At 38.0% G+C, this 72,089-nt stretch overlaps 2 protein-coding genes and 1 pseudogene across 2 annotated transcripts; all 3 read left to right on the forward strand.

The window, feature by feature from the left end:
- The first annotated feature begins 7,412 nt into the window (after positions 1 to 7,412).
- On the forward strand, positions 7,413 to 7,732 carry LOC112130786 (ATP synthase membrane subunit K, mitochondrial-like). The gene has a single exon (XM_054544733.2). The coding sequence runs from the start codon at positions 7,435 to 7,437 to the stop codon at positions 7,609 to 7,611; it is 177 nt and encodes a 58-aa protein (XP_054400708.1). The 5' UTR covers positions 7,413 to 7,434; the 3' UTR covers positions 7,612 to 7,732.
- Positions 7,733 to 21,177: 13,445 nt separating this feature from the next.
- Positions 21,178 to 22,439, forward strand: LOC100449390 (putative BMP-2-inducible kinase-like protein). The gene is given in 2 exon segments (XM_009234994.4): positions 21,178 to 21,790; positions 21,793 to 22,439. Coding segments are annotated over 2 exon segments (1,233 nt in total). The 3' UTR covers positions 22,413 to 22,439.
- Positions 22,440 to 38,348: 15,909 nt separating this feature from the next.
- Positions 38,349 to 39,691, forward strand: LOC100449737 (rab11 family-interacting protein 1-like; annotated as a pseudogene).
- Positions 39,692 to 72,089: the final 32,398 nt, after the last annotated feature.

Here is a 72,089-nt window from a genome sequence, read left to right on the forward strand (position 1 = left end):
AGCATTTCTATACAACAATAACATTCAAGCTGAAAACCAAATCAAAAATGCAAAAAGCCTCAGAAAATACTTAAAAACTGAATTGAGCAGCACATCAAAGAGATAACCTGCCATAATCAAGTAGGATTTATTCCTGAGATGAAAAGATGGTTCAACATATGCAGATCAGTAAATACGATTCACCACAAAGAGAATTCAAAACAAAAACTAAATTATCATCTCAATAGATACAGAAAAAGCATTCAATGAAATTCAATATTCTTTCATTTAAAAAAACAAGAAACAAAAAACTCTCAACAAGCTAGGCATCAAAGGAACATACCTCAAAACAATAAGAGCCATATATGAAAAAGCCAAAGCCTACATCATACTGGATGGACAAAAGCTGGAATCATTCCCCTCAAGAGGTGAAACAATACAAGAATGTCTCACCACTGCTTTTCAACATAGTGCTGGAAGTCCTAGCCAGAGAAATCAGACAAGAGAAAGATATAAAAGGCATCCAAAGAGGGAGTCAAATTTTCTCTCTTCACTGATGACATAATTTTATACCTAGAAAATCTTAAAGGTTTCTCCAAAGGACTCATATACCTGACAAATGACTTTAGCCAAGTTTAAGGATATAAAATCAATGTACAAAAATTAGTAGCATTTCCATACACAATGACATTCAAGCTGAAACCAAATAAAAATGCAATCCCATTTAAAATGGCCACAAAAATATCTAAAAATATATCTAACCGATAAGATGAAAAATCTCTAAAAGAGAACTACCAAATACTGCTGAATGAAATCAGAGATGATACAAATGGAAAAATATTCCATGCTCATGAAAGGGAAGAATCAATATCATTAAAATGTCCATACTGACCAAAGCAATCTAGAGAGTCAGTGCAAATCCTATCAAGCTACCAAGTCTTTTTTCACAGAATCAGAAAAAAAGACTATTCTAAAACTCATACGAATTTAAAAAGAACCCAAATAACCAAAGCAGTCCTAAGCAAAAAGAACAAAGCTGGAGGCATCACATTACCTGACTTCAAACTATACTACAAGGCTACAGTAAGCAAAATATCATGGGACTGGTACAAAAATAGATGCATGGACCAATGGAATGAATAGAGAATGCAGAAATAAGGCCACACACCTACAACCAAATGATGTTTGACAAAGCTGACAAAAACAAGCAATGGGGAAAGGACATCCTGTTTAATAAATAGTGCTGGGAAACATAACTAATCATATGCAGAAGAATGAAAGTTGATTCCTACTTCTCACCATATACAAAAATTAACTCAACATGGATTAAAGACTTAAATGTAAGACCTCAAACTAAGACAGTCCTAGAATAAAACTTAGGAAATACTCTTCTAGATATTGACCTAGGCAAAGAATTTATTACTAAGTCCTCAAAAGCCAATGTAACACAAACGAAAACTGACAATTGAGACCAAATTAAACTAGAGAGCTTCTGCAAAGCAAGAGAAACTCTCAACAGAGTAAACAAACACCCTACTGAATGAGAAGAAAATGTGTGAAAACTTTGTAACTGACAAAGGACTGAAACTCAGAACCTATAAGAAACAGAAACAAGTCAACAAGCAAAAACAACCCCATTAAAAAGTAGGCAAAAGTCATGAACAGACATTTCTTAAAGGAAAGCATACATGCAGCCAACAAATGTATTTTTAAAAATGCTCAACATCACTAATACCAGAGAAATGTAAATCAAAACCACAATGAGATACTATTTCATACAGGTCAGATTGGCTATTAATAAAAAGTCAAAAAGTAAAAGATGTTGGCAAAGTCGCAGAGAAAAGGGAATGCTTATACACTGTTAGTGGGATGGTAAATTGGTTTAGCTCCTGTGGAAAGCAGTTTTGAGATTTCTCAAAGAAATAAAAATAGAATTACCATTCTACCCAGCAATCTCATTACTAGGTATATACATGATATCATTTGGATATTTGTCCCTTCCAAATTTTGTACTGAAATACGACCACCATCCCCCACCCAATGTTGGAGGTAAGGGCTGGTGGGAGGTGTGTTGGTCATGATGGCAGAGCTCTCATATGAATGTCTACGTGTCCCCCTCATGGTTGTGGGTAAATTCTTGCTCTATTGGTTCATATGAGAGCTGGTGGTTGAAAAGAGCCTAGCATTTCTTTGGCTCTCTCTCTTGCTTCCTCTCTCACCATGTGATGCACCTTTTTCCCCTTCACCTTTTGCCATGATTTTAAGCTTCCTGAGGCCCTCACCAGAGCAGATCATGGCTCCATTCTTCCTGTAGTCTGTAGAAGTACGAGCCAAAATAAACCTATTTTCTTTATAAGTTACCCAGGCTCAGGTATTCCTTTACAGCAATGCAAAATGAAATAATACATATCCAAATGAAATAAATTGTTCTACCAAAAAGACATATGCACTTGTATGTTTATCACAGCACTGTTCACAATAGCAGAGATATGGAATCAACCTAGGTGCCCATCAGTGGTGGAATGGATAAAGAAAGTATGGAATAGCATGGAATCCTATGCAGCCATAAAAAAGAATGAAATTATGTCCTTTGCAGCAACATGGATGCAGTTAGAGGTCATTATCCTAAGTGAATTAATACAAAAATAGGAAACCAAATATTGTATGTTCTTTCTCTCTCTCTTTTTTTTTTTTTTTTTTTTTTTTTGAGACAGAGTCTCGCTCTGTCACCAGGCTGGAGTGCAGTGGCATGATCTCGGCTCACTGCAACCTCCGCCTCATGGTTTTAAGTGATTCTTCTGCCTCAGCCTCCTGAGTAGCTGGGATTAGAGGCAAGCGCCACAACACCCAGCTAATTTTTGTATTTTTAGTAGAGATGGCTTTTCACCATGTTGGCCAGGATGGCCTCAATCTCTTGACCTTGTGATCTGCCCACCTCGGCCTCCCAAAGTGCTGGGATTACAGGCTTGAGCCACCACGCCCAGCCTTATGTTCTCTCTTATAAGTGGGAATTAACCACTGGGTACACATAGATATAAAGATGGGACCAATAGGCACTGGAGACTCCAAAAGAGGGGAAGGAGGGTTGAAAAACTATTTATTGGGTTCTATATTTACTATTTGGGTGATGGGATCAATTGAAGCCTAAACCTCAGCATCATGCAATATATCCATGTTAACAAACTGCATACATATCCCCTGAATCTAAAATTTTATTTTTAAAATGAAGCTCCTTCCAAGTGTGGTGTCATGTGCCTGTAGTACCAGCTAAGGCTTAAATGAGAAGATCACTTGAGCATAGGAGTTTGAGGCCAGCCTAGGCAACACATCAAGACTCCATGTCAAAAAATAAAATGCAACTCCCTGTTTCTCCCTGGAAGACATTTGTGCCACTCATCAAGTGTCACAACTTTCACAGCGCCCTCCCAAAGAACCCAATCCTAAACTTCTTAGCTCTGGGAGGAGAAAACACTAGGCATACATGAGTCTCCTTAGATGACAGAACAAAGACGTGGTCTTAACAGGCATGCAAACATGTTTACAAATGACGCCCTCTTTGAGCAGTGTGAAAAGGGGGCAGGAATATGCAGCTCCCATTTTCTCTCCAGAAGGGGTGTATGGCACACACTCCCAGTGGCTACTTGACAGCCTGAGTTCTAATCAACTTGCACTAGGGAGCCAATGGGGCAAACAAACAATAGCCCATTGGCAGCTGCAGCCAGAGCTTGGCAGTTCCTGAGCCTTTTCTCTGGCTCACCCAAGGCCTACCATTCTTCATTCTTCCTGGAAGAAGTTTGGCCATGCACTGTGTGCCACAACTTCTATACTCCCACACAAGAGACTATCTTCTTAACAAACTCTCTCTGAGAGTTAATGAAGCTTTGCATTCCTTAGTGACCCTAGACAACAAAAAACAAACAGGTGGACATACGATGGGTTCACATCCAGCAGCTATCTCCTTAGGATCAGAGGGTGCAGCCTGAACATGAATATGAATTTTGCCACACATCCACTGCCTGGCTTAGTGCAGACAGAGTGGGAGTTTAACATCCATGCTCAGCTTCACCATAAAGATACAAGTAACTGAAACATAGAGCCAATACTCCCACCATTTTATCGACATCTAGAGAGTCTGGCTTCTACCTTTCTGGACTTAAAGTACTGACAGGGTATGGCATATCCTAAGCTCCAGGTGGGCACCAAAAACAAAGACAGCAGCCTGGATAAACACAAAGATTTAAGAAGCACCTTAAAATCTTTGGCTGGATGGATTGGCAATGCCCTTCTCCTATATGGAGCCAGTCTGACAAGACTGGGAGACATAGTGGTATTAGTTAATGCACAGCAACCAACATGGAAAGTCAAGAAATATTTTAAAACAGGGGAATGTGGTCCAAACAAAGGAACTAAATAAATCTCCAGAAACCAACCTGAGTAAAGTAATGTTATTTACTTGACAGAGAACTCAAAATAATGGCCATAAAGATGCTCACCAAAGTCAACAGAGCAATACAAGAACAAATTAAGAACTTCCACAAATAGAAAGTACAGAAGAGTACCAAACAGAAATCATAAATCTGGGGGAATATTATGAATAAATTGAAAACCAAACAGAAATCATAAATCTGGGGGAATATTATGAATAAATTGAAAACTGCAGTAGAAGGGGCTCAACAGCAGACTACATCAATAAGAAGAAAGGATCAGTGAACTCAAAGACAGGTCACTGAAAATCATCCAATCTGAGGGGAAAAAAGGAAAAAGAGTAAAAAACAGTGAAGAAAGCTTAAGGGACTTATGGGAAACCATCAAGCTGAACAACTTATGCATCACTGATATGCCAGAAGGAGAAGCGAGAAAGGGATGGAAAACATATTCAAAGAAGTAATGGCAGAAAACATCACAAGCCTGGAAAAGGAAATAGAAAGCCAGAATCTGAAATCTCAAAGGACACCAAATAAGATGAATCTAAGGACACTCACACCAAAACACAACATAATCAAATTATCAAAAGTTAAAGACAAAGAGAGAGTGCTGAAAACAGCAAAGGAAAAGTGAATCATTACATGTAAGCAAACAACTATAAGACTATCAGTGAATTTCTTAGCAGAAACATTGCAGGCCAGAAAGAAGTGGGATGATATATTTAAAAAGCTTAAGGAAAAAAAAAAAAAACTGTCAATGAAGAATATTATAACCAGCAATCTTGCCTTTTAAAAACCAAGAGGTGATAAAGACTTTCTCAATCAAAATCTGAGAGAGTTTATCACTACTAGACTTGCCTTACAAGAAATGTTAAAGGGGGTTCTTAAGGCTGAAGGAAGAAGACCCTAATTATTAATGTGAAAACATATGAAGGCATAAGACCCACTGGTAAAAGTAAATACATTGTCAAATTCAAAACACTCTAATAGAGTAATTGGAGTGCATAAATCAATGATATCTAGTGTAAATATTGAATGGTGAAGCTATTAAAACAATTAAAGCTACAAGAATTTGTTAAGGGATACAAATTATAAAAAGATGTAAAGTTTGCCATCAGAAACATAAAACATGAGAGGAGGGGGAGTAAAATTATAGAATCTGTGTATGTAATCAAAATTGTTGTTATTATTTTTCACTACTCTCAGCTCATACCTATAACTTTTTTTATCAAATTAAAATAGCCTGTTATAACATGATTTTTTTTTTTGTTTGTTTGTTTGTTTGTTTTTGAGATGGAGTCTTGCTCTGTCACCCAGGCTGGAGTGCAGTGGTGCAATCTTGGCTCACTGCAACCTCAGTCTCACGTGTTCAAGTGATTATTCTGCCTCAGCCTCCCAAGTAGCTGGGACTACAGGTGTGCACCACCACACCTGGTTAATTTTTGTATTTTTGGTAGAGATAAAGTTTTGGTAGAGATGGGGCCAACCTGTTGGCCTGGTTGGTCTCAAACTTCTGACCTCAGGTGATCCACCCACCTCAGCCTCCCAAAGTTCTGGGATTACAAGTGTGAGTCACCATGCCTGGTCAGTATAAGATGTTCTATGTAAGCCTCATGGTAACCACAAAAGTCTGTAATAGATAAACAAAACATAAAAAGAAAATATCCAAAGCATATTACTACAGACAGCCATCAAATCACAAAAAGAGAGAAAAAAAAGGAACAAAGGATTTACAAAACAATCAAAAATAATTAACAAAATGGCACTAGTGAGTCCTTATTAATAATTACCTTAAATGTAAATTGATTAAATTTCCCAATAAAAAAAGAATAGCAGAATGGATTAAAAACAAGACCCAAGTATATGCTGCCTCCAAGAGACTCACTTCACCTTAAAGGAAACTCAGACTTAATGTGAAGAAATGGAAAATGATAGTCTAACAAAAAGAGAATAGGGGTAGCTACAATTATTTGAGACAAAATAGACTTTAAGGGCCAGGTGCGGTGGCTCATGCCTGTAATCCTAACATATTGGGAGGCTGAGGTGGGTGGATCACCTGAAGTCAGGAGTTAGAGACCAGACTGGCCAACATGGTGAAATCTCATCTCCACTAAACAAAAAAATTATCCAGTTGTGGTGGTGGGCACCTATAATCCCAGCTACTCGGGAGGCTGAAGCAGGAGAAAATCGCTTGAACCCAGGAGGCAGAGGTAGCAGTTAGTTGAGATCATGCCACTGCACTCCAGCCTGGGTGACAGAGTGAGATTCTGCCTTCAAAAAAAAAAGACTTTAGGGAAAAAAAACTATAAAAAGAGATGAAAAATGTCGTTATATAGTAATAAAGGAGTAAATACATCAAGAGGATGTAGCAATTGTAAATTTATATGCACCCAACATTATAGCACTTAAAATAAATGTACAGCAATAATTAAGACATTCAAAGGGAGACAAAGACTGCAGTGGAATAATAGGAGGAAACTTCAATATTCCACTTTCAACATTGAACAGATCATCCAGAGCGAAAATCAATAAGGCTACATTGAACTTGACCTACTTTAGACCAAATGAACCTAGCAGACATATGGAACATTTAACCCAACAGCAACAGAATACACATTGTTCTCAATGCACATGACACATTCTTCTGGATAGATTATATAATAGGCCACAGGCCAGGCACAATAGCTCATGCCTGTAATAATAGCACTTTGGAAGGCTGAGGTGGGAGGATCATTTGAGCCCAGCCCAGAAGTTCAAGGCCAGCCTGGGCAACATACTGAGACCCTATCTCTAAAAACATGTATGTGTGTGTGTGTGTGCGTATATATGTGTGTGTGTGTGTGTGTGTGTGTGTGTGTGTGTGTGTGTGTGTGTGTGTGTGTAATAGGCCACAGAACAAGTCTTAACAAATTTAAGAAGACTGAAATTATATCAAATATGTTTTCCAAACACAATGTTATAAAACTAGAAATCCATAACATAAAGAACCGTGGAAAATTGGCAGAATTTGTGGCTCTGGCAGATTGAAATAATGGCAGGTCCAGAAAGTGATGCACAATACCAGTTCACTGGTATTAAAAAATATTTCAACTCTTATACTCTCACAGGTAGAATGAATTATGTACTGGTCACATACAGAAGCATTGCTTTGATTGTCTTATATTTCAAGTTAAGGTCCAAAAAAACTCCAGCTATGAAAGCAACATAAATGGATTTTAAACTGTCTACAGTTCTTAATCTCATCTGTTAAGTTCCCATGCCTGGAGAAGCTAATGCCAACTCATCATGTGATAATTCAATTTGTACAATATATTATGAACCTGGAAAAAAAAGAACCATGGAAAATTAACAAATATGTGAAAATTAAACAATATGCTCCTGAGAAAATATTAATATTAGAGCAAAGAAGAAATTAAAGAAGAAATTTTAAAATATCTTGAGACTAACAAAAATGGAGACACAACATACCAAAACTTAAGAGATGCAGCAAAAGCAGTTCTAAGAGGAAATTTTATAGCAATAAATACTAAATAAAAAAAGGGGGGGATCTCAACTAAATAACCTAATGCTACACCTCAAGGAACTAGAAAAAGAAGAACAAACTAAGCCCAATGTTAGAAGAAATGACAAAACAAAAATCAGAGCAGAAATAAATGGATTAGAGTCTAGAAAAACAATAGAAAAGATCAATGAAACAGTATTTTTGCACACATTAACCAAACCCTCTTTATCCCCTCCTTCCCCACTCCCATTCTTCCCAGCTTCTGGTAACCATTAATTTACTCACTATCTCCATGAGATCATATTTTTTAGCTCCCACATATGAATGTGATCATGTGATATTTGTCTTTCTGTGCCTGGATTATTTCCCTTAACATAATGTGACTATAGTTTCAAGAATGTATTGTATATTTCAAAACAGCTAGACTAGAAGATTTGGAATGTTTCCAACCCAAAAAATGTTAAATGTTTCAGGCAATAATTATCTGAATTACCCGATTTGATCATTATATATTGTATACATGTATCAAAATATCATATATACACTATACATTTGTACAATATTATGTATCAATTTTTAAAATGTAAGAAAAGATCAATGAAACTAAAAGTTAGTATTTGGTAGAGCTAAATGAAATTGACAAACTTTAGCTAGACTAACAAAAAGAAAGAAGACTCAAATAAATAAACTCATAAATGAAAGAAGGGACATTAAAACTCATAACACAAAAATACGAAGGATAATCAGAAAAAACTATAAATAATTACACATCAACAAAGAGGAAAACCTAGAAAAAATGGATAAATTTCTACAAACATAAAACCTACCAAGACTGAACTAAGAAGAAATTGATTATCTGAACAGACCAATAATGAGTAGGGAGATTGAATCAGTAATAAAGTCTCCTGTCAAGAAAAAGGCCAGGACCAGATGGCTTCATGACTGAATTCCACCAAACATTTAAATAAGAACTAATACTAATCCTTCTCAAACTCTTCCAAAAAGTGGAATAGGAGAAAATACTTCCACACTCATTCTATGAGGCCAGCATCACCTTGACACCAAAGCCAGACGGACACTACAAAAAAGAAAAACTCTACAATGCAATATCACTGATAAACATAAATGCCAAATTCCTCAACAAATACTAGCAAACCATATTCAACAGTACATTAAAAGGATAATTCACAGTGATCAAGTGAGATTTATCTCAGGGATGCAAGATTGGTTCAACATATTCAAATCAGTAAATGTGATTCACCATATTAACAGAATAAAGGACAAAAACCATATGATCATCTCCATAAATGCAGAAAAAGAATTTGACAAAGTTCAACATTCTTTCATGATAAAAGCTCTCAACAAATTAGGTATAGAAAGACTGTTCCTCAACACATAAAGGAAAGCCATATATGACCAGCCCACACCTAACATCATACTCAATGGTGAAAAGTTAAAGGCTTTTCCTCTAAGAGAAGGAAAAGACACAGATGCCCACTCTCACCGCTTCTTTTCAACATAGTAATAGAAGCCCTAGCCAGAGCAATTGGACAGAATAAATAAAAGGCACCCAAATAGAAAACGATAACGTGAAATTGTCTCTGTTTGCTGATGACATGAATTTATATATAGAAAATCCTGAAGATTTTGCCAAAACTGCTAGAATTGATAAATGAATTCAGTATAATTGCAGGATACAAAATCAAGTTACAAAAATTAGTAGCATTTCTATACACTAACAATGAACTTAAAAAGAAATTAAGAAAACAATCCCATTTATAATAGTATCAAAAAATACTTAGGAGTAAATTTAACCAAGGAAGTGAAATATCTATATACTGAAAACTATAAAATTTTGATAGGAAAAAATTAAAGAGGATGCAAACAAATGGAAAGATATCTTGTGTTCATGAATTATAAAAATTAATATTGTTAAAACATCCATACTACTCAAGGTGATGTACAGATTCAACGAAATCTCTATTAAAATTCTAATATCTTAACCGGGTATGGTGGCTCACATCTGTAATCCCAGCACTTTGGGAGGCCGAGGTGGGCGGATTACTTAAGGTCAGGAGTCTGAGAACAGCCTGGCCAACATGGAGAAACCCCGTCTCTAATAAAAATGTAAAAATTAGCCAGGCATGGTGGCAGGAGCCTGTAATCCAAGCTACTTGGGAGGCTGAGGCAGGAGAATTGCTTGAACCCATGAGGTGAAGGTTGCAATGAACTGAGATCATGCCACTGCACTCCAGCCTGGGTGACAGAGTGAGACTCTGCCTCAAAAAATATATAGATATATATAATATCAGTCTTAACATAAATAGAAAAAACAATCCTGTAATTTGTATAGAATCATAAAAAAAACTAAATAGCCAAAGTGCTATTGACCAAAAATAACAAAGCTAGGTAGAGGCATCACACTACCAGATTTCAAAATATATTATAAATCTATAGCAATTAAAGCAACATGCTACTGGCATAAAAACAGACACATCAGGCCGGACACGGTGGCTCATGCCTGCAATCCCAGCACTTTGAGAGGCCGAGGCGGGTGGATCACGAGGTCAGGAGATGGAGACCATCCTGGCTAACATGGTGAAATCCCGTCTTCAGTAAACATACAAAAAAAAAAAAAAAAAAAAGCCAGACATGGTGGCACATGCCTGTAGTCCCAGCTACTTGGGAGGCTGAGGCAGGAGAATCACTTGAACCCAGGAGGCGGAGGTTGCAGTGAGCCGAGATCGCACCATTGCACTCCAGCCTGGGTGACAGAGCGAGACTCTGTCAAAAAAAAAAAAAAAAAAAAAACTAGACACATCAACCAGTGGAATAAGATAGACATCCCAGAAATAAACCTATGCATCTATGGTCAATTGGTTTTGAACAAAAATACCAAGAACATGCAATGGGTAAAGGACAGTTGCTTCAATAAATGCCACTGAAAAAACTAGATATCCACATAAAAAAGAATGAAAATGAGCCATTATCTCACTCCCACTCCTTATACAAGAATCAACTCAAAATGGATTAAAGACTTAAACATAAAACCTGAAACTATATAACTACTAGAAGAAAACATAGGAGAAAATTTCCATGACATTGACGTGAGCAGAGATTTCTTGGATATGACTCCAAAAGCACAAGTAACAAAAGCAAAATTAGACAAACAAGATTGCATCAAGCTAAAAAGCTTCTGTACTGCAAAGGAAACAATTGAGTGAGGGAAAAATCCAGGGACTGGGAGAAAATATCTGCAAATTATACATTCAATAAGAAAGTAATATCCAAAACCTACAAGGAACTCAAACTACTCAATAACAAGAAAACAAATAACCCTTTTAGAAAATGGGTAAAGGACTCAAATAAACATTTCTCAAAAGGAGACATAAAAATGGACATCAGATATATTTTAAAATGCTCAACATTTCTAATCATCAGAAAAGTACAAATCAAAACCACAAGATATCACCTCACACCTGTTAGACTATTATCAAAAAGATGAAAGATAAATGTCAGTGAGGATGTGGAGAAAAGGGAACACTAGCACACCAATGGTGATACTGTAAATTAGTACAGTCATTTTAGGAAACAGTATGAAGGTACATCAAAAAACTAAAAATAGTATTACCCACCCACAGCTCCAATAGAAAATAAAAAACAGAAGAGGAAGGATAAAATTGGCCTATACCACCTCCTCTAATTGCAGAAACATCTGTACCACCTCCTTCAGTGGCAGAAATAGAGACCCTAATACAAAGAATTTTACGCTCTGCTGCTGTAGCTGGAGAGCCCTTAGGACCTTGTGCTTTTCCTATTTCCGTAAGGCCTGATCCAAATAATCCACAGCAGCTTATTCATGAACACACTCCACTAGAGTTTAAAGTTGTTGAAGGAATTAAAAGCAAGTGTGGCAAATAATGGTGTAAAGAGCCCATTCACCTTAGGATTGTTAGAATTTGTGTTTGGTGCTATGCGTCTTTTACCCTTTGATGTGAAACACTTGGCGCAAACTTGCTTGTCCACTAGTGCATATCTGACATGGAATTTAAATTGGCAAGAAATGTGTGCAGACCAGGCTAAACAGAACCGTGTTGCTGGACGCGCAGACATTACAGAGGATACGCTATAGCTATCAGTCCCTGTCTTAAGCAGGCAGCATTAGAAGGAGAGCTCTTAACATGCTCAGTAATGCAAAATCGGCAAGGCAATCAGGTGTATGTTTATAAAAAGATAAGAAAAAGACATTAGAAGTCGAAACCACTTGGCCAAGCAGGCAGTGGGCAGAAAAAAAGGCTCAGTGGCAGAAAAGTTTGCAGCGACCAAGCTGACAAGGTCCACCCAGGCCGGCAGCATCCCCCACCCCACCAGCAAAGGAGGGAGTGAGCGAAGCAGACACAGGCAAAGCCTAAGCAAGTACAACGCGGCCGCCGCCCAAGACCTGCAACCGCTGCCCTCTGACTCTGAGGGCAGCCCATAGCAAAACTTCATGTGTTACATCCCAGGCTATGATTCTCTGTTAAGATTTTAGTAAAATGTAAGAAATTGAAAAACCTCTTTTCTAATAATGGCCACTGTTGTTATCTCTCTCCTACCCCTGACGTAGCTTTCCAAATTCAATTTAATTAAAACAGTAACCTCTGAAGGGAGAGAGATTACAGAGGGCCCATGAATTAGTTAAAGAGTAATTAAAAGCTAGGCATGTAAAACCACACATTACCCTTTAAAAGAGAACTTTAAACCTAATTAAATGATATTTGTTAAATTAGAAGGTAAAAATGTTGTGTCCTTCTCAGAAAGTGAAGAAAAGTTGTATGTAAGTGTACTGAAAACTCATGCATGAATGAGTGTCTTAACTCACTGATTACAGATAGTCTTTGATTTGTACTTGCTAAAAGAGTCCTAAATTGAGTTCCCCAGCTAGTGAGTCACTGTTTTCAAGACTGTTTGCCAGATTAAAGTCCATAAACTTGGTCAGCCTGAAAACTCAATTACAAGATTTAAGCTATTCTGCCTGTGGCTTTAAGCACATGGTTAAAGTATATTATTTCAGTCTCTGCTTCTAGAGAAGCTTTCAGATTTTCTTTTTAAACTTCTTGTTACTTATTTCAGCTTGCCATCTTAATAATTAATGCAGTCAATTGCTAAGTTATGACCCTGATATCATCAGGATTCCTTTAAGTAAAAGGCAATTCGAAGCGGTATTGCACTCCCCCATACCTAATGTTTTAACACTGTTTACTGATGGGTCTGGTAAATATGGAAAAGCGGCAGTCTAGTAGAGACCACATAATTCAATCACTCAATCTGAGTTTACTAGCACTCAGAGAGCCAAGGTTACTCTGTTTATTTATCAAAGAACTTTTACAACCTTAAGCTCGTTCTGGACTTTCCAGCTTTATGTTGCAAATATAACCATCAATTAATGGGGTCGAGACTTACAGCATGGGATATGAGACTTACAAATGAAAACTTTGATAATCCAGGATTTAAAATGTTGAAGAACATGTGATATCACAGTGGAAAAGGTTTGGGGAGGTTTCTACAGTGAAATCCTAACCCGATATCAGTAACTGGAAAAACAGATAGAAAAGCACTAGGAGGTCAGGATTTCTGATGGGGGTCATTGATATTTCTCCTCCGCCCACTGCCTTACCATTAGAATGGCTTAGTGACAAACCTGTATGGGTGGATCAATGGCCCCTAACACAGGAAAAGCTAGATCAACTTCATCTGTTGGTAAAAGAGCAACTGAATGCAGGAAATATAGAAAAGTCAGTTAGCTCCTGGAATTCACTGGTATTTATTGTCCCAAAAAGGTCCAAAAACAATAATGATCTCTGGGGTTTCAGCTCAACGCTCAGAGCTAATTGCAGTCATTCAGGTTTTACAGCTCACAGCTTCAGATCCTATCAACATTGTCTATGATTCAGCTTATGTTGTGAATGTAGCCAGTCACATAGAAATTGCTACAGTTAAAAGTACACTAGACCCAGAACTGCTTAATTTGTTTCACTTATTCTCATATGCTGCATGCTACATTTCAAACAGGTGAGACAGTTGGTCATGTACAGCAACACTGTCATCATTTGCTCATATGGGGATACCGAAATAATTAAAAACTGACAATGGACCTGCTTATACTAGTCATGCTTTTCAAAATTTCTTGCACTTTGGGCTATAACCCATAAAACAGGAATTCTTTATAATCCTAGAGGACAAGGCATTATAGAACAGGCACATCAAACATTAAAACGCATGTTGAAAAGACAAAAAGGGGGTAAAGGAGGCCAACTACCACCTCAATCAAAACTACATTTAGCCTTATTTACTTTAAATTTTTTGACTCCTGGTACGGATGGTCAGACTCCAGCAGAAAGACATTGGCAAGTGCTAGAGGAAAAGAGGAAAGTTTATTAGAAAGTGTTATGGAAATCCCCGGAAGAAGGACAATGGAAAGATCCAGTGGATTTACTGACGTGGGGAAGAGGGTATGCTTGTGTTTTTGCAGGAGATGAACAAGCCATGTGGGTGCCCTCACGGTGTCATGGTGCATGCAACCATGGAATGGGAAACTGGAGGAACCCAGGGTGGCCAACTATAGGCCCGGTCCCTCCGGTATGAGCCATGAGTCAGCTAAGCCTGAGTGCAAAGATGGAGAGAAGGCCAACTGGAGTCATGACACAGTTATAATATTACACTTCTAAAGAATATCACCACTTAATTTACAGTTGGTGTTTTTAATTCTTATGTCTTTTTAGCAGCTAAGAAGGACCAGCTCCAGTTAAACAATACCCAATTGACCTGTAAATCTTGTCAGTTATATCACTGCATTAATCATAGCCCATTGCAAACACATAATATCTCTACTTTGATGATTTTAGGTAGCATCCCTGGGCTATGGATTCCTGTTAATCTGTCTGAGCCTTGAGCTGCCACACCTGCTTTGCATTTTATGAAACTTCTTCTAACTCTGCTTACTTATTGTGTCTGTAGAGCCTTAGGCATGATAATTTTTGCTATTGTTTCCTTGGTCATGCTAATAACTTGTATTGTGATATCTTCTGTAGCTTTGCATAGTTCTGTTCAAACAGCTCAGTACATGGAGAACTGGACATGTACAGCTAACCAAGCACGGCTACTTCAGAATAAAATTAACACTGAGTTACAAACTGAAGTGCCAATGTTGAAATCCATGGTTCTATGCTTAGGGGAACAAGTACAAACCTTGCAATTGCAGCAGTAATTGCGTTGTCATTTTAATTCACTCATATTTGTGTAACCAACTTAGAATACAACCAAAGTGAGTATCTGTGGGACCTTGTGAAAGCCCATTTGCAGGGAGCTTTCACATCCAACATCACCTTTGATATTGGTGAATTACAAAACAAAATTCTTGATTTAAATAGGCAAACTCAAGAGTTTCAGCCTTCTTTAGAAGACTGGACTGAATTCCAGCAAGGCCTGGAGAGCCCCAACCCTTGGACCTATCTAAAGCACCACATTAACATCTTATATGTAGTTCTTGGAATAATGTTGTTTTGTCTCTTCTTTTTATAGTCTGTAAAATCAGATGGACCACCAATCAGAGAATGAGAGCTGCCCAGCCTGGCCTTACATTCTTCCAATTAATTCATAAACAGAAAGGGGGATATGTAGGGAGCCGAAGGCCTGTGGGACATGACGAACTCAGCATTCCACTGGAGGCTATATGATCAAACAGCAAACTGTTTATCATGAATGCAGGATGTGAGCAAACTCACGACTGCTCCTGCTGACAGAAGGTTTGCTGGAGGCAATCACTCCCTGGCGCCAAAGTTATCTACTGTGACATCTAGAGCCTGTTGATCAAGGAATGCAGTCTTGCAAGCCTACTCCAGACTGAGCAGCTGACCCTTTCTTCCACCCCCTTTCTCACTATCTCTTTTGCCTAATAAATACAGAGGGCTGTGTAAAGCTCAGGGCCCTTGTCCACTAGAGGCAAGGCGCCCCCCCCCCCCGACCCCTCCTTCCAAATATACTCTTTTGTCTCATGTCTTTTATTCCCACATTTGCCCCACTTTGCTCAGTCCCCCTAAGTCCATGTGGGTTACACAGTGGCACCCCGAGCAGCGACAGAATCGGGTGCTCAACATTACTTGACTAGACTTGTTAAGGATATCTGTTTTCTGTTCAGAAAACTAGAGTTTTGATTTGTTTCTCAACTGTGATTTTGTTTTAAAATATGCTAATTTCTCATTTTAGACTTATTATTTTGTTCTCTCTAGATTTTTTCCCCTAACTCTTTGAGACTGATGCTTATTTTTTGTTTGTATACAAAGGAATGCATTGAAGGATTTTGAACTATCTCTTAAGTTCAAATATGTTCAAATCCCATCCATTTTGATGCGTGGCAGGCTTGTTTTCTAAGTAGTTTACAAATGTGTTTTAAATTCCTGGTTCAATAATTAAGAGTCTTTAAAAAAAAAAAAAACCACAATAAGATACCATCTCACATCAGTCAGAATGGCGATTATTAAAAAGTCAAGAAAAAAGAGATGCTGGTGAGGCTGCAGAGAAACAGGAACACTTTTACACTGTTGGTGGAAATGTAAATTAGTTCAGCCATTGTGGTAGACAGTGTGGTGATTCCTCAAAGACCAGAACCAGAAATACATTTGACTCAGCAATCCCATTACTGGGTATATACCCAAAGGAATACAAATAATTATATTATAAAGATACATACATGTATATGATTATTGCAGCACTATTTACAATAGCAAATACATGGAATCAACCCAAACGCCCATCAACGATAGACTGGATAAAGAAAATGTAGTACATATACACCATGGAATACTATGCAGCCGTAAAAAGGTACAAGATCATGTCATTTGCAGGGACATAGATGGAGCTGGAAGCCATTATTCTCAGCAAACTAATGCAAGAACAGAAAACCAAACACTGCATATTCTCACTTATAAGTGGGAGCTGAACAATGAGAATACATAGACACAGGGTAGGGAAAAACACACACTGGGACCTGTTTGTGGGGATCAGGGGAGGGAAAAATAGCTAATGCATGCTGGGCTTAATACCTAGGTGATGGGTTGATAGGTGCAATAAATCACCATGGGACACATTTACCTATGTAACAAACCTGCATATCCTGAATGTGTATCCCAGAACTTAAAATAAAAATTTAAAAACTTAAAAACAACAAAAGTAATGAAATCAGTATGCTGAAGAGACATCTGCACTACCATGTTCAATGCAGCATTCTTCACAATACCCAAGATATGGAAACAACCTAAGTGTCTGCCAACAGATGAATTAATTTTTAAAAGTGATATATATGCACAATGGAATACCATTCAGCTCTTTTTTTTTTATTTTAAGTATTTATTGATCATTCTTGGGTGTTTCTCAGAGAGGGGGATGTGGCAGGGTCATAGGATAATAGTGGAGAGGAGGTCAGCAGATAAACACATGAACAAAGGTCTCTGGTTTTCCTAGGCAGTGTTTGTGTCCCTGGTTACTTGAGATTAGGGAGTGGTGATGACTCTTAAGGAGCATGCTGCCTTCAAGCATCTGTTTAACAAAGCACATCTTGTACCGCCCTTAATCCATTTAACCCTGAGTTGACACAGCACATGTTTCAGAGAGCACAGGACTGGGGGCAAGGCCATAGATCAACAGCATCCCAAGGCAGAAGAATTTCTCCTAGTACAGAACAAAATGGAGTCTCCTATGCCTACTTCTTTCTACACAGACACAGTAACAATCTGATCTCTCTTTCTTTTCCCCAAATTTCCCCCTTTTCTTATCAACAAAACCGCCATCATCATCATGGCCCGTTCTCGATGGTTGCTGTCTCTTCGGAGCTGTTGGGTACACCTCCCAGAAGGGGCAGCCGGGCAGAGGTGCTCCTCACAGCTCAGAGGATGGGCGGCCGGGCAGAGGCGCTCCTCACATCCCAGACGATGGGCGGCTGGGGCAGAGGCACTCCTCACCTCCCAGACGAGGCCGCCGGGCAGAGGCGCTCCTCACTTCCCAGACGGGGCGGCCAGGTAGAGGCGCTCCTCACTTCCCAGACGGGGCGGCCGGGCAGAGGCGCTCCTCACTTCCTCCCAGACGGGGTGGTGGCCAGGCAGAGGCACTCCTCACTTCCTCCCAGACGGGGTGGCGGCCAGGCAGAGGCGCTCCTCACCTCCCAGACAGGGCGGCCGGGCAGAGGCGCTCCTCACCTCTCAGACGGGGCGGCCGGGCAGAGGTGCTCCTCACCTCCCAGACGGGGCGGCCGGGCAGAGGCGCTCCTCACTTCCTCCCAGACGGGGTGGCGGCCGGGCAGAGGCGCTCCTCACCTCCCAGATGGGGCGGCCGGGCAGAAGCGCTCCTCACTTCCCAGACGGGGCGGCCAGGTAGAGGCGCTCCTCATTTCCCAGACGGGGCGGCCGGGCAGAGGCGCTCCTCACTTCCCAGACAGGGCGGCCGGGCAGAGGCGCTCCTCACCTCCCAGACGGGGCGGCCAGGCAGAGGGGCTCCTCATATCCCAGACAATGGGCGGCCGGGCAGAGACGCTCCTCACTTCCTAGACGGGGTGGCGGCCGGGCAGAGGCTGTAATCTTAGCACTTTGGGAGATCAAGGCAGGCAGCTGGGAGGTGGAGGTTGTAGCGAGCTGAGATCACACCACTGCACTCCAGCCTGGGCAACACTGAGCATTGAGTGAGCGAGACTCCGTCTGCAATCCCAGCACCTCAGGAGGCCGAGGCGGGCAAATCATTCGAGGCCAGGAGCTGCAGACCAGCCCAGTCAACAGGGCGAAACCCCGTCTCCACCAAAAATACAAAAACCAGTCAAGCGTGGTGGTGTGTCCCTGCAATCCCAGGCACTCGGCAGGCCGATGCAGGAGTATCACAGGAGCCCGAGGCAGGGAGGTTGCAGCGAGCTGAGATCACAGCAGTAGAGTCCAGCTTCGGCAACAGAGGGAGACTGAAGAAAGAAGTAGAGGGAGACCAAAGAAAGAATGGGGGAGGGGGAGAGGGAGAGGGAGAGGGAGAGCCATTCATCTCTTTAAAAACAGGAAATTCTGTCATTTGCAACAACATGGATGAATCTAGAGGACATTATGTGAAATAAGCAAGGCACAGAGAGACAAATACTGTATGATCTCACTTATATAAGGAATCTAAAAAGTCAAACTCATAGAAGTAGAGAATAGAGTGGTGTTTGCCAGAGGCTGGGGAAGAAAGAGGTGAATGGGGAAAGAGGAGACGTTGGTCAACGGGTACAAAGGAACAATTAGGAGAAAAATTCTGGTGTTATATTGCACGGCAAGGTGACTATAATTAATATTGTAATATATATTTCAAAATATCTAAAAGAGAGGATTTTAAATGTTCTCACACAAAGAAATGATAAATATTTAAGATTATAGATACACTAATTACCTGATTTGATCATTTCACAATGTATACAAGTATTGAAACATCACCTTGTACCCCACAAATATATATAATTACTATTCGTCAATTAAAAATAAAATAAAACTTAAAAAAACAAATTAACATCACCAGCAATAAGACAAATCAACATCATATATTTTCTGATATGATGCATTGAGAAGATACAACATGTCCTCTGCAGTATTATCACAAAAAATGCATAACCTTAATCTAATCATAAGATTCAACCAATCCAAATTGAGGAACACTCAACAATAAAAGTAGTAAGTGGAATTCAAAGATGGCTCCCAAGTTTCCCTTTCTCCAGTGTTAACCCCTCTTTTGTAGTGTGGTTGTAACCTTTAAATATGATGAGATAATCAATGTCTTGATTAGGTTACATTTTATGGCAAAGGTGATGAAACAGTAACTATTATAATAATGTTACATTATATAAGAATCTCCCATAGCAGACTAGAGATTTATCTGCTGGCTTCCAAGAAGTAAGCTGCTATATTGTGAGAGGTACATATGACTAGGACCTGAGGGAAACATCTAAAAACAGAGCAAACCCTTGACAATAGCAAAAAAAAAAAAAAAAAAAAAAAAAAAAAAAAGGAAGACTGCAGTCCTCAAACTGTTAGAACTATATTCTGCCAACAACCAGCGAATTTGGAAGGGGATCCCAAGCCTCAGATAAGATCACAGCCTCAGGTGACATTTTGATTTCAGCCCACTGGTACCTGGAGCAGAGAACTCAGCTAATGCATACCTGGACTTTTGAGCCATGAAAGCTGTAAGGTAATAAATTTGTGTTGTTTTCAGCATCTAAATTTTTGGTAGTTTTATGCAGCAATAGAAAATAATACAATAACTGACACACACTCTCCAAAACTTTCAAGGTCATGAAAGACAAGGAAAGATTGAAGGCCTGTCACAGATTAAAAGAGAACAAAAAGAAGTGACAACTAAAGGCAATGTGAGATCCTGAGTTGCACCTTGGGACAGAAAAATACATTAGTTGTATAACTGGTGAAATGTAAATAAAGTGTGTAGTTTAATTTAACATATTGTACCATGTTAATTTCCAATTTTTTATAATTATACTATGGTTATGTAAGTTACTAACATTAGGGAAAAAAGGGTGAGGGGAAATGAAAATTTTTATCTCCTTTTTAAAATTTCTCTGGACTATAACATTATTTTAGTAATAAAGAGTTTAAAAATAAAACCTGGATGGTGGGAGGTCAAGGAGGGCGGATCACCTGAGGTCAGGAGTTCAAGACCAGCCTGGCCAAGATAGTGAAACCCCATCTCTACTAAAAATACAAAAATTAGCTGGGTGTGGTGGCAGACGCCTGTAATCCCAGCTACTAGGGAGGCTGAGGCAGGCGAATCGCTTGCACCCGAGAAAGAGAGGTTGCAGTGAGCCCAGATTGCACCACTACACTCCAGCCTGGGCAACAGAGCGAGACTCCATCTCAAACAAACAAACAAACAAACAAACAAAGAAAACCTGAATGGACGATCAGGAGACTGAGGGCAGTGGCCTCAATAAAAAGACATAGTTTCCTGGTCCAGTTTCTCGACCTGAACCAACGTTCAGAGCCACTGTAAACTGAAACGGGACTGGGTCCCCAGGAGGAGAGATTTGTAACATCATGGCAAGTATACATGGTAATGATTTTTTCAATCCTTCTCCAAAGGGTCCTACATCCATTTACTTGAGTAATTGTGCACTGAAGAAAGAAGAATACTCAAACAAGTCAAGGACTTTTAGTCACAGTGTCTGTGTTAATATTGATACTCAGATACCCAATTGGCTTCCTGGCTTTCCTATCTAGTATGATTGCCCCTTCTCCTAAGAGCAGTGAAGAGGAAGAGCAAGAGGATGAAGAAGTTCTTCAGGGAGAACAAGGAGATTTTAATGATAATGATACCGAACCAGAAAATCTGGGTCACAGGCCTCTCCTCATGGATTCTGAAGATGAGGAAGAAGAGGAGAAAGGTAGTTCTGATTCTGATTATGAGCAGGCTAAAGCAAAGTACAGTGATATGAGCCCTGTCTACAGAGACAAATCTGGCAGTGGACCAACCCAAGATATTAATACAATACTCCTCACCTCAGCCCAATTATCCTCTGATGTTGGAGTGGAGACTCCTAAACAGGAGTTCGATATATTTGGCGCCGTCCCCTTCTTTGCAGTGTGTGCTCAACAGCCCCAGCAAGAAAAGAATGAAAAGAACCTCCCTCAACACAGGTTTCCTGCTGCGGGACTCCAGCAGGAGGAATTTGATGTATTCACAAAGGCGCCTTTTAGCAAGAAGGTGAATGTACAAGAATGCCATGTGGTGGGGCCTGAGACGCATCCCAAAAGCATAGATATATTTGGCTTCACTCCATTTCAGCCCTTCCTCACATCAACAAGTAAAAGTGAAAGCAACGAGGACCTTTTTGGGTTGTGCCCTTTGAGGAAATAATGGGGAGCTCGCAGCAAAAAGTCGAACAGCACAGCTTACAGAAACTGTCCTCTCGCCAAAGGCGCATAAAGCAGGATATGTCCAAAAGTAATGGGAAGCGGCATCATGGCACGCCAACTAGCAAAAAGAAGACTCTGAAGCCTACCTACCGCCCTCCAGAGAGGGCTCGCAGGCACAAAAAAGTGGGTCGCCGAGTCTCTCAAACCAGCAATGAATTTTTAACCATCTCAGACTCCAAGGAGAACATTGGTGCTGCAGTGACTGATGGGAAAGATAGGGGGAATGTCTTAAAACTCGAGGAGAGCCTGTTGGACCCCTTCGGTGCCAAGCCCTTCCATCCTCCAGACCTGTCATGGCACCCTCAACATCAGGGCCTGAATGACATCCGTGCTGATCACAATACTGTCCTGCCTGAGCAGCCAAGACAAAATTCACTACATGGGTCATTCCATAGTGCAGATGTATTGAAAATGGATGATTTTGGTGCCATGCCCTTTACAGAACTTGTGGTGCAAAGCATTACTCCACAGCAGTCCCAACAGTCCCAACCAGTCGAATTAGACCCATTAGGTGCTGCCCCATTTTCTTCTAAACAGTAGATATTTCTGATGGATTATTGGCATTAACTCTTGTTTCAAAAAAGTACGAATAGTTTTATGAATTTGAAAAAAAATTTAATGGCTGTTTATATCATTCGTTCTTAAAGATCAATCAGAACAGGTGATTTTTTAATAAACCAAATAGAAAAATGAAGTATCTCTACAGGGTAGTAACTTGATGCCTCTTCCAAGCAGGAGAAAAGGGAGCTAAATTGCCAGCTCTAACTAAGGGTTTCTGCTACTGACATCACAACACAGAAATGCAAGTGTGGTACTTCCAGTGAAAGCACATGGCACCCTTCCAGGTGTGTAACCACTCAGGAGGGACAGTAAAACTGTTATTTTTAATATCAGAATGTCATTTTTGTGTGCATATCCCTAAAATTAGGGTTATTTGTACATACACTAGTTACATTTGTGAATTTTTTTTAAGGTCTCTTCTAATTTCCATGCAGTTAAAAACAATCTAGTTCTCTTAAAGCATTAGAAAGTTATTATCTGGAGAGTGCAGAGATTTCACTCCATACACCTTTCTCCACAAAGCAGAATCAGAAGTAACTGACTATTGTGCCTAAAACTGTTTCATTTTAAAAACAAGTGTCATTAATATGGAATATCTAATGATAAGTATATGAAATAATGTGTATGTTAATTAGCTCAATTTAGCTATTCCACAATTTACATATTTCAAAACAATGTTATACATGATAAATATATATAATTTTTGTCAATTAAAACATAAATTTTAAAAATGGACCATCGCATAGAAGCCTAGAAAATATAAAGAGAAATATCTGACATTTGAAAATAAATGATAAGCAGAAAAAATGATATAGAAGAAAAAATTCACTACTTTAGAAACACTTTATATTGTTTATGAATGGCTTCTTGTCCCAAACTTTTATTAACATGGCCCTAATAAAGCAGATTATTGGAAAAAATTGGGAGTGAGGACAAGAGTTATATAAAAATTTTATTTTAGGAAGAAAATACGTAGGAGAAACTGAATTTTCAAGACATTTGCAGTGTGAAATCATGTTGCATTTAATAATGTACTTTAGTAGCAACTTCACCAAATATTCCCCAAGTCATAAGCAACAATTATTTTTATTAGGTTTGGGGGGTAGAGTAGTTTTAATAAAGTGCACAGAACGGTGACACCCACAAAGCCTTATAGGCAGGATTCATGCATCCTGCCGCAAGTACCTCTGCACTAATACATTAGATCCTAAAATGCATATAAGGTGGACTAGCATCTTAACTCTGCTAGTTGATAGTGTCTTCACTGAAAAGAACCCAGCTACCAATTGCCGTTTTTTAACACCACAAATGCTAATTAGAAACTTGAGATTTTATAGAAATTATTTAATGATAGAGATTACATATGTGAATTAATGTGAATATAGTATCCGTGCTTCCTGTGTCTATATTTTAAGTTATAATTAACTGTCCTGCACTATCAGATTAACATTTGGAAGTTTCTAGAACAGTTAATGCTATTTACAGAAAGGAGTGGAAACTCATCAACTGGCACTCTCTTTGATTTTTATATTTTAAATTAACTGTCTTTGAACCCAATTAAAGTATATTTTATGAGTAATTTTGTTAGGCATCTCTTAATTATAGTGCCTCAATGGGATAAGATATTTGCCTATTTTCACAGTTCTGAACTTGGAAAGAAGCAAAGTATATGTAAATAAACCACATATTTGTCTTTTTATTGCTTTTTTCCCTCTTTTATATGCTAAACCAAATACAAATTTGTGGATAGGGAAGCAATATGTGAATCACAATGTAGCAGAGGCAGACCAAGCATTACATTATTACTTAGAGTTGTACTTTTAGAGCTGGACTGCACCAATTACTTGTCCTCATGCCAAAGGCAAATATATTTGCAACTTTTTTTTTTTTCTGATTCTCAGGTTGATTAATACTGCTAATGCAAATGCTCAAGTAGATGTTTAAAAACTTTACAAAATGGATTCACGGAATACTTTCTTTTAAAAGTGAAGACTTGATGATTACACATAGTAAATTCATGAACTACAGTAGGTTTGTATCAAACAGAATAACTTTTTAAATGAAAATCTGTTGAGGTGTGCACAATATGCTTCTTATTTTAGTCCTTGGTCTTTGCTAGATCTCATGAGTTTCATCATTTAGAAAAGGGGTAGGGGATGAACTAACGTGGTCTCCTTCAGACGTAACATGAAATACCTACCGTTTTACTCGCTTCTCAATACACTGAATAATTTTAAATGATTCAGACACTGATGTAGACCCTTTGGCTTATAATGTTGGATAAATTCTGAGGAAACAACTCTGACAGCTTAAAATATTTACATTCTTATGTTATAACACAGCACAGTAACTTTCTTCTTTCAAGATTGTAGCTCAGAGAAAAGATACAGGATTCCATTGGGGGTTCAAAGGGATAGAAATGGAGAGATTCCTTTGTGTTGAAGTAGAGGCATTTTCCTAAAAAGTACGTATTTATACTTTGCATTTTCATTCATCATCCCCCAGAATCATGGTCAAGTTGTAGGTCACTCCACACAGCTGATGCTCAGGTCATTGCATTATGAGAATTATGAGAATAAAGTTCCCAAGGTATGTGAAAGTGCTTAACACAGTACCTGGCATACAGCACTCAATAAAAGTTTGGCTCTGTTATGGGATGCTCCAATTCTGGTTTAAGAATGTAAGAAAGGTTATATATATACCACTAAGCAAATATAAATATATATGTATTTATATAGCAAAGACCATATATATATATGGGTTTTTTTCCCTAATATTATTTGGGTGTCCCCTGTGCTTCTTTAGGATGTAGTTATAACTCTCAATGAGAACACATGGACACAGGGAGGGAACATTACACACTGGGGCTTGTCAGAAGGTGGGGGGCAAGGGGAGGGATAGCATTAGGAGAAATACCTAATGTAGATGACGGGTTGATGGGTGCAGCAAACCACCATGGCACATGTATACCTATGTAACAAACCTGCATGTTCTGCACATGTATCCCAGAACTTAAAGTATAATAAAAAAAGATAAAAACAAACAAACAAAACAAACAAACAAAATGTCTGCTGAGTTTGATAAGGATTGAATCTGCAGATGAGTTTAAGGGGAATTGCCATTTTAACAATACAAAGTCTTTATGGAATGTCATTCTATTTATTTAAGACTTCTTTAATGTTTTAACAATGTTTGTTGTTTTCAGAGTATACGTTTTGCACTTGTTTTGTTACATTTATTCCTAAGGATTTTGTTCTTTTTCATGATATTGCAAATTAAATCATTCTTTTCATTTCATTTTTGTTTTGCTCATTGCTGCTGTAGAGAAATACAATTGATTTTGTATATTGATCTGTTCTCCTGCCACTGTGTTGAAATTGTTAATTATTTCCAATAGTTTGTAGTAGATTCCTTAGGATATTCATGCATACATTTATGTCATCTACAAATACAGATTGTCTTACTTCCTTTCAAATCGGGTTGATTTTTATTTCTTTTTCTTGCCTAATTGCCCTGACTGGAATCTTCAGTACAATGTGGAATAAAAGTGGTGAGGGCAAACATCCGTGTCTTGTTCTGGATCTTAGAGAGAAAGCTTTTATCATTAACTATTATGTTAGCTGTGGGTTTTCCATAGATGCCCTTTGTCAGCTTTGAGGAAGTTTCCTTCTGTTCCTAGTTTGTTGAGTGTTTTTATCATGAAAGAGTGCTAGATTTTGTCAAACAGTTTTTACTTCTATTGAGATGATCATTTGGTTTTTGTTTTCATTCTTTTGACATGGTGTATTACATTAACTGATTTTCAAATGTAAAACAACCTTGCATTCCTAGGATAAATCTTACTAGGTCATGTTGTACAATTCTTTTTATATGTTGTTGAATTCAGTTTGTTAATACTTTGCTGAGGATTTTTGTGTCTATACTCATAAGCAATATCAGTATGTAGTTTTCTTTCCTTGTAATATTGTCTGGTTTTGGTATCTTGATAGTAATGTACTCACAGGATGTGTAGGGAAGTGTGCCCTCCTCTTCTAGTTTTAGAAATTTGGTATATATTATTAAGTTTTGGATAGAATTAACCAGTGAAGTCTACTGTTTCTGACCTTTTCTTTGTATGAAATTGAACGATTGCTTATTTACATCTCCTTACTCTCTATAGGTCCATTCAGATTTTACATTTTTTCTTGAGTTAGTTTCAGTAGTTTGTGTTCTTCTATGAACTTATCCATTTCACATGTGATCTATTTTGTTATCATATAATTGTAGACAGTATTTCCTTACATTTCTCTTGTTTTTGTAATGTTGGTAGTAATGGCAACTCTTTCATTTTTATTTTAGTAAACTGAGTATTCTCCTTTTTTCTTGATTTGTGTAGCTCGTTTCATCAATTTTGTTAATCTTTTAAAAGAGCCAAGTTTTTGATTACCTCATTTTCTGTTGTCTTTCTCTTTTACATAATATTAATTTCTGACCTAATCTTCATGATTCCATTCTTCTGCTTAATTTGTGTTTATTATTATTGAATTACAAATAAAAATTATATATATTTATGGTGTACAACATGATTTCTTAAAGTATATATACATTGTGAAGTGGCTAAATCAAGCTAATTCACATATGCATTACCTTGGATATTTATTTTTGTGGTGAAAACACTTAAAATCTACTCTAAGCAAATTTCAAGTACAAAATATATTATTAATGCATTGTTGTAAGTATAGCCACCATGTTAGACAATATTCCTGAACTTATTCCTCTTGTCTAACTAACTAAAATTTTCTATCCTTTAACCAATATCTCCTCTATCTCCCATTTCCCCAACAGGGCTCCTGTCTACATTCTGCTTCTGTGAATCTATCATTTTTAGATTCCATATATAAGTAAGGTCATGGAGTTTTCATCTTTCGGTGCTTGGCTTATTTCACATAACACGTTATCCTCTGGGTTCATCCATGTTGCCCCAAATGACAGGATATCCTTTTTGAAGACTAAAGAGTATTCCATGTGTATATATACCACAATTTCTTTATCCATTCATTTGTCAATGGGCATTTAGGTTGAATCCATATTTTAGCTGTGGTGAATAATGTAAATAATATGGGAGTGCAGATATCTCTTGAAATACTGATTACATTTTCTTTGGATATTTACCTAGAAGTCGAATTGCTGGATCATATGGTAATTTTTTTGAAGAACCTCTGTATTGTTTTTGATAATAGTGGTACTGATTTACTTTTCCACCAACAGTGTACAATGGTTCCCGTTTCTTTTCATTCTGCCCAGCACTGACTATCTTTCCCCTTTCTGATACTAGCTCACCGTATGGGCGTGATGTGATATGGTGGTTTTTAATTTTCATTTCCCTGATGATTAGTAATGTTGAGCATTTTTTTTCATGTATCTAATGGCCATTTGTATGTCTTCTTTTGAAAATAACAACTTAGGTCTTTTTGTCCATTGTTCAATTGCGTTACTTGTTTTCTTGCTATTGAGTTCTTTGAGTTCCTTATATATTTTGTATATTAACTTTTATCAGATGTGTGGATTACAAATATTTTCTCCCATTTTATGGGTTGTCTCTTCACTTTGATTGTTTCCTTTGCTGTGCATAAGCTTTTTAATTTGTTGTAATAGCATTTGTCCATTTTTGGTTTTGTTACCTGCGCTTTTGGGGTTATAGCCAAGAAATCACTGCCCACGCCAGTGACATGGAACTTTTGCCCTATGTTTTCTTCTCATAGTTTTACAGTTTCAGGTTTTAAATTTAAGTCTTTTATCCATTTTGAGTTGATATTTTGTATATAGTGTGAAATAAGGATCTAATTTTATTCTTCTTTATTCTCCTGTGTATGTATATCCGGTTGTCCCAACGCCATTTATCAAAGAGACTGTCCTTTCCCCATTGTGTGTTTTTGGCACCTTTGTCAAACATCAATTGACTGTAAATGTGTGGATTTATTTCTGGGCTCTCTGTTCTGTTCCATTAGTCTATTTGTCTGTTTTTATGCTAGTATCAAGTTGTTTTGACTACTATAACTTTATAGTAGATTTTAAAATCAGGAAATGTGATGCCTCCAGCTTTATTCTTTTTGCTCAAGATTACTTTGGCTATTCAGCATCTTCTATAGTTCCATACAAATTGTCGGGTTGTTCTATTTCTGTGAAAAATGTCATTGAAGTTTTGATATGGATGGCATAAAATCTGTAGATTGCTTTGATTAATATGGGCATTTTAACAATATTAATTCTTACAGCTTATAGACACAAGATACATTTCTAGTTATTCGCATTTTCTTTAGTTTCTTTCATCAGTGTTTTATACTTTTTACTGTACAGATCTCTCACCTTCATGGTTAAATTTATTCCTCAGAGTTTTAGTTTTATAGCTATTGTAAATGAGATTGTTTTGTTGATTTCTTTTTCAGAAATGTATTGTTAGTGTATAGAAACACTTCAGATTTTATATCTTAATTTTGTATACTGTAAATTTTCAGAAGATGTTTATTAGGTCCAATTGTTCTTCTGTGGAGCCTCTATAGTTTTCTAATAAGATCATGTTACCAGCAAACAGAAATAACTTCACTTGTTCCTTTCTGAAATAGAAGCCTTTTATTTCATCTTCACTAACTGCTCTTGCTAGAAATTCCAGTATTCTATTGAATAGAAGTGAGTGGGCATCTTTGTCTAGTTCCTGATCACAGAGAAAAAGACTTTAGCTTTTTCCCATTGAGTATGATGTCAGCTGTGGGCTGTTATATATAAATGGCTTTTATTTTGTTGACATACATTCCTTCTATACATAATTTGTTGAGGCTTTTTATTATAAAAGTATGTTTTGTCAAGTGCTTCTGCACCTATTAAGACGATCAATTGGCTTTTGTCTTTTATCCTATTAATGTGATGTACCATATTTATTAATCTGCATATGTTGAACCATTCTTTCCTCCCTGGGATAGATACCATTTGGTCACGGTGAATGACCCATTAATGCATTGTTGAATTGACTTTGCTAGCATTTTGCTGAGGATTTTCCATCTATGTTCATCGGGAATATTGGTCTGCAGTTTTCTTTACTTGTAGTGTCTTGTCTGGCTTTGGTATCCGAGTAATGCTGGCCTCAAAATGAGTTTGAATGTATTCCCTTCTCCTCAATTTTGTGGAATATTTTGAGAAGGACTGGCATTAGTTCTTCCTTAAATGTTTCATATAATTCAGCAGTGAGGTCATCAGGTCCTGGGCTTTTCTATGTTGGGAGTTTTGGATTAATCATTCAATATACTTATTTGTTATTGGTCTATACAGATTTTCTGTTTCTTCATGATTCAGTCTCGGTAGGCTGTATGTTTTTAGGAATGCATCCATTTTTCTAGGTTATCAATTTTTTGGGGAATATAATTGCTCATAGTTTCTTATGACTCTTTATATTTCTGTAGTATCAGTTGTAATGTCTTCTCTTTCATTTATGATTTTATTCATTTCAGTCTTCTCTCTTTTTCTTGGTCAAGCTAAAAGTTTGTCAATTTTGCTTATCTTTTCAAACACTAACTCTTAGTTCTGTTTATCCTTTCTGTTGTTTTTCTAGTCTCTATTCATTTTTATTCTTGCTCTGATCTTTATTCCCTTTCTGCCAGCTTTCAGTTTAGGCTGGTCTTTTTTAGAGTTCCTTGAGGTATAATGTTAGTTTGGATTTTTAAGTCTTTTTTCTTTTTTGATGTAGGCATTTATTGCTATAAAGTCCCCTCTTAGAACTGCTTTTGCTGCATCCCATAAATTTGGCGTGTTGTTTCCACTTTCTTTTGTCCCAAGATATTTTTCAATTCCTTTTCATTTCTTCTTGACTCTTTGTTCAGGAGCATGTTGTTTAATTTCTCCATATTTGTGAATTCTCCAATTTTTCTTGTTATTGATTTCTAGATTCATACCGTTATGGTTAATGAGATTCCTGGGGCAGGCCTGGATCCTGATTCTGCTGGACTGTCAGGGGTGGCCTCGCGCTTGGGTCTATGCATGCCAACCTGGTGCTGGAGTGAGACTGGAGGCTAGGTCCACAAGTGTTGGCCTGGAGTCTGGGGCTGAAGAGGCAGACCAGGCAATGGTATGGGGGGAGCGCCTGAAGCCTGGGCCCATGTGGTACTGGGCCAATCTGGAGTCTGGGTTGGGCCTGAAGCTTGAGTCTCCAGGGGCCAGCCTGGACCCTGAGACTGCAGGAGCAGGCTTGGTGCTCGTGCCTGTTGGTGCCACCCTAGCACTGCAGTGAGCCTGAAGCCTGGGGCTTCAGGGGCCAGCCTGGTGCTAGAGTAGGCCTGAAGCCTGGGTCTGCAGATGCTGGCTTGGAGTCTGGAGATGTGGTGGCTAGCCTGGCACTGTGGCGGACTGGTTCCTAGGTTAGTAAAGGCTAGCCTGGAGCTAGGGTCTAGAGGTGTTGGTCTGGTGCACAGGAAGGCCTGGAAACTAGGTCCATGGGTATCTGCCTGGAGTCTGGGGCTATGGGGCCTGGCCTGGCAGGGGGGCAGGCCTAGAAGCTGGGTACTTAAGGTCATGGCTGGGTCCTAGGGCTGTGGGTGCTGGCCTGGTGCCTGAGACTGCCAAGATTATCCTGGAGCTGGGTCCTGGGTGTACTGGCCTGGAGGTTCCATCCACAAGTGCTGGCCTGAAGCCTGGAGGCATGACTCTTGGCTACACTCACCAGGAATTTAGTCAATTCAAGTTGGAATTGGAGGGGACAAGAAATGCTGGCAGCCTGACACTCCAGGTGAGATATAATAAGCCTTGAATGGGAGCTAGACACAGACCTTACACCCTTCATAAAAATGTTCTTAAAATGGACCATAGACCGAAGTGTAAAATGAAAAACTATAAAACTCCTGTAAAATAGCATAGGAGAAAATCTGGTTGACCTAGGGTTTAGCAATGACTTTTTAGATGCAATACCAAAAGTACAACCGATGCAAGAAAGAATAGATAAACTGGACTTCATTAAAATTAAAAATTTCTACCCTGTGACACTGTAAAAAGAATGAGAAGATAAGCCACAGACTGAGATAAAATATTAGCAAAGGACATTCTGATAGAGAACTTTTATCCAAAATGTACAAAGAACTCTTTAAACTCAACAATAAGAAAATAAGCCTGATTTTTTTATGTTTTAAATAAAATTTTATTGTCTATATTAAGATACACAACACAATGTTAAATGAAAGATATATATATAGTAAAACTATAGTGGAACAATGAACATACCCAACATCTCACATAGTTACTGATTATTCCCCCATTGGCAAGAGCAGGTATAATCTACTCATTTAGCAAAAAATCCTGAACACAATATACAATATGTATTAACTATAGTCCTCATGTTGTACATTTGATCTTTGATCTTTTCACTTGTTCATCCTGCATATTTACTACTTTGCATCCTTTGACCTACATCTCATTTCCTCCACCTTATCCTGACCTTAGTAATTACTGTTTTATTCTCTATCTCTATATATTTAACCTTTTTTTTCTTGATTCCACATGTGAGATCGCACAATATTTTTCTTTCTGTGTCTGGCTTATTTCATTTGGCATAATGTCTTCTAGGTCTATCCATGTTTTGGCAAATGACAGGACTGCCTTCTTTTTAGAGGCTAAATAATATTCTAATTATCTATCTATTGATCTCTCTATATCACAGTTTCTTCATCCATTTGCCCATTGATGAACACCTAGGTTGTGTCTGTATCTTGACTACTGTGAATTGTGCTGCAATAAACTTGGGAGTGCAGAGATAATCTCATTTCCTTTGGGGATATACCCAGAAGAGGGATTGCTGGGTCATATGGTAGTTCTATTTTTAATTTACTTAGGAACCTCCATACTGTCTTCCATAATGGCTGCACCAATCTATAATACATTCCCACTAACAGTGTACAAGTGCTCCCTCTTCTCCACACCCTCACCAACATTTGTTAGCTCTTGTCTTTTTGATAATAGCTATCCTAACAGGTATGAGGTGGTATCTCAAAGTAGTTTTGATTTGCATTTTCCTGATGATTGGTGATATTGAGCACCATTTCATATACCTGTTGGTCATTTTCTGTCGCCTTTGAAGAAATTTCTATTCAAGTCCTTTCCCCATATTTTTTAATCAGGTTATATGTTGTCTTGGTATTGAGTTGTATGAGTTCTTCCTAAATCCTGAATATTAAACCCTTGCCTTATATATGGTTTGCAAATATTTTCTCCTTATCTGTACATTGCCTTTTCATTTTGTTGATTGTTTCTGTTCTGTGTAGAAGTTTTTTAGATTGATATAATTTCATTTATTTATTGTTGCTTTTGTAGCCTGAGGTTTTGGTGTGATATCCAAGGAAGCATTGCCAAAGCCAGTGTCAAGGAGCTTTTCTCTTATGTTTTCTAGGAGATCTATGGCTTCAGGTCTTACATTCAGATCTTTTATCCATTTTGGATTGATTTTTGTGTATGGTGTAACATAAGAGTCTAATTTCATTCTTTTGCATGTGGAAATTCCAGCACCTATTTATTGAAGAGACTACCCTTTTCTCATTTTGTCTTTTTGGTGCTCTTGTCAAAAATTCATTAACCATATATGTTTGGATTTATTTCTGGCTATTTCACTGTCTTGTGTATCTCTTATGCCAATACTATATTGTTTTGATTACTCTCGTTTTGTAATATAGATTTAAATCAGGAAGTATGATGCCTCCAGGATTTTTTTTTTTTCTCAGAATTGCTTTGGTTATTTGGGATCTTTTGTGGATCCACAGAAATTGTATGATTTTTTTCTATTTCTGTGAAGAATGCTGATGAGATTTTGATAGGGATTGCATTGAAACTATATATTGCTTTGGGTAGTATAGACACTTTAACAACATTAATTCTTCCAATCTATGAGCATGGAATATCTTTTTATTTATTTGTGTCCTCTTCAATGTATTTCATCAATGTTTTGTGGTTTTCAGTGTGCAGGCTATACTGATGCACTTTCATCTTCTTGGTCAAATTTATTCTTAAGTGTTTTATGTTATCATAAATGGGATTGTTTTCTTGATTTCTCAGCTAGGTTGTTATTTGTGAATAAAATGGCCATGGATTTTTGTATATTAATTTTATATCCTGCAACTTTACTGAATTCATTTATTAGATCTAATAGTTTTTTTTGGTGGAGTCTTTGGAGTTTTCTACACATAGGATCATATCATGTGCAAACAGAGATCATTTTACTTCTTCCTTTCCAATTTAGATATCTTTAATTTCTTTTTCTTGTCTAATTGCTCTTGATAGTACTTCCAGTACTATGTTGAATAGAAGTGGTGGGAGTGGGTAATAACTGATTTTTAAATGTACAAACATCTGAAAAGGACACCTCACCAAAGAAGATATACATATGGAAAATAGGCATATGAAAAGAAGCTCAAGGTGATATGAGTTGTCTTCCAAAAGGTAATGAAAAATGCATATTATGAAAAAATTATGGAGTCCAAATTTTTTATACCAAAATAAGCTCACACTAACTTGTTATAACATGCCTGAACAGGATCTAGTTTGAGGCACTAAAAAGGTAAGACATAAGTTTGAAAAGAGCACCTGTCAGAGCAACATAAATTCTACTAAAATTGAAGCAAAAACAAACATCAAATTTAGTGTGAAGCTTGGGTAGAAGAATGGTAAAATCATCGATGCTTTATGAGAAGTTTATGGGGATGATTCTCCAAAAGAAATCAGCAGTTTGCAAACAGATAACTCATTTTAAGAAGGGATGAGATGATGCTGAAGATGAAGCACATCGTTTGAAAAAAATCTTGAAAAAAATTATGTCCATGCCCTAATTGAAGAAGACCAAGAATTAACAGCACAAACAATAGTCAACACCATAGATATCTAAATTGGCTTATCTTACACTATTCTGACTGAAAAATTAAAGTTGAGCAAACTTTCCACTCAATGGGTACCAAAACTGTTGTGCCCAGATCAGCTGCAGACAAGAGCTGAGCTTTCAATGCAAATTTTAACAAGCAGGATCAAGATCCTGTAGCAATTTCTTGAAGAATTTTAACAGGAGACAAAACATGGCTTTACCAGTATGATCCTAAAGATAAAGCACAATCAAAGCAATGGCTACCAAGAAGTGGAAGTGGTCCAGTAAAAGCAAAAGTGGACTGGTCAAGAACAAAGCTCATGGCAATAGTCTTTTGGAATGTTTAAGGAATTTTTCTAGTTAGTTTTCTGGAGGGCCAAAGAACAATAACATCTGCTTATTATGAAAGTGTTTTGAGAAAGTCAAAGCTTTAGCAGAAAAACACCTGGGAAAGCTTCACTAGAGAGTCCTTCCCCATCACAACGCTTCTACTCATTCCTCTCATCAAACAAGGACAATTTTGTGAGAGCTTTGATGGGAAATCATTAGGCATTCATCCACCTTACAGTCCTGATTTGGCTCCTTCTGACTTCTTTTTGTTTCAAAATCTTAACAAACCTTTAAATTGCACCCATTTTTCTTCAGTTCATAACGTAAAAAAGACTTCATTGACCTGATTAAATTCTCAGAACCCTCAGTTCCTTAGGGATGAACCAAATGGCTGGTATCATTGCTTACAAAGTATCTTGAACTCGATGGAGCTTATGTTAAGAAGTTTATATTTTTTACTTTTACCTTTTAGTTCAATTTTTCCATGAATTTTTGAAGTCCCCTCAGACATCATCAGGGAATTGCAAATTAAAACAACAATAAGATGCCACTATGCACCTGAAAGAATAGCCAAAATTTATAACACTGACCACACCAAATGCTGTAGAGGATGTTTAGCATAAGGAACTCCCATTCACTGTTAGTGGAAATGCAAAATGATACAGCCACTTTGGAAGACAGTTTGCAGTTTCCTACAAAACTAAACATAGAATTGCTATACTATGTAGCAATTATATTCCTAGGTATTTAACCAAATGAGTGGAAATTCATGATAACACAAAAACCTGCAAATGAATGTTTATAACAGCTTTATTAATATTGGCCAAAATTGGGAAGCAACCAAGATGTCCCTCAATAGGTGCATAGATAAACATTTTATGGCCCATCCATAAAATGAAACATTATTCAGCAATAAAAGGAAATGAGGTATAAAGCCATGAAGAGATATGGGGGAAATTTAAATTCATATTGCTAAGTGAGAGAAGTCAGTTTGTTAGTTTATTTTATAAATCAGGATATGGTTTATTTTGGTGAACATTCCATGTGTACTTGCAAAAATTGTGAATTCTACCACTTTTGGTTATAGTGGTCTATAAATGTCCATTAGGACAAGTTTATTCTAGTGTTGTTCAGATCCATCCTTATTAACTTTTTAGCTAATTTATTTAGCTAAAATTAATTTTTTAGCTAATTTTTTATTAATTATTAAGAGTAAAGCATTGAAATCCCAAATATAATTGTGGAATTGTCAATTTCCCCTTGCAGTTCTGTCAATTTTTACTTCTGGTATTGTTATGTCTTTATCAGAGGGCAATTCACCAAGCAGTGCCCTCTTTCTCTCTGATAATATTACTTCTTCTGAAGTCCACTTTTGTTTATATTAATATTGTCATTCCAACTTTTTTTTGACTAGAGTTTGCACAATATATTATCCCTTTCTTTTTATTTACAGTGAGTTACTGGTAGAAAGCATGTATTTGGGTCTCCAGGAAGAATTGAATATTTAATACCTTGTGACTATATAAGATTTCTATTTTTTCTTGAGTAGGTTTTGATAATTTATATTTTGCTAGGAATTTGTCTATTTTCTCTAAACTTTCAAATCCTATTGGCATAAATTGTTAACACTGTCCCTTAATCTTTTTAATCTTTATGGTGTTTTTCAATATGCTCCCCCTTTTCTTTCATAATATTATTTCTATATACTTTTCTTTTTGTCTTGATGAATCTGCCAAATGTTTGTCTATTTTATTACAAAACTAAAATAATCAAAGCAGGCTGGTACTGGCACAAAGATAAACATTTAGACCAATAGAATAGAATTGAGACTGCAGAAATAAACTGATACATATATCTTCAATTGAATTTCTACAAGGGTGTCAGGACCATACCATCAGAAAATAATATTTTTCAACAAATCACTTTGGGTCAATTGCATAGATACGTGTAAAACAATGAAGCTGGACTCCTAACACACACTATATTAAAAATTAACTTCAATTGATTACAGACATGAATACAAGAGCTAAAACTAAAAATTATAGAAGAAAAAGTAAGAGTAACTCTTCATGACCTTTAATTTAACAATGAATTATCAATAATGATACCAAAACACAAGCAATAAAAAATAAAGTAAAAAGACAAAAGACAACCCACAAAATGGGAGAAAATATGTGCAAATTACATATCTAATAAGGATCTGTTATCCAGATTATAACTCTTACAACCTAACAACAAAAATACAATAACTCATTTAGAAACTGCCAAAGACTTGAATAGACATTTCTTCAAAGAAGATATACTAATGGCCAAGAAGCATATGAAAAGATGCTCAATATCATTAATCATTTAGGGAAATGCAAAATAAAATCACAATGAGATACCACTTTACACCTACTAGGAGGATGGCTATAATCAAAAAGAAAAACAGAAAATAATAAAGGGTTCTCAGGATGTGGAGAAATTTGTAACTTCATACATTGATGGTAGGAATATACAATGGCACAGCCACCATGGAGAACAGTTGGGAAGTTCTTCAAAAAGTTGAACAGAATTACAATATGACCCAGCAATTCCACTCCTAGATATATACCCAAGAAAAATAAAAACTTGTGTCCACTAAAACCTTGTACACAAATGTTCACAGCAATATTATTCATAGTAGCTAAAAAAAAAAAAGTAGAAACAACCAATCAATGGATAAATGGATAAACAAAATGTGGTATACTCATACAATGAAATATTTTTCTCCATGAAAATGAATGAAGGCTGGGCATGGTTGCTCACGCCTGTAATCCCAGCACTTTGGGAGGCTGAGGCAGGTGGATCACCTGAGGTCAGGAGTTTGAGACCAGCCTGGCCAACATGGTGAAACCCTGTCTCTACTAAAAATACAAAAAAATTAGCCGGGCATGGTGCCAGGCACCTGTAATCCTGGCTACTTGGGAAGCCAAGACAGGAGAATCGCTTGAACCCAGGAGGCAAGGGTTGCAGTGAGCTGAGACTGCACCACTGCACTCCAGCCTGGGCAAGAAGAATGAAACTCCATCTCAAAAAAAAAAAAAAAAAAAAAAAAGAAGTCCTGATACATGCTATATGGATTACCCTACAAAACATCCTAAGTGAAAGAAACCCATGATAAAAGGCATCTATTGTATTATTCCATTTACATGAATTATCCGGAACAGGGGAATCCATAGAGACAGAACATAAATCAGTGGTTGACAGGGATGGGGGAAAATAGGGGTGACTGCTTAATGAATGCAAGATTTCTTTTGGGGGTGATGGCAATGTTCTGGAACTAGGTAGTGGTAACGCCTGCACAACATTATGAATTCTATTGGTAGGACAGCAGTAGAGGCTGTGGGTCATGGCAATCTTCTCACGTCAGTCAGCCGAGGCATCATCATCCTGTCCTTAATGGCCTTAGCAGGTCCAGGGCCTATGTGGTTCCCAATCCATGTGCAGATGACAGTGTTGCAGGCATAGGGCCAGGGGCCAAGAACCAAGGGCCTGAGGGTACAAGCAACATGTACTCGGTGATTCAGGTGGGTAAGGAGAAGTATGCCACCTCAGTGTCAGAGGAGGAGGCCACCTTTGAGCTGCTGCTGCTCTGCTGCTACTGTACTTGGGCTTCGCCGAGGTGTACCTGCAGGACCTGCACCCAGACTAGGGGAGCAGGAAGATACAGTGGTATACCTTGAAATCCAAACCAGGAGAGAAGGATAAAGAGGAGAAATTGAGGTTGACATCCAGTTTATGAGAAACAACATGACTGCCAGTATGTTTGACCTTTTCATCAAAGACAAGCCTCGGAATCCATTTGGAAAACTTAAAGACAAGATCAAGGGGAAGAATATGGATAGTGCATCAGATGCTGCCTCCACCATAGTCTCCAGCACTACACCTTCAGTCAAAAGTGACGATTAGTCTTCGTCCAAAGACAAGAAGGATCAAGACCTTGTTTTCCAAGTCTAATTTGCAGAAATTTCCTGATCCATGATTGCCCTGCAGACTTCAAAGCTAAAGTGCTGCCTCAACTGGGAGACTTTCAGTCCCAGTGGGACAATGACAACGAGAGGGACTCCTCTTCAGCTTCAGATGTCATGTCTCACAAGATAACAGCAAGTACATACCTTAAGCAGCTAAACGAAATCAATGTTACCCTTCCCAAAATGGAAGGACTTTCCTTTCTTGGGGGTCTTCGCTCTATGAGCGAAGTCCTTTCCCACTCTAATGTCTGTATCAATGGGAACCATGTTTAACTGGAGCAGCCAGAAGCCAAGGGTGAGAACAAGTATAGCAGTCCTTCTTCCTACCTGAAGCCCCAGGGCTTCAGGAAGAAACATTTGTTCTCACCTACCAAAAACCTGGCTGCTCAGTCTTGGAAGTAACCTGGGGAAAGAAGTGGGATGTCTCATGACAGGTGGCTCTTTGAGTCTTCTACCAAGAACTCTCTGAAGTCCATGTCTCTGCCATCCTACCAACCACTGTTCTGTGGGGACATTAGAGAAAACACGGCTCCAGCAAACTTGGAAGCTGCAAAAGAAACCAAAGAGAGCAAGCAGCAGAATAATGAGAGTCTTCTTTGCTTTATCAGGTGATGGGGAAGAAGGACGTGGCTAAGAACAGTGAAGGTGAAAACCCTCTTACCATCCTGGAGAAGAAGGCAGGCATGCTTATGGAGGTCAAGCTGGGTAGCATGCTTCAGGGCCTGCTAAAGACCTTACGAAAAGACTGGAGAAAGATATTGCAGCTATTGTCTCCAGAAGGTGTACTTCCCTGAACCCCTTTGAAGATGTGCAGATCACAGAACCAAAAGCTGACCCAGAATCCAAGTCTGAACAGAATCACTAATTCTCTCTGTGATGGCTCCAAAAACCAGAACTGTCAAACCTCGACTTCATCCTGTGAAGCCAATGAACACAATGGCCACAAAGACTGCTATCTCTAGCTTGGGAACTGCCACCATCATCAGTGAGAACTTGATCAACAAGACCACGATGAAGAAAACCCCTCGGATTCTGCTTTTGCATACGCACAGCTAACCCAGAATGAGCTTATCCAGCTGCTCTTCAAACAGAAGAAAACAATAATAAGAAAATAATAATAAGAGGGATTTCCAGGATCCTGAGCTGGAAGACTAAACTGACAACTTGCCAATCAGTCATGGAAGAAACCCCCATGCTCCACATTCTGGCTCAGATTAGCAAAAAATGCAGGAAAGATGTAAATCACCAGAATTAAACACGGGCATGTTTCCATGAGTTTGTCTCCACCTGTTCTTGAGGTAAAGGACTCGCTATGCCTCATAACCAGCTAGCAGGTTCCGAATCACCATCTACCTCGCATGTTATCTGGCAAGAGTCAATTCTACCAATTGAAGCCAGGTTAATAATTACAGTGAATCTTTTCCCATGGGTCCCCAAGACTTCATTTTTAAATGCCACTGTGCCTTTAACTAGATTGTAAATATTTTATGGCCACCAGAGACGTGATCCTAAGTTCTGATCCTGAGCCAGAGATTCAGATGGCACAGGAGGTATTAATGTATTTCAACACTGGGGTTTTCTTTCTTTCATACTGAGATTTTTTTCAATATGTATCCTCCAGCTATTAAAGCTTACCTGAGAAAGCTTTAAATAAGAAAAGGACTGTGCAATAGTTGCTGTGTTACATACATGTACTTTCTCAGCTTTTGAGTAGCACAGGTGTGGCTTTTGGCTGCAGATGCTAAATTTTTGATACCATGTAAATGTACTCAACTTCTCAGACTTGGGTCCTGTTTTTAATTTTTTTTTTTTTTTTTTTTTTTTATGGGAGCCAAAATGTTTAGAGAAAGCTTCTGGGTGTGCCTTTCAGATTTTGAACAAGCTGCCTTGTCTAAACATCAACTTCTGTTACTCTCTAGCCTTAAAATGTGCTCTATTTAGATCCACAGGACCCTTCTACTGGAGATATGAAAAACAGAATACAGAAATTAAGAGAATCACTTTTTACTCAATTAGGGGAAGTTAGTCAAAGCCCTCCTCTTGCGACAGCAGATTTCCTGCTGGCCACCTGTTCAGCGCCTTGATAGGGGATTGGGTGATCAAAGCACTCACGAAAACAGTTCATTCAGGTATGGAATGCCAGAATTCCTTTGGCCATTTTCTCCTGAGTCTTTGCTAGGTCCCCTGGTTTCCTTGGCAGCACTTCCTGGATGGAGGACAGGGTCCACCAACTTCTCAAGACATTGAGTCTTGAGACACAAGAAACCACAGACTTCGACCCTGAAGGGCCTAACTCTGTCCATATGTCTGTCCTTTGAATACTTCCTGTCCCTGCCTAAAAGGAAACCCAAATTGTTTCTAGGACACTGGGGAAGCTGTAGTGAGGGGCTTAATGCAGTTAATAATCTAAAAGCCAGTAGAAAACCAAAATGCTTCAGCCTTAAATGGTTGTTTCTTTTTTATTTTCCATAATGAATAGAGTCACAGGCATTTTACCCCCTTGTTATAAAATTGTGAAGAGAAAGATGACACATTTTTGGACGCTGTATTTTATGTATTTATTTTTGAGACAGAGTCTTGCTCTCCTCCCCCAGGCTGGAGTGCAGTGGCACGATCACAGCTCACTGTAGCTTTGGCCTGCTGGGCTCAGGCAATCCTCCTACCTCAGCCCTCCAGGTACCTGGAACCACAGGTATATGCCACCATGCCCAGCTTTTTAAAATTATTTTTGTAGAGATGGGGGTCTCCCTATTTTGTTCAGGCTGGTCTTGAACTCCTGGGTTTAAGCAGTCCTCTCACCTCGGCCTCTCAAAATGCTGAGATTATAGGCATGAGCCACCACATGCAGCCAATTGCTATGTTTTTAAAACTAGATTTATAGACATATTTTTTAAAAGCTAGGGCACTTTTCCCCTTAACTAAAAGCACTAGTTCAGTTCTTCAGGTAATTTCATTGGAACTCACCTAAGACTGGAATTGGAATGTTTCCATGTTGCTCATTTTTTCTACAGGTTATGATAGAATCTCATTAAATCTTGACATCTCTCCCAGGGAAAGAATATCACAGGCCAGTGGTGTGAACGGGGTATGAGATGATAGCATTTACTAAATCAGTAATCTCTTTTATGTATGTTCTCGTTATATTGAGGTTAAGAGGCAAGATGATTGGCAGCAGAATTCTTCAGGATTTTGTTTGCTGTGGTATGGATTATATTGGAGCACCTTAATCTGAAGGATGAAACTATAACTTGATTTATCTAATTAGCTTTTAATTACCTACAGCTATTTTATTTTATTCTCTCCTATAGTTTTGGGGACCACTGTAAACTTCTCTCAGATGACGTATTTTTGTAGTGCTAAGAAATTTATTTACACACTTGAAAACTGTATATTCACTTGAACTCTAACAGTGTACATGTATATGTATATATTTGCTCCACATTATGTTTTTTACTTTATATAAATGTATTTTTATTGTGATAACCCAAGTGCGCCATGGCGGCATGTGTACTCTTAATGGTTGGAGAACTGGTGTGGAAAACTGCTGTGGAAACCTGCATTTTTCATTAGGGTGGTTGGCTTCGAGATATCTGCTGCTAGAACCTGGGGTGTGTGACTCAGTGTGAGAGGAATATCTGGGTGGAAGAGTGAATTCCTGTGCTCTGAAATGCCACTTGGGAACTCTGGAGAATGAAGGACAATTGACTTCAAGGTGTCTGGCTTCTGCCACTGCTGGAAAAAAATTCAGTTTACAGCATTCCTGCATTTCCCAAAGTAGATAACCTGGAGGTTATTCAACAAATAACTGTCCCCAAGGACTCAATTTTGGGGGAGGGATTATCTAGGAGAAGCTTTACCCTGCTCTGAGCCATCAGCAGAATTTGGTGAATTGGAGCACAGGAGAATCCTACAAATGCAGTATGTCTCAGGGCATACATCAGCTATACAAGAGAGCTGGGACTTGCCTCTAGCTTCTGCAGGCACTCACCTGATGGGCCCTGGGGGAGGGGGAGGGGTGGTCTGGATGAGCCAGAACAACTCTTGGCCTGGCCTCTCTGCTTCCAGAAAGAGTATTCAGGACTTGAGGGAAACATCAGATTAAATACCAGTGAACAGTTCGAGGTCAACTTCCTGAAGTGTCAATCCTTTTCCCAATTGTTTCATATACTCTTATTCCTTGCACTTTGGCAGATGTCCTGCCCTCCTCTTTCATTCCAGTGTGTTAACCTCATCAAGGCAGCAAAGTGGAAGAGAAAGCAAGTCTGCCCTTTGCCATACTGAGCAGCTATGGAACCTGAGGGGTAGTACACATGCCTGTAAGAATGAGATACAAGTGTGTGCTTTCCAGCTTTGCTAACAGTGGGAGTTCAAAGGGGCAGAGAGGCAAGAAGGTCCGTGACACTCAGCTACATAGTGTAGGGAGGCGATTTAATATTAAGTGATGCACCATCCTCCCTCCCTAGCTCCCTTCTCCCAATCAACCTTTTTCCTTTTTTCAAGAATGACTAATTATCCCTCAAGAACAATTAATTATCCCTTAATTGCCTTCGGTGGAGAAATTAACTCCTAGAAGCCACACCAATCAACCTCAACTCTGGTTTTTCCATATCTACTGTGTGAGCTACTTAACTGACTCCTCCTCCCTCCAACTGAAGGATCACCCAGTGTTTTTTGGATTATAGAATTATTATTTCCTGCTTTGTTACTTTGGGAATTTTTTATTTCTTTTGTTTGTTTTTATTTGTGTGTGTGTGTGTGTTTTTTTTTTTTCATTTTTTCTTTTTGGGGACAGGGTCTCCCTCTGCACCCAGGCTGGAGTGCAGTGGTGCAATCATGGCTCACTACAGCCTCAACCTCCCAGGTTCAAACAATCTAATCACCTCAGCCACCCCAATAGCTGGAGTCTTGCTATGTTAGCCAGGCTGGTCTTGAACTCCCAAACTCAAGCAATCCTTCTGCCTCAGCCTCCCAAAGTGCTGGGATTATGGGTGTGAGCCACCGCACCTGGCCACGTTTTAAGAAGTAACCTGGGCTCAGTGCAGTGTCTTGCACCTGTAGACCCAGCACTTTGGGAGGCCTAGGTGGGTGGATCTCTTGAGCCCAGGAGTTTGAGACCAGCTTGGGCAACATGGCAAAACCCTGTCTCTACAAAAAGTAAAAAATTAGCCAGGCATGGTAGTGCATGCCTGTTGTCCCAACTACTCAGAAGGCTGAGGCAAGAGGATCACTTGAGCCAAGGAAGTTAAGGCTGCAGTGGGCCATGATCACACCACTGTACTCCACTCCCATCCAGGTTAGGTGACAGAGTGAGAGAAAAAGGAAAGGAAAAAGGAAAAAAAAAAAAAAAAAAAAAAAAGGAAAGGAAAAAGGGGAAAGAACCTACAACCTCACAGGTTTTTCTTTTTGTTGTTGTTGTTTTTGAGGCAGAGTCTCACTCTATCGCTCAGACCAGAGTGCAGTGGTGCGATCTCGGCTCACTGCTACCTCCGCCACCAAGTTCAAGGGATCCTCCTGCCTCAGCCTCCCAAGTAGCTGGGATTACAGGCATGCACCACCACACCTGGCTAATTGTCATAATTTTTTGTGAAGATGGGGTTTCACCATGTTGGCCAGGCTGCCCAGGTTTTGTTTTTAAGAAGTAACCTGAAATTTCCTACAACACTGAATAAAGTGGTATTACTTCCCCCCACCACCCCACCCCGAAAAAACAAACAAACAACAACAACAAAAAAAGCCATGAATTTTCTATGGGAATGAATATACCTTAATAAAGAAAATCAAGCAATACAATGGGCTATAATGACTGACAAAGAAAAACACATGATTATCTTAATGGATACAGAAAAAGTATTTAACAAAATTGAATTATCAACTCATGATCTTAAAACAATTCTGAACAATCTAGTAATCATAGGAAATTTTCTTAAACTGATAAAGAATATCTACAAAACACCTATAGCTAACATCATACTTAATGAAATACTGAACGCTTCCCCCCAGCCACACTAAGATCAGAGACTTGGCAAATACGTGTGCTCCAAACACTTCCCTTTAACTTCTTACTGCAAGTCTTAGCCAATGCAGTATTTCAAGAAGACATAAAAGGCAAGCAGATTGGAAAGGAAGAAATTAAACTATCAGTATTCACATGTAAATAGTAAACTATACAGACACCACTGTATGTAGAAAATGCCAAGAAATATACATAAAAGTTCCTATAATTAATAAGTGAGTTTAGCAAAGTTGCAGGATACAAGATCAACATACCAAAAGTGACTTTCAGATGCATATACACCTATTTGCTGTTCAATCACATCAGTGTGTTCTCTCTATAAAAGATGACGCTATTAATATTCCCACTCTGCCCTTCCTAATCACTTCCTCTTCTGTCCCCATATACTGTCTACTACATTTTTACCTTTATATTATCAAGGTAAAAATTGTTACCTTTACCTTTACATTTACATTGTCCCAATTGTCAACATTTTTAATCATTGTGTTGTCTAGATGTGGTTTATTAAATTGAAAAACAATAAACGCCATTACATTTTTAAAAAGTGATTTTATTTCTATATACTAGTAATGAATGTTTGAAAATTTAAAAACCACTACCATTTACAACAGTAGAAAGTATATAAAATATTTGGTATAAATATAAAATATGTCCAGGATCTGTATGCTGAAAGTGGAAAAAAAAGCAAGACCAAAATAAATATACAGCTAAATCATGTTTGTGGCCTAAAGACAAAATATTGTGAGGATGTAAATTTTCTTCAAATTCATCTATAGTTCTAACTCAACAGATATACTAGCAGAATTTTTTATAGAAAGCAACAATTCTAAAATTTCTGGAAAAGCAAAGTAGTAATCAACACAATTTTTGAGATGGACGAAGTTGTACACACTATCTAATTTTAAGACTTCCTATAATTAGGAAAGTGTGGTATTTGTGAATGGACAGCAATGGAACAGAATAGGCAGCCCAGAATTAGACCCAAACAAATATAATCAATTGATTTTTTGACAGAAGTGCAAAAGCAATGCAATAAAAAAGAAACAATCTTTTCAACAAATGGTACTAGAACAATTAGATAGCCATATTTCAAAAATTGAACTTGACCCATAGCTAAACTTTATACAAACCTTTATTCAAAAAGTATCATAGATATAAATGTAAAACTTAAAACTATAAAATTCCTGGATGAAAATAATATATAATCTTCATGACATTGGGTTAGACAAGTGTTCTTACATTGCACATCAAAAGTAAAAAAACTGATAAAGTGAATTGTATCAAAATTAAAATTTTTGCTCTAAAAAAGGCAGTGTTCAAAGAATGAAAAGACAAGTCACAGACTAGGAAAATCTATTTCCAAATAATGTATCTGACAAAGGATCTGTATCAATATATTAAAAAACATATAAAAACAGTAAGAAAAGGAACAATCCAATAAAAAGGGGAGCAAAAGATCTGAACAGACACTTTGCAAGAATATATCATCTTTAACTGTAAGATCATCATAAGGTTTGAGGTGATATCCTGATTTGATCATTATATAATGTACACATGTACTGAAACATCACAATGTATCCCATAAATAATTATGTGTCAATTATAAACAAATAAAAGATAATACCATATATCATTAGGGAATTACAAATTCTAACAACGATTCAAATTTAAATGAATATATATATATACATACATATATATGTATAATACAAAATTACTAAATACTGGTAAAGATACAAAGCTACTGGAACTCTCACATATTTGTAATTGGAATGCAAAATGCTAGGGAAACTTTAGAAAACAGTCTGGCACTCATTCCCACTCCAAAGCATTTACCCTATAAAAATGAGCATTTATGTCACACAAAACTTATACCTGAAAGTTTATAGCAAATTTGTTCATATTCACCAAAACTAGAAACATCTTACAAGTTCCTCAGTTAGTGAATGGATAATAAAACTGTAGTACATCCACACAATGAAGTACTACTCAGTAATAAAAAGGAATGAAATAATTATCCACAAAACATGGGAGAATCTTGACTGCATTTTACTAAGTGAAAGAAGCCAGACCAAAAGGGCTACATATTGCTTGATTCCACTTATATGACCTTCTGGAAAAGGCAAACCATAGGGATGAAGAATAAATTGATGGTTTACAGAGATTGAGTATGGGGTAAGGGGTTGAATACAAAAAGAGCCACCAAGAGAAATTATTAAAGTGACAGAACTTCTCTGTATGGTACTAGTGTAGAAGATACATGACTGTGCATTTGTCAAAACCCACAGAACCATATACTAAAAAGAGTGAATTTTACTGTGTGTAAATTAGAAATAAAAATTTTAAAGCAATAAAGGTATATTTTTACCTATTAAATTGGCAGAGATTTACAAAATTAGAAAGGCCATGTTTTGATGAATATATGGAGGGATATTCACATTTATACACTACTGGTGGGAATGTAATTTACACAACTGTATTGAGGAAAACTCAACACCACCTGTCAGATGCTCTAATAAATGCTCTCATCATCCAAACCAAATAATTTTAATTCTGGAACCTTATTCTAAAGAAATAATTACAGATGTGCATAAAGGTTAATGTACAATGATGTTCTTCATTACATTTAAATTTTATAAGCAAACTTGATAATAATCAAAATGTCCAATAACATGATATCATCTAAATAAACTTTGTTAAATCCATAAGATATTATGGAGCACTTAATATTGTATTTTTCAAAGAACGATAACATGGAAATATGCTTGTGAATTTTCAAATGAAAAAATTAGATAATACAACGATATATACAATATGATGTCAATTTTGTTATAAAACTGTGTTATATACATAATTTTTAAAAAGAATGAAAGGACATACACCTGAATAGTACAAATTATTGTTTTCTGGCTTATAAAATTATACATATTATTTACTTTTTAATTCATACTTTACACTTTATTTTTTAACAATGATCACCTGTTACTTTTATCATGACAGAAAACTTTTTTTTTATTTTTAAAAAACAAGCCCAGCCCAATCCAGCCAAGCCCATGATCTTTTCAGTTGCTATCTTCACTCAAAATGCCACACTGTTGTCCACTGGGTGCTTATTGTCCTTTTGCTCCTTTAGGTACTGCACTCACTGGTGATAAACACCCACCGAAGTGAGAGTGCAGGTGGCAGCATCCCTCCAAGCTCATTAAATCTTTCAGTTAAACTGGCCTAGTAAGCCATAGGCTGACACTGGGATCAATCTCCATGACCCATATAGGGAACCAATGTTTTGAGAAGCTATAATGCCCACCTTATGTAATTGGGAGTTTCCCCTCTTCTAAATCTCTTCTATGAAATAATATTTTGCAATCCTTCTCCAAAGCAACTCTTTTTATTTTAGATATTCTATCACGCCCTGGGGAATGACAAATAGTAGGTCCAAGGATAGACTTTCCATTGTACTATTTCCTTATCCCAGATGTGGTGTTTGGGGATGCCTAGAGCCATTCTGTCCACTGTCCCTGTCTCATCTCACCTATCCAATTTTTTAAGCTGGCTATTTAGTACTACTTGTACTATCTCCTGTGTACTTGATCCCTTTAAGGGGGTCACAGACCCCTTGTCACAGAATCAAAGACTTCCTCTAAGTTACAAATCTTGTTTTGGGTTGTTTCTAAATTGCGTCAAGAGAAACCTCCTCAAGGGCAGCTTGACATGAGAATAGTGGCTGGCAATGACTCTCCCAGTAGCAACAGAGGTATTACAGTGCAACAACTTCTCTCCAATCCACATTAAAAAGGTATGGATTTATGAAGTAAGTCTCACTGCCTGCTTCAAAGGATTACTTCAAATCCATTGAAGTAACAGATTTTATGGCATCTCTCATTTTCTCCCTTCCTTCCCTCCTTCCATTCCTAAGGGCAGTAAGTTCACTCCTATCTTCATTTACAAATATCACAGATCTCAGGTTTGCCTCATTCATGTAAGCTTCTAAGTCCAATATCCACTAAATTATGTCAAGCACCTGTAACTCCATTATGGAATTTCATAGCCTCCTTCTCTTTCCTCTCTATTTTCTTAAAATCTTTAAAAATACTTATTTCAGTAACTTTTGGGGTACAAGTGGTTTTTGGTTACATGGATGAATTATATAGTGAAGTCTGAGATTTTAGTGTACCTGTGGTACTGGTATAAAAGTAGACACATAGACCAATGGAACAGAATAGAGAACCCAGAAATACAGCCAACTATTGACAACCAACTGATCATTAACTAAGCACACAAAAATAGAAACTGGGGAAATGACATCCTACTTAATAAATGGTGCTGGGAAAAATAGATAGCCCACATGTAGAAGAATGAAACTGAATCCATCTCTCTTACCTTATACAAAAATCAACTCAAGATAGAACAATGACTTAAATCTAAGACCCGAAACCATGACATTTCTACAGTATAACCAGGAAAAACTTTTCTGGACATTGGCCTAGGCAAAGAATTCACGACTAAGACCCCAAAGCAAATGCATCTGCCTCTTTTTATATCCAAGGGCAACATGAATGTAACTCACAACACTCTCTAAGGTTTCATTCACTCATTCACAACAAAACTTTCAGATAGGGGTCTGTTAGAGACAAATGGCTTAGGATGAGAGAAAGCAAAAAAGACCTACTGAAACTCATCAAGGTGGGGAAAGAAATGGAGGAAGGTCAGTGAGGGCAAGAAATTCCCTAGGATGACTCTAGAAAAGAAAAATGAGGCAAGAGCCAGGATAAGGTGACAGAAGATGTGAGCAAAGATCTCCTGGGGATTCATTAGGAATGTATTTGAGTCAGGCACAGTGGCTAACGCCTGTAATCCCAGCACTTTGGGAGGCTGAGGCAGGCGGATCACTTGAGGTCAGGTGTTCAAGACCAGCCTGGCCAACATGGTGAAACCCCATCTCTACTAAAAATACAAAAATTAGCTGGGTGTGGTGGCATGTGCTTGTAGTCCCAGCTACTAGAGAGGCTGAGGCAGTAGAATCACTTGAACTCAGGAGGCAGAGGCTGCAGTGAGCCAAGATGCCAAGATGGCACCACTACACTCCAGCTTGGGCGACAGAGCAAGACTCCATCTCCCCCTCACAAAGAAGGAATGTATTTGAAACACACAAGAATTTCCACTTCCCTTATACCCTATCCTGCCCATCCTCGAGAGATAAAAACTAACCAGGACTCCTGATATTGTTTCTGTTCATATCTGTATGTCCTAAAACAAGGACATATCTGATGACCAAATCAGAAGGGGGACCTGGGATGGGGCAAGCCCTCCTACCAGTATTTCATGATCAGTTGAGACATCAGGCATAAATCCTGGGGCTGGAGTTCGCAGAGTTGCTGGCCTTGGCTACATCTCCAATGGCTGATATGAGATCAGGTAAGGCGTGGGCATCAGAGTAATCAATTTGAGTATTTTTCAACTCCAGCCATAACTATTACAAATTCAACCTCAACCTTAGCATTCATGCCTCTCTGGGTCTTAAGTGATGGGAAGAAAGTGCAAATGAAAGAAGAGGGTGGCTCCCAAAGGCATATACGTGGGAAAGAAAAGTGCCGGTGGAAGGAGAAAGTTATGGCTTTTGTTTGATCTCATCAGTGATATGTCTTACTTATAAGGCTTAAGGAAAAAGTAAACAAATATATGAGCACAAGGATTGGGGTTACTTTCAAATCAGCTGACTACTCTCCTTCTATGAAGCTGGGTCATTTATTGCTGAAATCCAAACCCATCATCTCTGGTAGCCTATATTCCAGCAGTGGGGATCCACAACATTATTGAAGGCCTAACAGAGCAAGTACTGTACCATGTTTTAAGAATTTTTTTTTCTGTAAACATGGGGAGCTGTATGGGAAGTAACTGTTCATATACACATATCCATGAGTATAGTAACTTCTGAAATGTGACAAGAGAAAAGAGAAATCTAAGCATGCATTTGAAAATAGCGACCTGTGATCTGGAGAGGATCTTAATAGTGATCCCTTTGTTGAATGATGCTTTGTGAAGCTGAGATGAAGAGATGTTGTAGTCACCCCCTGCTACTTCTTTCCTTTTCTTCTCCCTCACATTAAGTCTTCTAACAGCTCCTCCTGAGGAATAAATATAAAGCAGCCCCTACAAGAGGGGATGGGTTGTCTGAGGGCCTGATCACTTTAACACAGTGGTTCTTAAACTTCTTTTGGAATATTGAGTCATTTGGAGAATATAAAAGACATGGATCCTCTCCCCAGTAAAATGTATTCAAAAGAAAAATGTCTGCATGCCATGTCAGAGGTTTTATAGACTCTCTTCTCCTAAGCTTTACCTTCCAAGTCCTTAAGGCCATCTCTCTGCCTCAATTGCCAGCCCTCTTCCCTAACAGCACAGGGAAATTCTACAATATGGACCACTAAACTGGATGTATTCTGACCCTAGAGTGGCTTTTACAAAGTAGTTGTTACTCACCTATTGATGTGAGCTTTCTTTTGTCTGCCCTTTATCCTAAAAAGCTGAATTAATAGGATTGTGTCTTGCTCTGGTTAATCAACATGTGTGTACTATGACTGGTTTTTTGTTTTTGTTGTTTTTTAAGAGCAGCACTAGCTCACCCTTCAACTCAGAGGCTCAGAAGCCAAAGTACATTATGGAACATGGCCAACAAATGCTTGTAACATGTAACTAACTTAGGTCAAGATCAAGGAAAAATTTAGATCCTAAATAAATCTTTTTACGCTACTTCAAGCTGACCAGCCTGCAGCTCTTTGAAAGAGTTAGGAGATGGCCACAAGATTCCAGCAGTGCTAAGGGCCAACAGCTCCCCTAGCTGTTCTCACCAGGAATTCTTGCGCATTCTCCCACTCCCGAAGTGTGACAGACCCAAAAGAGGGAACAGATAGCATATAGCAAGGTGTCAGGCATAGAGCAAATACTCAATAAAAGAAGGAATCACCTGCATCCCACCACTCTTCTAAGGCTCATATCTACTATCCCACTACAGCCTTTCTTCTCTAGTATTTGCACAGTTAACATGTGCCAACCTCCAAGTCATTCCTCACAGTCACTGAAGCCTTTTGTACCTGGCCCAGTGTCCATTGTAAGCCTAGCTTCTACTATAATCCTGGGTTACCATAATAGTCATGTAAATGATCATCTGACATCCTAGCTTCACAGGTATCTTAACCACTCCAGTTTTGAAATCTAACACTCCAAAGTCTACTCTGATTACAGGTCCTATCACTCCAGTTTTCCAATTACTCAGCACTCACCTTGTTCACATTAAACCTCTTTTTGGCCCAGACTGAGGCCACTCCTGACCTTACTTCCTTCCATGTCCAGGTTGGATTTTTTTTTTTTAAATGAAGTCTCGCTCTGTTACCCAGGCTGGAGTACAGTGGGTGGGATCTCGGCTCACTGCAACCTCCGCCTCCTGAGTTCAAGTGATTCTCCTGCCTCAGCCTGCTGAGTAGCTGGGATAACAGGCATGTGCCACCACACCTAGTTAATTTTTGCATTTTTAGTAGAGACAGGGTTTCACCATGTTGGTCAGGCTGGTCTCGAACTCCTGACCTCAGGTGATCTGCCCACCTTGGCCTTCCAAAGTGCTGTGATTACAGGCGTGGGCTACTGTGCCCAGCCTTAGTTTGGATTCTTAAATCCATTTCTGTGTAACTCCTCTCTTGCTAGCTGTCCACCCCTCAATCAATCAAGGCAACCAAATACTGCTAGTGACAATGTCCCAAAACCACTTCATATTTTCCTGAGCTTCTAACCCAGTTTCAAACTCGTTTCTTACTTTGATATACCATAAGCTCTCCTGTTAATGGTCTCACTCCAGCGTTTTGGCCTGAATATTCCTTAGGGACTCTGGTTCATATTTAGCCCTCTAGTCTTTCTGTTCCAGCAGCTTTTGCCTCCATATTCCTGTTCCTGTTCAGCTTCCTCCCCATCATCCACCTCTACAATTACAAATCTTTACCACCCTTGCCAAGTCCTCTTCCTTCCTCCTATCCCTATCTCTGTGCTCCAGCAAAGAGGTAGTTCCACTTACCTAAGGCTAACCCTCCACCTGCACGTGTTCTAGAGCCATAAATTTCACCCTTCCAGCTTCACCTGCATCATCTTTCAAGATCACCTTCCATCTATTATCATCTCTCTCTTTCTCACATCTACAATGACTCCCTTCTCAATTCCTTCTGCCCCATGGTCTGCAAACACATTCAATTTTTTTCTCATGTTAAATGATTCACTGTAAGGCGCTGGATAAGTGGTTTTAACTTGTATTCTGGTTGTCACATCTACAATCAGAAAAGTTTCTCACAAAATAATGATTAAGTACAATAAATAAGATAAAGAAAATATGAACCTGGTGAGAGGTGAACAGGACAGTGGAGGCTTACCTGTCAGTGCAGGTAAGGGGATAGCTGGAGTAAAGTTGAAAGGGGAAAACTTTAAATATCGGCCACAGGAGCAAACCTCAGACTGTGAGGATGAGGTTTCTGTTCAGACAATGAGCACTCTGGTCCAACCCAGGGAGCAATTAGCAGCAATTACAGTAGCAGCAACAGCCATGCAACATCAGCAAGTAGCTAAGACTAAAATGCAGGCATAGAAATGAAGTATTTCATAGAAAGCAGAGTAGCAAATATGACATATGAGGCACTTGTGCTGCTACTCCCCCTTCTCCGACCCTCAGCAGACATCACTAAATAGTTATAAATGTCTTTCACACTGAGATAAGACCTGGTTTCAGAATCTTGTTATAAAACATAATCAGGGCAGGCATTATCAATCAATTGGAGATGGTACTTGAGATGAAGTATATTTGCTATCATTGCACTACACAGAAAAGTCCTCAACAAAAGAATTAGAAGACAGGAATAAGCTTCAGGAGTAAGCATTCTGAAGAGAGCTTGGACGTTGTTGGCAACTGGCGGGGACAAGCTGAGCCCATGGAGATCACAGAGCAGGCGCCCAATTAATGTCTGTTGATGATTCATTTTTTCATTCAACAAACATTTAATGAGGCCTACAATGTGCACCGGATTAGGCACTGCGAATACAAAGATGAGTAAGGCACTGTCCTTGCCCTTAAGGAATTTAAAGTCTGGTAGACGAGAGCCATAGACACGGACAATGATAATACAACCTGCTAAGTGCTAGGACACTTAGCAGGTTGTATTATATCCATCCGAGTAGGATTTCTTCATAGGAGCACCACTCCAGGTTGCTGCTGGATCCATGAAGTCCTCCAGGCACCAGGGTCTGCTGTTGTATTTGTCACGTGCTGGGTGTCCCAAGATCTAACAATAATAGCTGTAATTAATGTATAGAGTGCCTATGACAAACACTTTACAAATATCTTCATGGAAACTCTGAAAATTAATAGCTATATTAGAGGAAGAAACTGAAGTTCAATGAGTTTAAGTCACACAGCCAGCAAGCAGTTGAATTAGGTTTCAAATCCAGTTTTGACAAAGTCTAATGCATTTTTCTGTTTTCAGGATAACCTTTATGCAGTTGTAATACAACTTTTCAACAACTTTTCAACAGCTTTCTATTTGGAACTAAAAGCAAAGGCAATATATTAGTCACTAGAGCATGGAGTGATTAATTTGGTTTCCCACTCTACCTGGCAGAGAAATAAAAGGTGAAATGACCTCACACTTACATACCATTGAAAACCTTGAAGTCAGTTACCATTTTTCTTTCTCAACCCTAACATCGTCACTGATCATTCAAAATATAAGTACCTCTAGTCAAATCTCTTCTTTTAATACTTGTCATAGTCAACACCATTATCAGCAACAACAGTTGACACAGCATTTAGCTGTATATTCCAGGCCTGTTCTAAGCAATTTACATAATTAGTCCCTTTGAGTACTTTTTACCCCCATCATTGAAAATAAATATTATTCCTATTTTACATAAGAGAAAACAGAGTCCTGGGGAAGTGAAGAATCATGCTCAAGACCACATTGGTAAGTGTGAGAGCAGATATGAGCCCAGGCTACCTGGTCCCAAGACCCAAACTCTCACTTTACATAGCTCTGCTGCACTGCTCAGGGCCTCCTTTCCCAACTTTTGATGGCAAGTTACACAAGGCCCCCTGAAAAACCCAATCCTACTTACATAAAATCTCCTCACTAACCATTCTGGTCATAGAAAGCCATTCTCTAAATCCCAAATATCAATACTCAGAGCCTTAATTGGAAAATTCCCCAAAGAACACTGAGTTTAGAATATACCTTTAAAAAAAGAGAAAATAAACACTGGATATGTTTAGGTTTTCAACTATTGAATTTTTTTTTTTTACTTGCAGATATAGCCATAAACGTTTTAAGATCCATAAGCAAACTAAAGCAATTATGCCAATAATGACTAAGGCCACTGCTTCCTCAATTGAGTCTTTGATATAAAAGGCTTCACTTTTGGTTAATTACAAAAAAAAAAAAAAAAAACCAACCTTGGGAGATATGTGAGGGTGAGAGTAGGCCTGCTACTGATGAGAAGGACCAGCAACTTAGCAACACCATAAAATGTCTGCTGCAATTCAGGTGTCCAGGTGTCCCCCTGAGAATCAACATTTCATATACAGCTGTTCCCAGAAAACAATCTTGCACAATCTGTACAGTCAAGTTATGATCTAAAAGGAGTTAATTGCAACATTCATCCAAAGAATATGACAGTATTTTTCATCAAGGTCTTTTTCTATAAGTTTTTCTATAATTTTTCCTATAAGTTCTATTATGTCTATACAGTCATGTGCTGCCTAACAATGTTTAGGACAATGATGAACCTCATATATGACAGTTGTCCCACAGTTGTCCCACCACAAAATCATATTTTTACTGTACCTTTTCTATGTTTATATATGTTTAGGTACACAAATACTTACCATTCTGTTATAATTGCCTACAGTATTCAGTACAGTCATATGCTGTACAGGTTTGTAGCCTAGGTGTGTAATAGGCTATACCATTTAGAGAGGTTTGTGCTAATATACTCTATGATGTTCACATGACAAAATCGCCTAACAATACACTTCTCAGAACATATCCCCATTGCTAAGCAATGCATGACTAAATTTTTATAACTTCCTAAGAGATTATCCCCTCTTCACCACTCCCACTCCTTTCAGCCCTACATCATTTCTCATCTTAGCCACCACAGTATCCTTCTAACTCATCTCCCTGTCCAGATTTGAAAACATTCCTGAACACACCCCACACTACTGCCAGTGATCATCTAAAAGCACCTCTTTCTGAAAACACTTATAATGAAATCCAAATCCCATGGCATACCATATAAAGTCCTATTCCTGGCCTACATTTCCAACCTAATTTAGAGAACTATTTGTAGTTCCCCAAACTCATCATACTACTTCCAATGTCCACGCTTTTGCTTAGAAAGCCTTTCCCTGTTTTTCACCTAGTCAGAAGGTGACTTTACTTCTTTAAAGACTCAACTCATATACCAGGTACTCTGAGCTGTGTCATCTCCAGACTCCGTAAAATGATTTCTCTTTGAACTCAAGAGTATCTTGTACATACCTCCATTGTAGAGCATACCATATTGTTGTAATTACATGTGTACATAGATGTTGATCTCTCTCACTAGACTGAGAACTCCTTGAGGACGGGGATGGTGTCTAATTCATCTCCATATCCCCACTAACCAGCACAGTGCCTGGCAGCTCAAATGACAGTAGAGAGGAGAGATGCTGAATATGCAGAAGTGAGAATAAAGCAATGTTCTTGAGTAGTGGTACAATACAAATATGCTGAATGAATTGAAGCTATAGAAAAACATTTTGGCTCAATGTTGTAAAGAGGTCTCAAAAGAAGGGACAAGCTAACTCAAGGAGGAGTCCCCAGTTACCAAGTAAACTTACTCAGAAGTTAAAAGACCATTTGTTGGGTATGTTATCTAGGGACTTGAACTGGGGTTAGTTTAAAATAATCTATTTGGGATAGGAGACTTTTAAGGTCCTCCCATACTGGAGCTTCTAAATCTATGATCTGTGCCACAGTCAAGAGAGCCATCATTCTGAGAGCCTATGTCACAGAGTGAATGGTGACTTCCACAGTTGTGGACAAAGGCCAAAAACAGATCACAAACTTATAACTCATTTGGTTGGGTGTGGCGGTTGACACCTGTAATCCCAGCACTTTGAGTGGCTGAGGTGGGCAGATCACTTGAGCCCAGGAGTTTAAGACCAGCCTGGACAACGTGGCAAAACCCCATCTCTACGAAAAATACAAAAATTAGCCAGGCATGGTAACATGTGCCTGTAGTCCCAGCTACCCAGGAGGCAGAGGTGGAAGGATCATCCGAGCTCAGGGAGGCAGAGGCTGCAGTGAGCTGGGATTGTATCACGGCACTCCAGCCTGAGCAACAGAGTGAGACCTTGTCTTAAAACGATACAAAAACAAACAAAAAAAACCCTCATCCTCTGTTGATCCTGTTCCCAATTGACCCTTGAACCTGGCGCAGGAAGTGTTTTTAAGGCCAACAAGAAGGACCTCATGACCCTAAATATATCCTCTACAAGCTGCTACCTAATGTTTTAAATTCCCCCTTAAACCTTTGGTGCCTTTCATTCATGTTTGCTAAAATGCCACTTAATCTAATATGTTGAGCTAGTATCAATTAACTTTACACTACACAGTAGATACAAGGAACACACCATCCATTCCCATACCCCGTGAGATCATCTAATCCAACCCTCTTCCATTAACACAAATCTAAGAACACTCACCAAATGTCCAGATTTTTAACTCTGGTACTCGGTTTCTTGAAGTGCAAAATACAGAAGTTGTATTGAATAATTACCCACATCCCTTCTTCTCATGATATACTAAAGAGCTTCTGAGCCTGTTTTCCACCTATAAATTAGACACATTGGTGAATCTGTTCTTATTCTTAACCAAACTGTTATAAGGGCCAAATAAAACCATGTTTGTAAAAAGCTTCTAGAAACAATAAAGTACAAAAATAAATTAATTAACTAAAAATAAAAATAAAAAGGTTGGGCTCGGTGGCTCACCCCTACAATCCCAGGACTTTAGGAGGCTTAGGTGGAATGACTGCTTGAGCCCAGAAGTTCAAGACCAACCTGGCCAACACAGCCAGATGCAGAAAGAAAGGAAGGGAGGAAGGAAGGAAGGAAGGGAGGGAGGAAGGAAGGAAGGAAGGAAGGGCTATACAAATGTAGGAGAATTAAGCTATATGTGTGGGGGAGTGTGCTCTGCCATTAATTAGACATTACCTTAGAAAACCTACTCTACCTCTCTAACATGCCTCAGAGGGTTGGTGTGATTATTAAATGGGAACATGTAAAGTAGCACACTCATTTGCCAATCGAGACCTTCACAGAATCTCAGGAATAAAAGTGACCTTCAAGTGCATGTAATCCAACTCATTCCACCCAAGGAGATTCTGAAGTTCAATTCCCAGTGTTCTTACAAGCCTCTAGGTGTCACTTCCAAGAATCATCTTTGGAGAGTCCTTAAAACTGCTTCTCTATTAATTAGAACTGCCTTCAAAAGCAGCAAAAGACAACTGTCCCTGACCCAATAAAAGATCTGAAAACAGATAGAAGACAACAAAGCAAAGACAAATTCTTTTTTTGGAGTTCTCCTACAATATAAACAGCTCTAATTCCTATGATGCTTCTCATAAGATCTACATTCAGATCCCTCTCCATATCATGGATGTTCTCCTCCAGCTTCCTCTCAAAGAGTTGCTCTTAGAATTAAAACAAACTACCAAATGGGACAGAATTCTTATCTTCTTTGGTTCCAAATACTTTTTTCTTTTCTTTTCTTTCTTTTTTTTTTTTTTTGTGAAATGAAGTCTTACTCAGGCTGGAGTGGCACAATGTTGGCCCACTGCAATCTCTGCCTCCGAGGTTCCAGCCTCCCGAGTAGCTGGGATTACAGGTGGCACTACCATGCCCAGCTAATTTTTGTATTTTTAGTAGTGACAGGGTTTCGCCATGTTGGCCAGGCTGGTCTCAAACTCCTGACCTCAAGTGATTCACCCACCTCAGCCTCCAAGTGCTGGGATTACAGGCCAGCTGGCCTTAAAATACCTACCTATCTACCTTCCTTCTTTTTTTTTTTTTTTTTTTTTGACAGAGTCTCTCTCTGTCTCCCAGGCTGGAGTGCAGTGGCATAATCTCGGCTCACTGCAACCTCCACCTCCCAGGTTCAAGTGATTCTCCTGCCTCAGCCTCCTGAGTAGCTGGGACTACAGGCGCGACAACCCTGACTGGCTAATTTTTGTACTTTTGGTAGAGATGGTGTTTCACCATGTTAGCCAGGCTGATCTCGAACTCCTGACCTCAAGTGATCCGCTTGCCTTGGCCTCCCAAGGTGCTGGGATTGCAGGCATGAGCCACTGCACCTGGCCCTAAATACTTTTCTAGTAAGAACATAACCAGTTACACTGAAGGCTTTGAAAGTCTCCGACTGGTACAAATCCTAAAAAAAAAATGAGCACCAAGTCTACAGGAGCTTTCAGGATGGAGAAAGCCCTTCCAAATGGGAAAGGAGATGAAACAGATGCTGCCATTACTGAAAACAAATGCCTTACTATGTCATTTTCCTAATACCAGCTCTCACCTCTGGACTTACCTAAACCAGGAATACAGAACATTATAAATAATGCAGGCTGCTAGCAACATTTGAAAGAAATGGTAAGATCAAACACAAAACACATTTTGAATGACATTCCCTACTGATTGGCCCTAGTCTATGCAGATGACATCTATACTTTTCCCACCAGAATTGCAGTTCCAAAGACATCTTTTTTTTTTTTCCAGAAAATGGGAGAGATTAAAAGTAATAAGTAGAATATACATACACAGACACCGAAGACCTGAATAAAAGGAGAAAAATGTTACATTGATGTATGGGAAGATTGTAAAAATGACAGCTCTCCCAAAATTAATCTACAAATTCAGGGCCATTCCAATTTAAATTCCAATGATATTTGTGAACACTCGACAAGCTGTTTCTATAGTTCACATAAAATAACTACATGATAATGAGATAAAATTTTGGAAAAAAGAAGAATGAGGGATGTGTCCTGCAACATAAGGTTGTTATTAAAAACTAGGCATGTAGAAAATGACAGCACCCACATTGTCTCATTACAATGAAATAAAAACATGATTTTTTTGAGGAAAAAGAAAGCCAGAGATCCTCAACATGGAGCATCACACTAAATAACTATTGAGTCAAAGAATAAATATAAGTTATAATCAAGCATATTTAGCAAACAACAAAACAAAAACATTACTTAGGAAATTCAGCCAATACTATCATAAGTTCTCTTATTATAAAATAATGAAAAAGAATTACTCTTAGTAAACATAACAAACATAATGAGAGGAGAGAAAAGGGGCAGAAAAAATATGTGAATGAATAATGGCTCCCAAATCCCAAATCTGATCAAAAATATTAATCAATATGTGCAAGACCAACAAATGCCAGAAAGAATAAACTGGCAGGCTGAGATGAGCAGATTACTTGAGCCCAAGAGTTCAAGACCAGCCTGGGCAACATGGCAAAACCCTGTCTATACCAAAAAAAAAAAAAGAACAAAAATTAGCTGGGCGTGGTGGCATACACCTATAGTCCCAGCTACTCAGAAGGCTGATGTGGGAGGATCGCTTGAGCCTGGGAGGTGGAGGATGCAGTGAGCTGCGATTGTGCCACTGCACTCCAGCCTGGGCAACAGAGCCATACCCTGTCTTAAAAATAAACTCAAAGACATTCAAATTTACACATAGTAGTAACATTATCAAAGACAGATGTCAGAAAGAAATCTTGAAAGCAGCAAGAGAAAAAAAAAAAAACTCATCACATTTAACTGATCTTCAATAAGATAATCAGCTGACTTCTTATCATAAATCAGAGACCAGAAAACAATGGGAAATAATTTTTTTTCTTTTTCTCTCATTTTTTTTTTTTGGAGATGGAGTCTCGCTCAGCCGCCCAGGCTGGAGTGCAGTGGCGCTATCTCGGCTCACCACAACCATCATCTCCCGGGTTCAAGCGATTCTCCCATCTCAGCCTCCCGAGTAGCTGGGATTACAGGCACCGGCCATCATGCCCGGCTAATTTTTATATTTTAGTAGAAACATGGTTTCACCATATTGGCCAGGCTGGTCTTGAACTCCTGACCTCAGGTGATCCGCCTGCCTCAGCCTCCCAAAGTGCTAGGATTACAGGTGTGAGCCACTGTGCCCGGCCAACAATGGGAAATATTTTCAAACTGCTAAAGTAAAAAGAATGTCAACTGCAAATTCTGTATCTAGCAAAACTATCCTTCACAAACAAAAGAGAAGTTATGGCATTCGCAGATTCACAAAAATTAAAAGAATTCAATGCTAGCAGACCTGCCCTACAAGCAATACTAAAGGGAGTGATTCAGAGAGAAATGAATGAATACTAGACAGTAACTCAAATGCATGAAAAAGAAACAGCACCACCAAAGGTAATTAAATGATTATAAAAAACAGAATAGATCTATTTGTGTAACACTTTTCTTCACAGATCTATATTAAAAGACAACTGGATAAGGAAATAATCACAAAATGTATTGATATGCCTATATTGTATAGAGATCTAATTGGTATAGTAATAATAGCACAAAGGACAGAGAGAAAATGGAAATATAGTGAAGCAAATTTCCTATGCTATTGAAACTAAGTTGATATTAATCTGAAGCCAACTATTTCAAGGTAAAATGTTAATTTTAATATCAGGGCAAACAATAAAAACAAAAGTAAACACAAAAAAATACATTAAAAAATGAGTGGGAGAGGGAATTAAAATGGTACCCAAGAAAATAGTTGTTTAACAAAAAAGTCAGTAATGAAGACATAACACATGGGGAAACAAATAGCAAAACAGCAGACATTAGTCCCCCCCTTATCAGTAATTACAAACATAAATGAAAGAATACTCCAATCAAAAGACAGAGCTTGGCAGAATAAATATTTTTAAAATATGATCCAGCTACATATTATCTACAAAACACATACTTTAGACTAACAGGCACAAAAAAGGCTGACAGTTAAAAAATGGAAAAAAGATATACCAGGCAAGCAGAAATCAAGGGAATTCTGGAATAGCTTTAATTATGTGACAAAATAAAAGGAAAAATAAAATTTGCCAGGCATAGTGGCTCATGCCTGCAATCCCAGCACCTTGGGAGGCAGAGGCCGGGAATCGAGATCACTTGAGTCCAGGAATTTGAGACCAGCTTGGACAACATGGTGAAACTCTGTCTCTACAGAAAAATACAAAAAAAAATTGCTGGGTGTAGTGGCGTATGCCTGTAGTCCCAACTACTCAGGAGGCTAAGGCATTGAGTTGGAGACCTCAGTACACTTTCAAAAATAAAACTGGGCAGAAAAGGAAGAAAATAGAAGACTTAAACAACACTATAAAACCATATCACCTAGACATACATAGAAAATCCATCCAACAACCACAGTATACATATTATTCTCAAGTGTACATGAAGCCTTCTTCAACACAGACCATATGCTAAGTCATAAAACAAGTCTCAATTAATTTTAAAAAATTGAAACCATACAAAGTATGTTCCCAATAACAATGAAATGAAATTAGAAATCAATTTAAAAAAAGCAATTTGGGGAATTCACAAATATGCAAGTCAGGTGCTCTGGTTCATGCCCACATTCCCAACACTTTGGGAGGCCAAAGTAGGAGAATTCCTGGAGCCCAGGAGTTCAAGATCAGTGTGGGAAACATGGCGAGACCCCGTCTCAACCAAAAAAAAAAAAAAAAAAAATCTAAGTGTGGTGGCACATGCCTGTAGTCCCAGCTACTCAGGAGGCTGAGGCAGGAGGATCACTTGAGCCCAGGAGGTCAACGCTGCGATGAGCCATGATTGCACCACTGCACTCCAGCCTGGGCAACAGAGTGGTACTCTGTCTCAAAATAAACAAACAAATATGTGTAAATTAAACAACAAACTCCTAAACAACCAATGGGATAAAAATGAAATCCCAAAAATGATTAGAAAATACTTTGAGATGAGTGAAAATGTAACAAAACATAAAATTTATGGAATGCAGCAAAATCAGTGCTTATAGGGAAAAGTAAAACTGTGATCACCTACATTAAAAATGAAGATCTCAAATAAATAAGCTAATTTTCCAATTTGAGATATTAGGAAAAGATCAAAATAAAATTGATTAGGGGCCGGGCACTGTGGCTCACACCTGTAATCCTAGCACTTTGGGAAGCTGAGGCAGGCGAACTGACTGAGCTCAGGAGTTCAAGACCAGCCTGGGCAACACAGCGAAACCCCTTCTCTACTAAAATACAAAACATTAGCCAGGCATGGCAGCATGTGCCTGTAGTCCCAGCTACTCAGTAGGCTGAGGCAGGAGAATTGCTTGAACCCAGGAGGAAGTGGTCGCAGTGAGCCAAGATCACGCCACTGCACCCTAGCCTGGGTGACAGAGTGAGACTTGGTCTCAAAAAAAGAAAAAAAAATTGATTAGGACAAAGAAAATAATAAAAAAAACTAGAGTAAAAATAAATTTAAAAAACAGAGAAACACAAAATTAAGGAAAGCAAATGTGGTTCTCGAAATAATTTTAAAAATGAACAAATCTGTAGCTAGACCAAAGATGAAAAACAGAGAAAACACATATAAAATCAGAATAAAAAAGACATTATCACTAATGTTATAGGAAAATACAACAATTAGAAAGGAATACCATCAAAAATAGTATGCCAATTAGATATCTTATACAAAATGTTTGTTTTTAGGAAGACACAAACAACCAAATCTGACACAAGAAAAAAAACCTGAATACTTACAAAAACAGATTGAAGGCCGAGCACGGTGCCTTGAGCCTGTAATCCCAGCACTTTGGGAGGCCGAGGCTGGCAGATTACCTGAGGTCAGGAAGTCGAGACCAGCCTGACCAACATGGAGAAACCCCTGTCTCTACTAAAAAATACAAAATTAGCCGGGAGTGATGGCGCATGCCTGTAATCCCAGGTACTCGGGAGGCAGAGGCAGGAGAATAGCTTGAACCCGGGAAGCGGAGGTTGCGGTGAGCCGAGATCGTGCCATTGCACTCCAGCTTGGGTAACAAGTGAAACTCCGTCTCAAAAAAAAAAAAAAAACCAGATTGAATTGTTAATCTACAAAATTCCCATAAAGAAACATTCATGAACAGATGACTTCACTGATGATTCTGCAAACGTTTAAATGATAAACATCAGTTATTTACATAATTCTTCAAAAACTATTACAGGAGGAAACACTTCCCCAATTAATACATGATATTTACATATGCATGGTATTTATAGAACAAAGATAAAACCTCATGATTGTGTCAATAGATATAAAAAAGCCATTTGACAAAATTCATCTATAATTTTAAAATCCTCAACAAACTAGGAACAAAGGGATCTATCTACATTTGACAAAGGGTATCTACAAATATTTTATAGCTAGCTCTGTGAACCTGGGCAAGAAAAAGAAAAAAAAAAAACCATACAGCTAACATCATTTAATAGTAAAAATCTAATTGTATTACCCCTAGTCAGAAACAAGTCAAGGATGACTGCTCTTGCTACTTCTGTGCCAGTTTTCGCCATGGTGATTAGGCAGGAAAAAGAAATTTAAAAAAATCAGTGCAATTGGAAAGAAAGTACAACTATCTATATTTATAGGGGACATAAACATAAAAACCCAAAGGAATCCACAAAAAAATGCTAATAGTGAAACTATTAGAAAAGCTTTTCCAATAAGTTCAGAAACATTGGAAGATACAAGATCAACAGAAAACTAATTGTATTTGAATACACTAGCAATGAACAATCCAAAATTAAAGTTAGGGAAATAATTCCATTTTCAATATTATGAAAAATAAAATGAATGGAAAGGTATCTATTGTTAATGGATTGGGAATATTAATATTGCTAACATGGCAATACTCCACAAATTGATCTACAGATTAAATGCTTTCCTTAGCAAAATTCTGGCATTTTATAGAAATTTACAAGCTGATCCTAAAATTCATATGGAAATTCAAAGCCTTCAGAATAATCAAGACCAAAGCAAAGAACAAAGCTGGAGAACTCATACTTCCAGATTTTGAAATTTACTCCAAAGCTACAATAATCAATACTGTTTGGTACAGGCATAAGGATAGATAGAGATAAATGAAATAAAATTGAGAGTCCAAAATACACTCTTATATTTATAATCAACTGATGTTCAACAAGGGTACCAAGACAATTCAATGATGAAGTAGTCTTTTCAACAAATGGTGCTGAGAAAACTGGATATCCATATGCAAAAGGACTAAGTTGGACTTCTTCCTTAAACTATATACAAAAGTAAATTCCAAATGAATCACACGCCTAAATGTAAGAGCTACAACTTAGGTCAGGTAATGGTTTCTTTGTTATGACACTAAAATCACAACTAACAAAAAAAAAAAGATAAATTAGATTTCATCAATATTAAAAACTTCTGTGCTGTAAACAATGTCATCAAAAAGGTGGAAAGGCAATACAAAGAATGGAAGAAAATAATTGCAAATCATATATCCAATAAGAGTCTGTTATCCAGATTATATAAAGAACTCTGATAACAACAAAACCACACATAACCCAATTCTAATGAGCAAAGGATTAGAACAGACATTTCTCCAAAGATACACAAATGACCACTAAGCACACGAAAAGTTGCTCAATGCAGAAATACAAGTCAACAGCACAATAAGATATTTCATATCCACTAGGTGGCCATAATTTTAAAAGGCAGAAAATAACAAATGAGAATATGAATAAATGTAATTCCTCATATTGCAGATGAAAATGTAAAATGGTGTAGGCACCTTATTAAAATTTGTTAATTACCCACAACATTAAACCTAGACATGCCATGACAAAGCAATTATACTCCTTAATGTATACTCAAGAAAAATGAAAACATGCCCACATAAAAAGTTGTACATGAATGTTTTTAGCACCATTACTGACAAAAGACAACGTCTGTAAATGCAAACATCCGTCAAATGATGGATAAACAAAATGAAATATATCCATACAGTGAAATATTATTCATCCATAAAGAACAGTAATATGAACCATAATCTAGATGAATCTCAAAAAAACATGGTAATTAAAAGAAGCCAGTAACAAGGGTAAGAAATTGCATGATTTATGTGACTGCCCAGAATAGACAAATCCATAGGGACAAAAAGCTAAATTAGTAGTTGTCAGGGTTGGCAAAAGGGAAATAGGGAATAAGTGCTAATGAGGTGGTGATAAAAATGTTGTAAACTATAATAGTGGCAATGGTCGTACAACTCTATGAATATACTAAAAGTCACTAAACTTTAAAATGGTGAACTTTATATTATATGAATTATATCACGAGTTCTTTTTTACAAAAGAAGGTAATTACCTTATCCAGAGTATAGTGCTCAGCAGGATTGCTGTGATAGGCATTCCTACTCCAAAGCATTTACTCTTACTACAAATTTCAAATACCATTTGTTAACTGTAAAACCATTGGCAAGTTGACCCCAGGTAATGTTTACAGTTTATTGACCATGAGTGAAGGTAGAAGATTTGTACAAGCACCTAACTACTCAATACATGTAGATACACAATAAAAACAAACAAGCAAATGTTAGGGGAAGTAAAGGAATACCACATAGCGATTAGTACTATAAGTGAAACACTTTCATCCAACAGAACATTTAAGTTTTCCAGTGACACCATGAAGTCACATGATCCCATAATACTGTTGGGCTAAATAATAATCTAATAGAGGAGTAGCAGATGTAAGACTGCAAAAATGAGTCACCAAAGAAACTCAAAACTAGATAATGGTACCCTACATTCAACCACCGGTGGTGAAAAACCATAGCAGAACCACATCTACAATACATAGGGCATGCTGACCTAACTAGATATTTTTCAGTGAAAGATTTGAAAGTATAATATCTAACTACCAGTATAAAGCAGTGGAAAACAAATTTTCCTACTGGCAGATAAACCCCAAAGCCTACCAAAATATAGTCTTCTTGGTGACTATGGTGTAAATTAACACTATTTAATAAAGGACAGCAAGATAGAAGCAATGACTGCACACCACGATAAAATTCTGGAATACGTTTCTTCTTAAAGTAGTTAAGTCAATCTTTGCAGTATGACAAATCATGGGCCTGTGCTTTCATAATATGGCAAGTGACAGTACCCCAGGAACCATTCAACCTATGGTTAGCAACTCTTAATAACTAACATTTTACCAACAGACAAAATTCCAGACAGCCAATTGGAGTGGCAATGGGTTAAGTAGTTAATACTATTAGAATGCACCCTTTCTAAATAGCAACGTTGAATTAAAGGTAAACAATGAAGTTACACGTGTAAAGCACTATAATGTGCTGAACCACCAGGTGACAACACTAAAGCACACTACCTAAACAAATTTTGCCATGAAAAAAAATTATTTTTGAAACCAAAAGTGAGATGAGAATGAAAATACTGTAAAGTATATAATAGGGGCTGCTAAAGAACACCAGCAAAACTAAGCCATCAGTCATCACTGCATCATATTTATGGACCCTAGATGACCGTTTAAAAAAAAAAAAAAAACCTGGGAAGACAGAGGACAACTATAGGAAAAGCACATTGATACATACCATGTTTTTTATTACACAACAGGACTTACCACAGGGCATGTGCTTACTGGGGTACATTTAACAAAAGTCAACTGAACTTACTGCAACAAAACTACAACACGTAGGCCAGGTGTGGTAATTCCAGCACTTTGGGAGGCCAAGGTGGGAGGACCACTTGAGCCCAGGACTTTGAGATCACCCTGGGTCACATACCGAGACGCTGTCTCAGATAAAATAATAAGATAAAATAAAATAGTTGGGCTGGTAGTGCACACCTGTAGTCCCAGCTACTCAGGAGGCTGAGGGGGGAGGATAGCTTGAGCCCAGGAGTTCAAAGCTGCCATAAGCTATAATTGCTCCACCATGTTCCAGTCTGGGTGACAGAGAGACCTTGTCTTAAAAAAAAAAAAAAAAAAGTACAACAGTACTTTTAAAAGCATGTGAAATACCAATACTTGTAAGTTTTGAAACAGTAGTACATTAAGCCTTTAACACTAAAATATAGTCCACAGACGTGATGAACTCCCATGAGGTCAACTCACTTAGGAGAAACACACTAACACTGGTGCCTGATGAAGATAATCAGTGTATATTTAGTTTAATGGTAACGATAAAGCAGAACCATGTAGCTAATAATAGTACTGAATTAAACAAGAAATTGTACATCAACACACTTTACTAGACAATATTAAACACCTATGCAGTCTATAAGCCAGGAATTGTAATTAGAAAAATGCATAAAACACATCATGCCCCCTTGGAAATCCTCAACACAGCACAGTGATTAGGTTACCATTATTAGGTTTTCACTCTAGAATTTCACACCAAATTAGTTATGCAAGCTACGCAACTATTCAGAAGGACGCACTGTGGACTAAGTTGGTACTACAGAATTTCCACAAATTAGGTAGCGACACTGGACACGCTTCCAACAATGCAAAGGATGTCAAAACCTATAAACCAGAACTTGTAACAAGCCAAAAAAAAAAAAGACGCAAACATCCATGAACATTTTCAAACATATTTTTGGCTCACTAACACATTGACTAGGGTACTGTATTGATATCCCTATGAGAACCAAATCCATGATAACAAGCATCCAACATAATTTCAGAAGGACATGCTGTGGACTAATGGTAGTACTTTATTTTCCACCAAAAATTACTTTGTGTACACAAGGAGGCCATACTGAACATACTTTCTGACAATAAGGGAAACAAAATAAAACAGAAATGGGGGGAAAGAAGCCTAATGTTACAGTATTCTCCCCTTATCTATGGTTTTCCTTTACAAAGTTTCTATTATCTGGGGTCAAACGTGGTTCAAAAACATTATATGGAAAATTCCAGGAATAAACAAATCATAAATTCCAAATTGTCTGCCGTTCTGAGTAATGTTATGAAATCTCAAACTGTCCAGCAAAAAGGATCACCCTTTTTTCCAGTGTATACCCCACATTACATGCTACCATCCATTAGTCACTTAGTACCCTTCAGTTCAGATTGACTGCTGCAGTAACACAGTGCTTAACAATGACCCCAATATAAGAGTTGCGATGCCAACAATACAGATGTGCCAAAGAGAAGCCACAAAGTGCTTCCTTTACTAAAAAGGCAAACATTTTCAACAGAATAAGAAAAAAAAAATTGTATACTGAGGTTGCCAAGAGCTATAGTAACAAATCTTCTAAGTGCACTTTGGGAGGCCAAGGTGGGAGGACCATTTGAACCCAGGAGTTTGAGAAACTGTGCAGGAAAAAGAAACTTGTGCTAGTTTTGCTGTCACACCTCAAACTTTGCCACAAGTATGTATGTGTAGGTAAAAACATATAGGGTTCGGTACTATCCAGTTTAAGGGATCCACCAGGAGAATTAGAACCTATCGCCCATAGATAAGGGGTGGAGGAAATTACTGTACAGGAAATTAGCCACTTTAATATAATTACACTGATCAATTTTAAGATGTCACCTTCGTATGGAAATAAAATGACATTATATGTAAACAGCTTTTAACTGAATATATTTTTTGCCTCTATAGTAAGGAGATCAGATTATAATGTTATGATCTTCCTATTATCAAATTTCTGATGGGAGTGGTGAACTAACATTTCTAAAAGGTCTTTTGGGTGAACTGAGTACTGCAAGGTTTCCATAACAATGCTTCTTTCTAGTCTTTTTATTCCAATAGAGTACGCAAATCTGGACAGCTCCTTGGAGTTTCAAGGTTCAACGGTGAAAAATCTAGTTTATGTATTGTATACAGCTAATGTCAAGCCTACTACTTCACATACCATGTAACAAAAACTGAGCTATAAACAAGGAAATCATACAAGCAAAACTACCTATCAGAACCTACTACAATAGCTAAAAATCACAATGCCCTCAAGAAAGCTACATTAATGTTGGTTTACTAATAGAACAGCAAACTAGATAGCTACTGGAGTAATAATCTCTGAAGGGCAATATTACCAATGCCACTATCACAAACTATAAATAATCAACTACTAGTGAATTTCCATTATCATTGCTTAGTGCAACAGGAAGTCACAAAATTTAGAGGTGCATGATAAACAGAATGGGAAGGCACTACAGGTATCAGTAAATAGCCCTCCTAATACCTCAAACAGTGGAAATACACTATTGGCCCTCAAAATCCTATCAGAGTATTCTTTTAATTTAAATATATGAATAAAGGGCACTTAACAATTATACAATACACTAGTGATTATGAGAGGAAGTGTTGGATAGTAATACTAGAAAAAAATTAGGGAACCATTTCAGGTATGTGCAGTTCTGCCAAGGGCACAACCATGTGGCAAAATTCACACTACACATCTATCGTATCAAGTTACTTCACAAGACAGCACCAAATCTAATAATTCATACGGAAAATAGAGTTGACCATCACTTCTACAGGGCCCTTAATTTTAGAGGGCTTTAAAAGGGCGTAACTGTAATGAGACAACAGTAAACCAAAGAATTACAGTACCAGTGTACAATAAAAAATTACATTTTAAAACTTTGAAGGTCTCTACCAATTTCAATATATTTCTGGGCAAACAGCACTGAGCCATTAAACTGTAGTGCTAATGGAACTGATTTCCTAAACTCACATGAACCTCCAACCATCTATTTCAGCAAAATGCAACACTGCATGGTACAAATTATGTACCACAGAACCTGTGATTAGACATCAACTGTCCAGAATTCCACAACGAATCTGGAAAGGCCCAATATATTACAACCTATGGAAACTGAACACTATTATCCTGGAGTTACTGGGTCTGAACAAATGGGCATATGAGAACCAAGAGAATCTGGCAAATATTTTTGACTAAATTCACCTATACTGTATATACTTTGTCAAAAGTCCTTATAAAAACTATTTTTGCCTGTAGGACAAGAATGATATTTCTATTAATTAGGAGCAGATACAGATTCTTAACTTTGGACTCTATGCCACCAGCTAAAGAGTGCTGCTGTGTAGACAAATTTAGTACAAAACTTCCAATTGATTCGTTACCAAGTCCCTGAAGAAGCACAAAATTAAAAATTTTAAGATTACAAATGTGCTAGAAAAATACATGCTAGCAATACAGGGGAGGGAGTTCTAAAATTACTTGCAAATGACAATGGTAAGAAATCAAATTTGGTTATGAAACATTCAGGCTAAAGGACCAAAGCATATATACCTCTACACTTAAAGCAAAAATGTTGGTTGCTTCATCAAATGTCTTTATTATTGAATAATTGATTTCCAATGTTGCTGAAGTGCTATATTAAGAGGAATTTTCTTCTTTCATAAATTTATCAATTTATAAAGGGCAACACTGTGAGGGCAAATAAAGCACTACTTAAGATTCAGAGTAATGAGTTATTTGTGCAAAATACATAACAAAATTTGGCATTTAGACATGCGAAAAATATGGGCAATAAGATACTACTTAACATTGCCAAAAATTCATGACTCCCCTCGCCAACTCCCCACTCCCAAGAAAAAGTACATAGGTACTAAACTTATGGAAATACATTGCATTAAATAGTTCCCTTAAAACCTTTAATATTGGCTGGAAAGAACTGCGGAATCCTAATTAAACTAGAAAATACACAATGTGCATGTAATGTACTCTCTAAAGGGGCAACAGAGTGGACAGTCAAGGAACTCCACATATTCACAGTGTTATTTGCAAGTTTCTAAGCAGCATCCACAAATAAAAAGTAGGTGGCTGAAGTTATAGGCTGATGCTACACATTAGTAACACAATGTGATCACACAAATTTGGCAAAACGTAAGTATTCAAGTTTGAGGTGAATCAATTTGACAAAACATATGTTAAACAGATGTCAGATAGCCAAAGGCTACATTAGGGACTACAGATTTGCACATTAGTTGTTCCCCATCTCAAAAACAAGTACCAAACCTTTAATTTTATTGAGTAAATTCATTGTACCAAATATCAATTGGCACAGAATGGAAATATCCCTACTAGGTAACATGAGTTGGCAAATGTAATTAGACATTGCACCAAAACCCACCCAAAACAAACAAAACCCTAAACACAATTCGCCTATCACTGTGTATATGAGAAAGCATGAATACTATCTCCAAGAAGTCCTTAAGATCCTGTATTTTCCTCAGTTGCAAAATCTTACTAAAATTTTACTGTCTCAACATTAGAAGACAGCACTGTACCTGTTATTTCCAAAAGACAAGGCCATGCAAATACATATGAAAGATTTCCATT

This window comes from Pongo abelii, chromosome X (assembly GCF_028885655.2).
Source record: "Pongo abelii isolate AG06213 chromosome X, NHGRI_mPonAbe1-v2.0_pri, whole genome shotgun sequence".
NCBI lineage: Eukaryota > Metazoa > Chordata > Mammalia > Primates > Hominidae > Pongo > Pongo abelii.

What these genes read in the sequence shown, in the direction of transcription:
- LOC112130786 (XM_054544733.2), top strand. Translation starts at nt 7,435, where the DNA reads ATGGCAGGTCCAGAAAGTGATGCACAATACCAGTTCACTGGTATTAAA.